Here is a 72,089-nt window from a genome sequence, read left to right as displayed (position 1 = left end):
AGGAGAGAAGATTTAGAGGCCCTCCAGGATGTGGTCTAACCGGTGGCATACCACCTTGGTGAAGGAGCCTTGTAGCATGCCTAAGGGTATCAATTCCCCGAACCCCCAACTGAGCAGGGCACTTGGTTTGGCTTCTGCCAGCTGAGTTGCGTGCTCAGGCTCTATCTGAGTATATTCCTTTTCTGCAAACAAATTCTCACCTGCCTTTGCTGCTATTTGTTGTCTCTTGTTTGAATTCGTTCCCACAAAAAGACAAGGACAGAGGACACAGAGGACTGTCTCTGGCTAGAGACTACCTCCGGCCAGCGGCCACCCTGACCACCACTGACAGACCTATCCTTTATCCCACCTGCTCCAAGTACAGAGTTCTAATGGGCCATCTGATCTACCTGTATCTTCCTGACCACAACAAACTCTCTGACCCATGGCTGCTTTAGTCCCAGTTTATCCTGCCGGGGAGCACCTCCCTTTCTTGCCCTTTCCGTTCCACCCTCCCCGCATCCCATACATTTATTATTGCACTATAACATTTTGTGGCATTAATTCAATTGCATGTCTGTCTCCCCTTACTAAGAACTTTGAATTAAATGTTGGATGAATAAATTATTAAAGGCTAATCCCAAGGGAAACAGATCATGTTATAAATCCCTCAGCTGGAACTCATAGGATCAGTGATGTCCTCCACGAAAGTCTTATAGGGACAAGAATCCAGGAAGGGTATTGGCCATAGATCTTCCTGGTCTATGGAAAAGCGTGGGATATACTAAGAGCCATAAGGCAGAAATCCTTTGAACTCATCTAATTTATTTCTACAAAATTCTACGCTTAGGTAATGTGATCTCCATTTTTAATGTGAAAGTTCTGTTTTCCTTAGAAACTGAAAGGAACTGGAGCCATCTCTTAGGTAGTTTTAAGACCAAACTGCCTCTCAAGGTTAAGGACTTCCTTCTCTGAGTACGTACCAGAAGAGTTAGCAGTTAGGAGTAAGCGTGGCAGAACCTTGCAGATATGAACATAACGTGGAAACTTCCATCATCCAAATTGAAATGTGAAACATAAGCTGTTGCCATCGGTTGCACTGCGGTGCTGGAGTGGGCAGAGGGGAAAGGGAGTTGGGATGAAGGCGCAGACTTGTTGCTGGTAAAATGGACTTTTTTCCAGCCCTGGTTATACAGTCTCTGAGGTTAGGTGCCAGGCTCATGCTGCTTCTCACTGCAAAATGCCTCCGCATTGCCTTCGGCCCTGTTTTGATTTCTGCTGTTGAGTAGGTCACTGTGAACTTTCTCTCCATGTTTACTCCCAATACCAGAAATGTGGGGGGGACCTCCACCTAGCATGGCACCCCCTGCCGTTCCTCATGATTCACCTCATTTTGCTGTTCGATTTCATTTTCTCTACCTTATATTTTGATCATTTTTTTGTCTTCATCTCTCCCCACCCCAACCTCCAGCACCACCCCCACCCCCACTTTATTGCTCACGTCATTGGTTTTCTACCCCAGAGTCTGGAAGTGGCCTTAAAGTTATCGAAGCAGAAGAGCATGCATTGTGCTTTCAGACCTTCCAGATGGGCTGCCACTACTCCCTGGGGTGCCTTTGTGTGAAACTGGACAAAGACATCCCTCCTGGGCAGCCGCGGCCCCACAGCAGGGTGCATGCTTGGTGAGCAGAGAACAGACTGACCTCAGGACCAAGTCTATAGTCCACTCTTGCACCAAGAACAACCTGCCCAACCAGAATGTGCAGTTGAAAGGGAGCAGAATGTGCCACCCCAATGTATGCCACTTTGACATAGTGATTATTTTGAATTAAAGTTACTTAAGAAACAGCCAGTGCAAGGACAGGCTGACCCTCCTCTGTCCTCCTAAAAGCAGGAGCTAAATCTCCCATGTGAAAGGTACCTGCCCTGTCCCAAGAGGGAAGAAGGCATCCTTATCACCAGAGATAGGACATTTGGGGACAAGAAGGCTGTATAAACAAACCATGTTACTTCTCATTAATTTACTACCCGAGGCCTATCCCCCTTTTTCTTGTTAATTCATCACAAATGTTTTGTTTATTTGTCCAGAAGCCATAAAAGCGGCTTGCTTTGGTCACTTCTTTGAGTCTCTCATATGTCTGTGGACTCCCTTATGGAAGTTTTTTTAGTTAACCTGTGTTATGTGGATTTAGTTAATAGGCCAGTCAAAAAGCCTAGAAGAGAAGAAGGGGGAAATTTTCCTCCTCTACACAGTCCTATTCAGAAAAGAAGAGCCCATAATCTTGCTTAAATACATTGGTACAGCGACTATTATTCTCATGATGAGCATATTCTTCCTTAAAGTTCACTTAATGGAGGGGTGACCTGGGATGCATTTATTTCTTCAATTTTCATAGTTTCAGTTTACAGGGCCTTAAACACCACCCAGGGATACAGAATGGCTTTCTGCTGCCAGTAACACCAAATCCAAACACCATGGACTTACTTGCGAGGCCATCTCTCTCGCTCTTTTTTGTTGTTGTTGTTGTTAATCCTCACCTGAGGATATTTTTTCATTGATATTTATTTATTTATTATTTTTTAGAGAGAGAGTGGAAGGGAGGGGAAGAGACACAGAGAGAGAAATATCGATGTGAGAGAGACACATCGATTGGTTGCCTCTCTCACATGCCTGGACCAGGGCTTGGGATCATGCCTGCAACCGAGGTACGTACCTTTGACCAGAATCAAACCTGGGACCCTTCAGTTCACAGCCTGACGCTCTATCCACTGAGCCAAACCAGACAGGGCAACCATCTCTTCTTTTTTGCCTACACCACCACCTCACATTTTGTCTTCATTTCAGCAAACAGTGAATGAGCCTGAACTGTGAGCCACACTCTTGAATCCTATCTTTTGTTTTTCTCCAACTTGGCATTTTCACTTCAACTAGCCCTATGACAAAATGGACATCCTTAGAATTCCTAAACAGAAGGCTCCACGATGTTTGGCAAGCCCCTCACCTCAGCATAGCTTTCTGCTGCTCCAGGCCTGGATCCACAGAGACCTCTTGGGTCAGTTCCTCCAGCCCCGCCCAGGGTCTCTCTCTTGTTGCTTCTTCTATCCTAAGCCCTCCCTTGTTTCGCTGTCTCCAGCTTTAATGAACGTACTCGAAAAATCGCCTGGATTCAAGAACCCACACACTACTCGCCAGCCAAGCAGACCTGCTCCGCACCTGGTTCCTGTCGGGTAACAGTTTCTCCAACTCCCTTTGTACTAGAAACAGGGGTCCCCAGGTCTATACCAATTCCCAGGGGAAACCTTTTTATCTGCAGCCACCCAAATCCTGAGTCTGGAATGCGTGATTTGTTCACACAGAACTGTCTTCTTTTCAAACAACAGGAATATTAACTCATGCTTGTTACTGTCTATATGACAGATCTGACACTCCATTTACGCCTATTATCCCATTTTATCTTCACAACAAACATGTAAGGTAGCTACAAGACATGCCAATTTACAAACGAGGAAGCGGAGACTGCGTTTAAGCAACATTTACAAGAGCATCCAGCTGACTTCAAAGCCCTGAGCTGTCTGCAGCCTCTCTTCACCCCTCTATCTCTGACAGCTCCACAATGCCGTAAATGCAACCAAGTCCATTCCCAATTCCAAGCTCCAGCATCACCTCCAGCAATCCTACTGGATCTCAGAGGATCACCACTCCCAAATCCTCACCTTGATCTTCCACAAGCAAACACTAGCATATTCACAGCCCAGTATATTCACTTTACTCTCATCTTAGTTCACCTGGAAGAAGCCACGTTTCCCCGACAGTGGGGGAAATCTCACCACAAGTCTACAGCTCTTCACACAGACTTGGAAATATTGGTCAGGCGGTCTTTGCCCTAAAGAGGGTCTCAGCCTTGGTTGCAGGTGAGAATCACCTGGGAGCTTTCATAAGCTGTGGTACCTGGGCCCAGAGGAACTGAAGCAGAATCTCTGGGGGTGGGTGCAGGGTTTGTTTGGGGTTTGTTCTGTTTGGTTGTTTTTTTTAGAACCAGCTGATTCTAACGAGAACCCCTGCCTGCCTTTCTCTTTGCAATCCACATCCACTACCATTTTCTAGAGCTGACTCAGAATCATCCAGATACTGTCTGGAACACGCAGCACAGCGCCTGCCAAAGAGATCCTTGTTTTCTCTCTCTAATCCTCATTAGCCCCTGTCCAATAGAATACCAATTTACTGTCTCCTCTGTGTACACAGTCTATCCCATATCACCGTGGAATAACAACACATTATTCTAAAATTCTTGTTTTTTCATTGCATACATATTTGGCTTACTCAAACAAAAGGCTCACTATCTCAATAATGGAGGCTTTGCCTCTTTTCATAGTGCCAGCCAAGTTTTTAAACCATGATTACTGTAAATGGATGTTGATTACAAGTAGAATGAGTAGAATGTATTCTTTTTGCTTTTATTTTCCTGTGATATGAAAGTCAAATAGACTATAGAGAACAGGGTGTTTGAAGGGCTGAAATAAGAGAAATATGAAGCCTGAGGCGGGGAGGGGGGGACACCCCCAGGATGTCTAGTAAGCAAAAGTGAATTTATATCTACATATGGCAGACTGACTACCTGTCAACGTAGGTAATCCTTTTAGACATGAGCTCATTCACACATTAAATGACTTCATTCATGGCTTTCCTTTGGGGAAAATTGCTGGAGTCTCTGTATTATACAAAGCCAACACTCTCTTTAGAATCTACCGTGAAAAAAGTAGAATTGGATGAGTCCAGAGCTCTACTTTCATTTTGAGCATAAAATTGGCAGCCTAGATACTAGCTATAAACCTTGACATGTCATTGAGTCCATCAGAGCTCATTGACTCCAAGAGTTTTCCGTAGTGATAATGTTAATAACACAGCTAACATTGATGGAGTACTTGCTGTACACCGGGCACTGTGCTGAGCATTTTTTCATACCTTATTCCACTTAACGCTCACAATCATTCCTTCAAATGGGTACTATCATTATCCCCAACTGAGGAAACTGAGGTTCACAGAGATTCATTTATCCAAGATCACAAGGGATCGTTTTTGCAGAAACATATTCTTTCGAGGTTAGCTCAAGTGCTCATTCCTCTCTCGCCACATCTTCAAGCAGAGTGCATGATTCTGTCTCCTCTACTAATTCACTCACACTGACACATTGTGATGTCACCAGAAAGGTACTGAGCCAAAGTGGGTCTAGAATGTGTGGGTCCTTGACTTCATGCAGGAAAGATTTTGATATGTGAGTCCAGGTGATTTTGAGAGTACATTTTAGGAAAGCTGGGGACAGTGAAAGAAAGAAAGAAAGAAAGGGCTTAAGATGGAACAGGCAAGATCACAGCAACAGGAGTGAGCCTAGGCAGAGTGGCCTTGGCCCTTTGGAAATGTGAGGAAAAGACTCCAGCCTGGCCCAGCCTGAGTGGCTCAGCTGGTTGAGCATCCTCCCTATGCACCCGGAGGTTGCCAGTTCCGTTCCAGGTCAGGGCACATGCCCAGGTTGTGGGCTCAATCCCCAGTGGGGGTGTGCACGAGGCTGCTGATATGTTTCTCTTTCATTAAATGTTTCGATCTCTCCCTTTCCCTTTCTCTCTGAAATCAATAAAAATATATTTATTTTTATTATTATTATTAATTCTCACCCAAGGATATTTTTCTAAAAACATAAATAAAAAAAAAAAGAATCCTAGACATGCCTTGGTTGGCCCTTTTAGGAATAAAATCACAGACAGAAGCTAGCCATGCTGGGCTGTGTGGACTCAGGAAACAAATTACAGAGGCAGAGGAGCTAAGTCCCTTGTTAGACGGGTTCAGGGGTTAGCGAAGGACTAGCTTGCCTGCCCATTGCTCCCCTGGTTGCAAGTGTCATGGGACCCTTTAGAGCTTAAGAGAAAGAAAGCAAGGATGCACTCCTAAGGAAAGAATAGGGGAGATGGTGTGGGGGGCTTTGGGAGGCTGGGGCATGCTCAAGGCATACTTTGTCTTAATGGTTCTTACCTATTTTCTAAAGGTGGGAGTTTTAGGGGAGGGTCTCAACAGAATATTCAACAGTTTTGCTCAAGGCATACTTTGTCTTAATGGTTCTTATCTGTTTTCTAAAGGTGGGAGTTTTAGGGAAGCATCTCAACAGAATATTCAACAGCTAATGCATCAAAATGAGGGTATAGGGGAGTTTAGGATCACTCTCTGGTCAGCTTCGCTTTTATTTTGAATTTGTCTGGCTCTAATTGATTGTTTGTTGAATTTATTCCCCTGACTTCATCCACTTCTGAGGTTTGGTTGGCACTCATGTAAGGTGACCAGATCGTCCCGCTTTTGGCGGGACAGTCCCGATTTTTAACAATTTGTCCCGTGTCCCATGGCGTTTTAAAAAAGTCCCTATTTCTTACTTTTTAAATCTGGTCACCTTACACTAATGGCACCAACTGGGCCTCTATTACCTATTTCCCTGACCGGGGTGATTTAAACTATTCACTCTCTGGCGGGGGGAGGAGAGGTGCAAACCATTTGGTCCTAGGTGTTCTTGGTTAGGGAAGATAAGATCTCGCTTAGCTGGCTGTTAATTGCTTGGCTGTCTGTTTAACTGTCTGTCTCAGTTTCCCCCATTGCACTTGTCAAGGAGTTTCCTAGCTTCTTACTAACCTGCCTCAGTGGTGTGTAAATGCTTTGCATGTCTCTCCTAGCTCATGGAAAGCACTTTGAATTCAGGGCTTGGTAATTAGTAGACACTCATTATATGTGCCACTTAGTCCTCACAACAACTTTGTACATAGAACCATTCTTACTTTTCTTGCTTTTATAGCTAAAGGCTTAGAGAGGTTAAGTCAATGGCTCAAGTTCACACAGGAAGTAAAAAGTGGAGTCAGGCGCCAGCCTGTCCCTACTCTATGCTGGCATCACTGTCCACTTTGTTGTCCAAGCCAATCTAGAAACTAGTGTTAAATTAACTAAACGAGGAGACCATTAGACTGACGTGGCTCTAATACTAAGGCATCCTACGTAAGCAAACCAAAATCTAAGCCTATAAATGTCTCAAGGTTGTGAAATCAAAATGCTAAGGACAACCAATCACACTCAGCCAACTGGGCTTTAAGCCAATCGATCATGTCCTTGCTTTGCTTCTTTGTTCTCTATGAATAGTCTCTCCCGGAGCTCCTGTTTGTGGAGTACTCCTTACCACTTCTGGTTTGACACTGCCCCATTCAAATGGATTTTTTGCTCAAATAAACTCTTAAAAAATTTTAATATGCCTCAGTTTATCTTAATACCAGGAACCATCTCTGCAATATTTCCCTGCTCCTAGTTCTTGCCTACCACCCCACGCCAGTCCAGTCATTGTTCAGTCCATCACCTGTCCCCATACCCTCGATCACCACCATAATTCAGGCAGCCCCATCTTCACTCACCTGGATTACTAAATAGATAAGGTAAAAGATTGGGAATTCTGGCTGACCTCCAAAACAAAAATAGTAAAAACTATGAAAGGCCTTTATAAGCAGCAAGAATTTTCTACCTCTTCCCTTAGAGACAAAGACGTACTTCCACGCGCTCAGCCCTGAGTAGCTCACATCATGGTTCCCTGGGAAGTGAGGATGGTATTTTCACCTTGGGATACACATTTCCGGATGAGGTTCACACACTGCACTAGTCCTATAAGTCAAATGAGGCAACTGGCTAGTCTCCAAGATCCTGACCTCGTTTACTGATTGCATTTCACCAGATTATTTCAGAGTCTGCCATTTCGGACCCAATTTTGATAACTGCGTTTGTTTTCCTGAGTCACTTCTAACCCATTTCATTGCTCAGTTTCTCTAGGGCTGGAGCCTTGGCCTTGCTCTTGCCCTCAGTAAGCGGCATTCCTGGTTTCCTGCCTACGTACCTTAACATGGAGTAAATCTCTCGTGCTTCTGATGCCTTTTGCTGAGCTCTGCCTCCTGGAGGGACACTTGGTCACGTTGTATTAGACTCCCTGCAGCCCTGGCTGCGTGCCCTCTGCTGCCTGCACCCTTCAGATCGCTTCCTCCCATGCTCCTGAGACGCCTTCCCACTGCCTGCCTCGTCTCAGGGGTGAGTCTTCTTACAAACACTGGAACCGGTGCAGACCCATTAATGTCCCTTTGATATCTACCTCTTGCAAACACAAGAGAAACTGCTTCAGAGCAAAAGAAGCCCATCATTTTTGGCAGGTGGCTCAGACTGTTTCAACAATGACCCTTCTCCAAATATTAAGGCGTCTCGCTCTTCTGGGAACCGTGGAACAAAGTACTCTAGTTAATATTCTCAGATGACCTGCCAAGCAAAAAGGTCACATGGTAGGAGTTCCATGTGCTACTTAAAGACCAAACGTTCCTTAGATGGGCAAGCAGCAGTATGTGGCCAGGGTTTTAAGGAGGCAGGGGAAGGTAGGACATGGCAAAATGAGATAGCAAATGAAACTGTTCTCTTCATAAAGGACACTGGCCATTTATTCCGTTTGGTAATTCCACTGAAAGTTATTGTCTTCATTTTGAATATTGTGAATTATTTATTAGCATTACATATTTAATTTGCTGAATGAAAAAAAAAGTGTTCTTGTATGAGAGAAAAAGAAACCTTTTTTAGTCTTTTGGAATTCGTCTTTAGGAATATTTCTAAAAGTTGGAGCTAGACAATCTCAAGGGAGAAAATGAAACAATCTCTTTCCATATTCATTATGTTTTAGTCCAATACCGTCTAATAATTGATGGCTACAAATTCATTCCTTTTCTTTCTACCTACCCTCCTTCCTCCTCTGATTGTCTTCCCTATTTAGAGGTAGCAACTCCCAAAAAACTACACGATGGTAGCTAGAGGAGAGGTGGCCATCATGCTATGGAAGATGTAGGTCTTGTAACGTGTCACAGTGAGAACCAGAAGCAAGAAGATTGCTCCTAGCAGTCCCAGCACAGTTTAATGTCAGATGTTGAGGCAAGTCAGGAAGGTCTGAGAAGATCATACCCGAGTCCATCAGAGTTGTCTGTTCCCAGCTTTTGCATTCTCCACTTCCATTCACTTTTGGTTGAAGTTACATATTCAGTTCTCCCTGTCTGTGCAAATTGTCTTTAAAACTTAATGTTGAGGGCACTTACCTTTTTATTTTTACCATTGGCTTTTTCCCCCTGTTGGTAATAATTGTGTTTTTTTAAAAATTGCTGAGTTTTCTCCCAGACCCTCCAATATTCTATCAGTCTAATTTTCTACAAGATCAGTCAAACTAGGTAACATATCAATTCTAATTTCAAAATAAATGAATTCTTTTAAATTTGCAAGGATATGGCTCTATGTTTTGAAATTAGAAAATCTTAACATTTTCAAAGTAGTGTTTATGAGCATCCTTTTTTTAAAATATGAGACTCATAAAAAATGTAGGTAAATCATCCATCTTCAAGTGGAAGTGCATTGCTAATAGTAGAGTTTAGGGGCTAAGCTTCTGGCATTAAAGTACCTAGCTTTACTGAAACAAAATTCTCACCGATTTGTGCCTTAGTTTTCTCACACATAAAATGGAGATAATGGTACCTACCACATGGATTGTTTGACATTTAACTTCGATAATATATGTAAATCACTTATATGTAATGCCTGACATGGTAAATAATCAGTGAATGTTAGGTATTATTTAGCATAACCGCAAAGGAAGAAACAATTTTAAAAATACTAAAAGACTATCCAAAACTTATGCATGGAAAAAAAAATGTACACAAAATTAAAAGGAAAATAATAAGCTGGAATAAAACATTTGCAGCATATATGATAGAGCAAAGTGTTAGCATATTTAATATGTAACAAGCCTTAGATAAAATAGAAAAACAAACAAAGTACATAAATTGGCCGTTTAGAAAAGAAATAAAACTGGATAAATGGAAACATATCTGCTCTTGTCATAAAACTTGTGTATTGGCCCGGCCGGGTGGCTGTGTTGGTTGGAGCATTATCCTGTGCACCAAAATGGTTGTGGGTTCGATCCCTAGTCAGGGTTCGTACAGGAGGGAACCAATCAATGTTTTTCTCACATTAATGTTTCTCTCTCTCTCTCTCTCCAATAAACATTGGGTGAAGATTAAAAAAGAAACAAACTTGTATTTTAAAATAGAATGATATACACATAAAAAAGAGAGAAGACACAAATCACTAATATTAGAAATGAAAGAAAGGCATCACTATGGATCACATAAACATGATAAGAATAATGAATATTATGAACAACTCTATGACCATAAATATGATAACTTAGATAAAATGGACTGTTTCTTTGAAAGACACAATCTATAAAAACTCATACCAAGGAGAAATAGACAATCGGAATAAGCACAAATCTGTTAAATAAATTGAATCAATAATTAATAATCTTCCAAAGTAGAAAGTACCAGGCCAAGATGGTTCACTGGTGAATGGTACCAGATAGTTAAGGAAGAAATTATTCCAGTTCTCCACAATCTCTTCCAGAAAGAGAAGCTGAGGAAATACTTCCAAACTCATTCTGTGAATCCAGCTTTTCTCTAACTAACAGCAAAATCAGACAAAAATATTAAAGGAAGGAAAACTACAGCCTTGGCCAGTGTGGCTTAGTTAGTTGAGCATCAACCCAGGCACTGAAGGGCCATCAGTTCAATTCCCAGTCAGGGCACATGCCTGGGTTTTGGGTTCCATCCCCAGTCAGGGTGGATGGGGAAGGCAACTGATTCTTGTTTCTCTCTCACATCAATGTTTCTCTCTCTCTCTCTCTCTCTCTCTCTCTCTCTCTCTCTCTCTCTCTCTCTCTCTCTCCAATAGAAACATTTTAAAAATAAAATAAAGGGAAACTACAGAGCAATGTCTCTCATAAACAAATGAAGAGGGAACCCACTGTATGGGAGAACATATTTGGCAATGATACATCTGAGAAGGGGTTAATATCCAAAAAATATAAGGAACTCATACACCTTAAAAGGAAGACAAACAATCCAATTTAAAAATGGTCAAAGGACCTAAATAGACACTTCTCCAAAGTGTATGTACAGATGGCCAAGAGACATGAAAAGAGACTCAAAGTCACTGATCATCAGAGAGGGGCAAATTAAAATGACAATGAGGTATCACTCACACCTGTCAGAATGGCTATCTTCAACAAATGAAAAATGCTGGCGAGGATGTGGAGAAAAGGGAACCCTAGTGCACTGCTGGTGGGAATGCAGACAAGGACAGCCACTATCGAAAACTGTATGGAGTTTCCTCAAAAAATTAAATACAGAACTGCCATTTGACCCAGTGACCCCACTTCTAGGAATATATCCTAAGAAACCTGAAATACCAATCAGAAAGAATGTATGCACCCCTATGTTCATAGCAGCACAATTTACAATAGCTAGGATCTGGAAACAGCCCAAGTGGCCATCAGTAGATGAATGAATAAAAAAGCTAGTGTTACATTTACACAATGGAACACTATGCAGCAGTGAAAAAGGATTTCTTACCCTTTGAGATAGCATGGAGGGACCTGGAGAGTATTATGCTAAGCAAAATAAGCCAGTCAAAGAAAGACAAGTACCATATGATCTCACTCTATGGAACACAATAAACTGATGAACAAAATAGATCCAAAGACATAGAAGCATGGAACAGACTGTGGAATCTCAGAGGGAAGGCGGAGGTGGGGGTGGTGGGGGTTAAGGGAGAGACATTAACTTATATGCATATATGCATAACCAATGGACAGAGACAATTGGGTAGTGAAGGCCTGGAGCACGGAGAGGAAGGGGCCACTAGAAGAGGTCAATGAGGAACAAAAGGGGACATCTGAAATCCTTTCAACAATAAAGATAGATTAAAAAAAAAACACTCAGCAAACTAGGAATAGAGGGGAACTTCTCAGGAGCACACTGCGCCTTTCCTGTCCCCCTCTCCTCCTCCCAGACATATTATCTTTGCCTTTCTCTTGCCTAAGCTCAAGAGCCCTTCTTTTGCTTCTGTAACTTGTTTCCTCAGCCTAAGCAGCCCAGCTGGCTCACTCTACTACCCCTATAACTTTCTAAATAAATTTTCTCTTGTAATTTGAAAAAAAAAAAAGAGTATCTACAAAATACCTACACCTAACATCATACTTAATGGAAACTAGATGGTTTCTCTCAGATTAGGTACAATGCAAGTAGGTCCCCTCTCACCACTTTTATTCATTACTAGAGGCCTGGTGCATGAAATTTGTGCATGGAGGGGGGGTGTCCCTCAGCCCAGCATGTACCTTCTAGCAATCTGGGATCCCTTGGGGGATGTCTGATTCCCAGTTTAGGCCCGATCCCCTAAACTCACAGTCAGACATCTCGCAATCCGGGACTGCTGGCTCCTAACTGCTAGCGTGCCTACCTGCCTGATTGCCCCTAACCACTCTGCATGCCTGCCTGATCGCTCCTAATCACTCTGCCTTCGACCCCCGCTGCCATGGCTTCGTCCGGAATGACATCTAGAAGATAGTTCGGCTATCTGGTCTAATTAGCATATTATGCTTTTATTATTATAGATTGTACTACAAGTTCTAATTCATGCAATAATATTTTTAAAAGGTATACAAATTGGGGAGAAAGAAATAAAACTGTTTGCTCACAGACATGATTATCTGTGTAGAAAATCCCAAAGAATCAACAAAAAACCTGGAACTAGTAAGTAATTAGTTGCAGTTATTAGTTGCAAAATACAAGTTAATATATGAAAGTAATTGCTTTCCCATTTCCAGCAATGAGCAATTGGAATTTGAAATTTAAAACACAACACCATTTACATTAGCACCAAAAACAAAAAGAAATAGTATAAATTGAGAGATATGTACAAGATCTATATGATGAAAACTATAAAACTTTGATGAAAGAAATAAAAAAGATCTAAATAAACGGAGAGGTATTCCATGCTCATTGATGAAAAGACTCAATATTGTCAAAATATCAGTTCTTTCCAGTTTGAGCTGCAGATTCAGCTCAATCCTAATAAAAATCCCAGAAAATTATTTTGTGGCTATTGACAAATTGATTCTAAAATTTACATGGAAAGGCAAAAGACCCAGAATAGCCAACATAATACTGAAGAAGAGCAAATTCAGAAGGCTGACACTATCTGACTTTAATTCTTATTATAAAGTTATAGTGATGAAAGAATTGGTGAAAGAATAGACAAATTGATCAAAATGAAGAACCCAGAAATAAACCCACAAAATATAATCAATTGATGTTTGACCAGGGAACAAAGGCAATTTAATGGAGAAAGGATAGGCTTTTCAACAAATGGTGCTGGAACAACTGAACATCCATATGCAAAAAAAAAAGAGAGAGAGAGAGAGAGAGAGAGAAAAGGGAATCTACCCAGACCTTACACCTTTCACAAAAGTTAACTCAAAATGGATCACAGATCTAAATGTAAAATGCAAAACTATAAAACTCTTAGAAGATAAAATAGGAGAAAATTTAGGTGGCCTTATGTTTGGCAATGAATTTTTAGATTCAACACCAAAGGTACAATCCATGAAAGAAAAATTGATAAGTGGGATTTCTGCAAAAGATTGTGTTAAAAGGATGAAAAGGCAGGCCACAGAGTAGGAGAAAATACTTACAAACACATATCTCACTAAGAACTTATGTCCAAAATGTACAAAGAACTCTCAAATAATAGAAAACAAACCCAATTGAGCAAAAATAAATTAACAGTTGCCTTACCAAAGAAGGTAATGATGGCAAATAAGCATATGAAAAGATGCTCAACATCCTGTCATCAGGGAATCACAAACTAAAACCAGAAGGACACACCTATTAGAATGGCCAAAATCCAAAACAATGACAACACCAAATGCTGAGGAGGCCGCGGGGTAACAGAAACTCTCATTCATTGCTGCTGGAAGTGCAAAACGATACAGCCACTTTGGAAGACAGTTTGGCAGTTTCTTACAAAGCTAAACTTAGTCTTACCATACAAGCCAGCAATCATGCTTCTTAAAATTTACCCGAATGAGTTGAAAATTGTGATCACACAAAAACCTGCTTATGAATGCTCTATCTTCATTTCCAAAATGTGGAAGCAACAAAGATGTCCTTCAGTAGCTGAATGCATAAACAACTGTGGTACATCCACACAATGGACTAGTCTTCAGGGACAACATGAGCTATCAAGTTGTGAAAAGACATGGATGAGCATCATGTGCATGTTGCTAAATGAAAGAAGCCAGTCAGAAAAGGTCACATAATGTACGATTCCAACTGGATGTATGACATTCTGGAAAAGGCAAACTATAGAGACAATGAAAAGATCAGTGGTTGCCAAGGTTTCCGGCAGAGGGAAGGATGAGTAGGTAGGTGCAGCACATACGATTTTTAGGGCAGTGAAACTATTCTGTATGATACTGTCATGGTGGATACGTGGTATAGTGATCCATGATGATACATGACACCATGAAATATGGTGGATACAAACATACTTTTTCCCAAACCCATAAAATTTACAGCACAGAGTGAACCCTAATGTAAACTAATGAGTTTAGTCAAAATAACATATCAATATTTATTTATCAATTGTAACAAATGTACCACACTAATGCAAAATTTAATAATAGGGGAATCTTTGGGATAGGGGAGTAGTATATATGGGAACTCTCTGTACTTTCTGCTTAATTTTTCTGTAAACCTAAGATTGCTCTAAAAAGCAGTCTATTAATTAATGTATATGTTTTATATAATATTATAGACAGTGATATAACATGTTTCACCTATGACATTTTAGAATTATTTTTAATTCCAATATTGACTGTTGGTGATGAAAGCTACTCTGCACTCAAGGCTACAGTTATCTTTTTAAAAATTACATCTATACATACACACACACACACATACACACACACACACACTGAGTGGCCAGATTATTATGATCTCTGAACACATAATAATCTGGCCACTCAGTGTATATCCTATATAATAAAAGACTAATATGCAAATTGTCCCCTCGACCAGGAATTCGACCAGCAGGCAGGCCGGCCAACTGCCCATGTCCCCTCCCCCTGGCCAGGCTGGCCGGACCCCACCCATGCACGAATTCATGCACTGAGCCTCATAAATATATATATATATATATATATATATATATATATATATATATATATACTGAGTGACCAGATTATTATGCATTTAGAGATCATAATAATCTGGGCACTCTGTATATTAATGTGTGTGTGTGTGTATGTGTGTGTGTGTGTGTGTGTGTGTGTGCTTTAAAACCTCTATTTACTTCTGTGACCTCTACAGAAAAAATAAAAAGCATATCACTCCTAATTTGTAGAGCCAGAGCAGTGCTTAGTCCATTGTATATATAAGATAACTATTTGCTATATCAATGTGGAATAACATGTCAAATATTGAATGTAGATGACCAGGAATACACTGAAATGTGCTGTCATCTAGCCCATACATATTTCTCCATCTTATTTATAAGGCTACTAGAGACCCGATGCACGAAATTCATGCAAGGGCCTTGACCCCGGCCCCCGCCCACCTCTGCAATGGGGGACCTCTGTCGCCTCTGCCTTAGCCCCTGCCCACTGTGGCTTTGTCTGGAAGGAAGGACGTCTGGTCTAATTAGCATATTATGTGTTTATTATTATAGATAATCTAGGCGTTGCCAAATGCCTTTCTCATACCAGGATACAGTGTGCCTATAGCATTCCCCTGCTATATCAGAACAGTAACTGTAATCCATCTTAGTTCCGCTTGTTAGAGAGTTAGTGGAAAAAATAATGACATGGAACAAGAGCACATGAGATGCAGATTAAAAGGCACAGTTGTTCATTTAAATTCTATATCCCCTCTGTTCTTAAAAACAAAATGGAAATTTGGAATTATTTGGAAGTCTTTTAAAAGTTCTAAATAGTATGATTATTAATACTGTCCTAACAGTATCTCACTATGATTATTCTTTATAAAGGAAACAAATATTTTTTAAGTTCATCTTTGAGTAAATCTGAGCATCTACCTGAAAACAGGCCATTGAGCTCTGCCATTTGTGAAATATTAAAAGCCATCAGATAATATCAGTATACTAGAGGCCCAGTGCATGAAAATTCGTGCACTCGGGGTGGGGAGAGTGGAGGGGTCCTTCAGCCTGGCCTGCACCCTCTTTCAGTCTGGGACCCCTCAGGGATGTCCACCTGCTGGCTTAGACCCCCTCCCCAGGGGATCGGGCCTAAACTGGCAGTTAGACATCCCTCTGGCAGCCCGGGAGCCCTTGGGGATGTCCAACTGCTAAGCTGTCAGTTGGACATCCTTAGTGCTGCTGAGGAGGCGGGAGAAGCTTCTGCTACCACTGCTGCGCTCGCAGCTGTCAGCCCGGCCTGTGGTTCAGTGGTGCTCCCCCTGTGGGAGCACACTGACCACCAGGGGGCAGCTCCTGCGTCAAGCATCTGCCCCCTGTTGGTCAGTGCGCATCATAGTGACCAGTCATTCCTGGTCATTCCACCATTAGGGTCAATTTGCATATTACCCTTTTATTATATTATATAGGATTGGTGTTACAAATATCCAGTTATCTGTATTCGATGTAAGCACCACAAAATATAAAAGCAACAACTAAAAGGTATTTACGAAGCATTGAGGCTTTGAGAACCTGATTTCAATGAGCTACAAAGAAATGAAAATTCATTAAGAACTCTGTACTTAACAGAAGGATTTAAATTTGCCACGATAGGGAATTGCTACTCAATAGGACCATCTCAACTTCCATTCTCGGGTTGGTAAGACTATGAGAAATTGTGCCAACATTTGCCTATCAAGAAATGATGCTGTTTTGCAGAAGCACATGTTTTCAGGCTGTGCCAGACTGGACGTTGCCTGGGAAACTGGCTTCTGTTACATCTAGAAGGGAAAGTGTTCCTGTGGCAAGAGTAGTTCAGAATTCTCTGTCCCTGGCCCTGCTGTGGCTTCTCCTTACCTGTCTTCTCCCCACTGCCCCATTGGGACCAGATTCTGTGTGGTCTCTGATTCCCTGATGTCTGCTTGAATTTGACTCCCTCACTGTTTAGACAAAAGTTTAAAAACAAAAAACAACAACAAAAAGTAACTGCAAAAGATGTTTGGTTTTACCAATATAGTGTTTCTTTAAGCCAATGTTTTAAAAACAGGATAGCTGAAACCGGTTTGGCTCAGTGGATAGAGCGTCGGCCTGCGGACTGAAAGGTCCCGGGTTCGATTCCGGTCAAGGGCATGTACCTTGGTTGCGGGCACATCCCCGGTGGGGGTTGTGCAGGAGGCAGCTGATCGATGTTTCTAACTCTCTATCCCTCTCTCTTCCTCTCTGTAAAAAATCAATAAAATATATTAAAAAAATAAAAAATAAAAACAGGATATATCTCATGAAAATCTATGTATTACAGCTTTTTCTTTCTGAGAAATTGGAATACGGAAGCCATATATCCTCATGAAGCAATTTGCTAGAGCAGAATGGCTACTGCTCACTTAAATGGCACGTGATCTCCAGTTTGCCACAATCCCCTCTATTCCCTATTGCTCCAACACTGAGGCTAAGTATTAATTTCCTTTACACCATACTTTCACTTGTGTGCTTTTTTCCCTTGTGGCAGAGAGGCATTTCTCTCTTCCTAGGATAAATGACATAACAAGAGATATAATAAAAGCATTAAGAAGTTCAAGAAAAAATATACAATATAATTCTTGGAGTAAACAAAGACTACTTCTACATGTTTAAGATACAAAGTGAGTATACATAACAAAGCACAGACCCTGCTCATTTTTTCTTATATTTATTACCTAGCCCCTAGAGGCATTGGAGCTGCACAATTCCAGGTCTGTGTCTCAGGCATCCAGGTGTTCTTAGAGTGTGTATTATGCTCTGGGATTTGTCCCCAGTCCTAGCTTGCTGCCTAGTTTCCTTAGCCCACTGCTGTCTACACAGGAAAAGCAGGTCATACACCTACAAAGTAAAGGTTTTGGTGGCTCCAATTCGTGTTCCTCATTTGCCTGCCTCATTGTCTGCAAATAAGCTGATTTTTAGAGATGGCCAAAACATTTCCTTCGAATGTAGCAATAAATGCTATATATTCAGTGATTTTTTTTTTTCAGGATAAAAGAATCTGAATATCCTAGCTAGTTTTCTCCCTAATCATTTCATCTTCCTTATAATTGAGAGTATATAGATTATGCTATAATCATCAACTAATTTAGCCACTAGTTATTTTTATTTTATTTTATTTTAAATATATTTTATTGATTTTTTACAGAGAGGAAGGGAGAGGGATAGAGAGTTAGAAACATCGATCAGCTGCCTCCTGCACACCACCTATTGGGGATGTGCCCGCAACCGAGGTACATGCCCTTGACCGGAATCGAACCTGGGACCTTCAGTCCGCAGGCCGACGCTCTATCCACTGAGCCAAACCGGTTAGGACAGTTATTTTTATTTTTAATGAAAAAGAAGGAAAGGGAGAGGAGGAAGAATAAAGAAAAAGAAACAAAGCCATACTCAAAAAATATTCATATTGTCGATAGTTGGCATGAGGCCTAGGGTGTTTTGCTCTACCTCCTCTCTCCTCGGTAATCCTTTAAGCCTCCTGGAGACGAGGCAAAAGTTCATTTCCATTTTCTGCACTCTCTCTTTACATGAATTTACTTTTAAAATCTTAGAATTTTTAAAGGACCATATGTTGGAAAGGAAAGGGAGGAAATAGATCTCAGTGTGGTCGTGGATGCTGCTTTATCTCCACCCTCCACTGTACACCCCCAAAGGCCAACACCCCCAGGTGACTATGGCTTAGCTAGTGTTGGTTCAAGGCTTAAGTAGATGGATGTCTGAATGGCGAGGGACTTTGACAGACTCACCCAGAAAAACTGGAGCTGGAGCCCACTTCATTGCAATGGAGTAAAATGCTGGAAGGGGCTTTGAATGGGGTGTTAGCAAATGATGACCACCGATCTCATTCTGAGAAGGTGCAGATGCTTACCCTGGTGGTCTCCAGCTGAGGGCCTTCAGGGAAAAACCTTATCGGGTCCTAGGTGGTACCCCCTGGTCAAAGCACCAAGACATAAAAGGCTTTTGGCCTGAAGGTGACAGACTGGGGGCTAAAGTAGTTGAAGTCTTTGCTCAAATATGTAAAATAAACCACCGGTGTCACAGCAGTGTTGGTTTGAATAAGCCCGTTGGATTGGTTGAGATGAAGTGGGGAGCTGGCAGCCTGTATGTAATTAGCTCCTGAAAGAGGAAGCCCTGAGCCACCTCTACAGAGCAGTCTGAGGCCACAGGGGCATGCCCTCCAGCTGGCTGAGGCCGCCCCCGCACCTCCCGCCCCCTGCCTGCTGACGGAAGTGCTGTCTCTATCCCGATAGGACAAGAATGACCCCGCAGATCGGCAAGGGGCCAAGAGGAGCTACCAACTGCCTCTTCCTCCTCTTAGCACGGGTGACAGTGGGCCATTTCCACTGAACTCCCTCCCTTCCTCCTCTGGACTAAGCGGTGAAGGGACATGACAATAAGGAAATCATCGTTGCATAAACACGTAAGTATGCATTCCTCCTCATCAGACACAACCGCAAGGTAAAGAACCTGCATCGGGCTTGTGAGCCGGGTCCCCTATTCATTTTAAGTTTTTATTGATTTTTTTTTTTTTAAAGAGAGAGGAAGGGAGAGAGAGAGAAAGATAGAAACATCGATGAGAGAGCAGCATCGATCGGCTGCCTCCAGCACACCTCCTACCAGAGATCGAGCCTGCAGCCCAGGCATGTGCCCTGACCGGGAATCGAACCAGTGACCTCTTGGTTCCTGGGTCGACACTCAACCACTGAACCACACCGGCCAGGCTGGGTCCCCTATTCTTAAGACATCCACTGAGAGAATTTATTCAAACAAAACATTTTGGTTTTTTAGTGTTGTTGTTTTTTTTCATTTGGAGCTTTTTCATTTAAAGACATAATAAGCTCTTTCTCTAGTTTTCTTTAACAAACTAAGTAAGGTTTGCAGATTCTTTCTTTGCCTACTTCCTCCTGAAATGTAAGTCTGTGGTTAATCAAGCTCTGTGAAAGACAGCTTCTCCTTCAGACTGTGAGCTAACACAGCTCTCTGAATAATATCTCGCATTTTGCTGTTGGTTGTGTTTTTCTCTGAGGAGTGTCAGCAATCAGAATAAAATATTAAGTAAATGAGGTATAAGAAATTTCCTGAGGGTCTTGATTCCGTGACTCCACCAAATGCCAAGGATTCTCGAGCCTGCTGTCACCACACGCAGGCCTGAAACCAGAACAGTGACAGGTTAGGAGGTGATGGGCTTGGTGCTTTCATCTCGGTGCCAGCCTTTGCGGCCCTCCACCCAGTAACAAAACAGCCTGCTCGGCTTTGCCAGTGTTTCCACTTCCGTTTACATCACCGTTCTCTGTGGCACCACTGTCGACACGGAAGTGGCACCTGTACAGGAGGCGGTGCGGTTCCCCGGGGTTGGGGATGGGCAGAGAGCAGGGGCAGGCTGACCTACGTGGGCTGGCTCTAGATCTAGCTACTTCATAGCTGGCGGGCCTGGGGCCAAACCTGACCCTCTGGGAACCCTTTCCCTCATTTCATATCCCTCATGGAGACAGTAATACCTACCCTGCAGGGTGGTTTAAAAGGTAACAACTAATGGCCATAAGATGTCAGGAACATAAAGTAGACTCCCAATAAAAGATAGCAATCATTATTAGTGCTGTTGTTGCAAATGTGATCCGAGGGAACCGGGTGCCTTGTCAATTTGGGATCTTCAGGCCTCACTGGGGGGATGCTATGTATTTGGCTAATATGCCCGATTAAGAAAAGGCAGAAGGTTTGGTATTTTCAGGAGGATTTTGATACGATTTAACAAGTTAAATTCCCCCTATGAAAGGGAAGTGAAATTAGATGATCTGCATCTGAGAAAAAGCCAGGACTGCGGGTTAGAGCATGGGGTGGAGGAAGGAAAGAACATATGTGGGAAGATGAACTAGGAAGCCACAGCGGGATTTCACATCTGCGCGGAAGTAGTGGCTGCAGGAAGAGAAGTAGACTGAGCAGAGAGTGAGGAGGAGAGAATCGACTCGGCTCCTGGTGGAAGAAGGGAAGGGAGGAGTCACAGATGATCCTGCAATCTCTGTCGTGGAGCAATTAGGTGGAGAGTGACTTTCCTGACTGAAAAGAGAAGCCAGGAGTAGATTGGATCCTGGCATCATCACAGGGTTTATTCAATCAGCAGCACAAAGACATTTTTCTATGCTTAGCTATTTTGTCATGTACTTTATTTTTTTTAATATATTTTATTGATTTTTTACAGAGAGGAAGGGAGAGGGATAGAGAGTCAGAGACATCGATGAGAGAGAAACACCGATCAGCTGTCTCCTGCACACTCCCTACTGGGTATGTGCCCGCAACCAAGATACATGCCCTTGACCAGAATCAAACCTGGGACCTTTCAGTCCGCAGGCCGACGCTCTACCCACTGAGCCAAACCAGTCAGTGCATTGTCATGTACTTTAAAACTGCTCCATAGCATGCATCACCAAGAATAAGTCTCTACATGAAAAATAAACACAGCCTTTTTTCTGATACCAATATATAAGGTGACTGAGTCTATAGTTATGCAACTCTTAAAAAATCATGACTAAGAAAATAGAATGCTGACATATGATTCAAAGATTTACAGTCATAGCTTAATTAAATTGGTAAACATCAGTCAGTGAAAGTGATTTCTGTAGTTCTCCTTCATTTATTTAAATGTATTTCAGAGACTCAACAATAAATATAACTAGAGGCCTGGTGCATGAAAATTCATGCACTGGAAGGGGGATCCCTCAGCCCGGCCTGCCCCCTCTCACAGTCCAGGAGCCCTCAGGGATGGGAGGTGACCCAGCAATCAGGGGAAGGTAATGCCCCCATCACACCTCTGCTGCTGCCACTGCTGGCAGCGCAAGCCTCGGCTGGCCCTGGGCGGCTGGGCAGCAGCCATCCGAGGCTTGCCTGCACCTCGGGCTGGCCCTGGGTGGCTGGGCAGCTGAGGGGACTGGGGGACTCTGGAAGCAGGTGCGAGGAGTGGCCGGACCCACCTGGGGGCAGGCCCGGCCTTGCCGCGTACCTGCTGCCCTGGCGGGGACTGAGGATACTGGGCGCCGCCATTTTTGAGGGTGTGGCAGTCAATTAGCATATTCCCTCCTTATTGGCTGTGGGCGCCGTCATCTTTGCGATGGCGTGAGGGTCAATTAGCATATTCCCTCCTTATTAGATAGGATAAGGAAAAGAGTGCCCCCCAAAGGAGGAAGGAAGGCAACAAGGAAGCAACCAGTAACATCTTTGTTAATAATTTGGAAAAATATTTTAAAAGCTAGTATTTTACCAGAAGAATTTAATAGTGATGCACAATAGATTTTTTTTTTAATAAATGATGCAATTTGGGTCAATCATTACATTTACAAAGCAAATATACATCTGAAAAAAGTCTGGCCAGAAGCCACATTCACAGTGCTATTTTCAGTAAAATTTTTAAAATCCCTTTTCAGAAATAGAAGTGATTTCCAACATTGAATTATCATCATCTGCTTCTGCGATTTTCCCTCACTGACTGAGCTCCTAAACACACAGACCCTGTCTCACGCAGCCTCAGGTTCTGGGTGCCAACCACTGTGCCTGGCATGTGGAGGCACGCGGGGAGGTTTTATCTAAGGAAGCGAGGAAGGAAAAGCAGCGTGCACCAAAGACAACCGGACAAAGCAACTTCATTTCAGGAATTTAGCAACTAAAATTATTTAAAATTTGGGAGCTTATTTTTTATACATGTACTATGACCGAGTTACAGATAGCTTTGAAAATAAAGAAAATTATTGCATTCATAATCCTACCGTGCAAATACATGAAGGGTTAGCATTTTGGTTTTAGCAAAAAGTAATGTTACCACTGTTAGACTTAATTTCTAATGCCACTGACAAGCGTGCTCTTTTGGGGAAATATCATATTTTAAAAACTGACAGTGTTTTGGATAGTGCTTTCAAATATGACAAGGTGAGAAGAAAAACATAAGGCATGTTAAAGAGAAATTTTAAAAATGCAGATCATGAATATGAAAGGGAAGGGAAGATTCTTTGCCAGACTCTGATTAGGAGAGAGATGATGCTCCTTGAATATTTCTGGTTTAGGATGAAGGGTTTTTCATTTGCATAGTTTATGCTAACTTGGATTGAGGAAAGGAAAATGTGTTGCAATTAATAAATAGCTAAGTCAATTAACTGGTAAAACCAAACATAAATAGACTATCTGAGAGCTACTGGCCTTCCACTTGGCAAAGCTATGCTCTTATAAATGTGGTAATCAGGTGAATTTTAGAGAACTGGACAGTGGATATTATCCAGTCTTTAAAAAGGAGGAAATTCTGTCACATACTACCACATGGATGAACCTTGAAAACAATATGTTAAGTGGAATAAGCCAATCACAAAAAGACAAATACTGTATAATTTCATTCTATTGGTATCTAAAATAGTCAATTCATAGAAACAGCAAGTAGAATAGTGGTTGCCAAGGGCTGGGGAGAGGGACAAAGGAAGAGTTGTTGTTTAATGGATAGAGTTTCAGATCTGCAAGATGAAAACGTTCTAGAGATGGTTCAGAACAATGTGAATATACTTAACACTACTAAACATACACTTAAAAATGGTTAAGATGGTAATAAGGGAAGAGAGAGAGAGAGAGAGAGAGAGAGAGAGAGAGAGGGAGAGCACACTGGAATTAGAAAACTAAGCCAGTGGTTTAGTCTGTGGGAACCCCTTTCACGTCCCGTGTGGTTCAGGGTTCCGGTTCAGGGTTCAGGTTCTGGAGAAGGCCGCACACAAATGAAAGAGACTAGAAAAGTATTGATTTGGGAATATTGGGGGCCAGGCGGAAGCCCACCTCCAGTGGGAGGACTACCACCTTGCTTTGGCCTTGCCATCCCTTTTATTCAGGTTTGGGATACACCCATTGCCCTTAGACAGGTAATTCCAGTAACAGTTAGATTACCTTATCAGTAAGGATTTACATGATTATTTGGTGGGAAAGTTGCCTCAGTTACCATTGTCTTAATTAGATAGGGAGTGGTTGGCTCTGACCTTGCAGAGCTTCAAGGTTGACCAGCCTTCCAGGTTCCTTGTTCACACTTTTCTAATTAGTGAGACAATGATCGGTTTCCAGCATTAGTCTTCTAATAAAATGGAGTATTGTTCAGTGGTGAGGGACATTGTTAAACTAGAGGCCTGGTGCATGAAATTCGTGCATGGGTAGGGTCCTTGGCCTGGCCAGTGATCAGGGCTGATCAGGTCTAATCAGGTTCCCCACCTCCCTGCCTCCTCCTTCCCTCACTCCCAGTGGGGGCGCCCACCATGTTCCATGCTGCCCCTGGTGGTCAGTGCACGTCCTAGTGAACAATAGAACTCCTGGTCTCACGGTCTAACTCCCGAGGGGACACTTTACATATTAGCCTTTTATATATCTAGATAATTCAAGGCCAGATTCTCCCAGGGTATTAAATTCTTTGTGAAGGGGCTATAACCCCCCTCCTTTCCCCCTGAAACTCATGAACTGTCGCTCTGGGACTATGGGACTCAGGAGGCTGGTTCTTAATCCAAGCTTGGTTGTTAGCTTGGCTGTGTGATTTGAGTGGCCACTTGACATCCCTAAGCCTCATCTTGGCCTAAGGATGATCTGTCACCCCTCCCACTTTTAAAACCAGTTTCTGCAGGGATAGGAGCATACCAGTCCAAGTGGTACCCATCCAACAAGGTACTTCTCAATGTTTACATTTTATGCAATGGTAACCATTTAAAGTATATTTTTATATTGCTAAATTAGTAATATAATTTAGTACTTATTTTATATTACTAAAGCATGGGTGTATGGATACTCATTCCTAGAATAAATTGAACATTTATTAAATGTATCCCACTCTGCTTAGCACTTTGCATATTCAAAGTCCACAGCTGGAATTGGACCTGAGAATATTAAGTAACTTTCCCAGTCACACAGCTCATGGGTTGCAAATTGGGGCTCTGAACTCAATTTTCTGCCTGCAAAGGCCATGCTCTGAACCCTAAGCTAAACTGGAGCAGAATATAGAATTTGCGTGAAACATAAGAATTCTAAGAAAAGTTTGTAGAAAAGTTTAAGAGGTCTAACAGAATGGGGTCTTTTATAAATTTACTTCTTGAATTCCATCCATCCTGGTAAAATCACCAATTTGGCTCTTTATATATATATATTTATATTTTAATAAATATATTTATTGACTTCAGAGAGGAAGAGAGAGGGAGAGATAGAAACATCAATGATGAAAGAGAATCATTGATTGGCTGCCTCCTGCATGCCCCCTACTGGGGATTGAGCCCACAACCCGGTCCTGTGCCCTTGACCGGAATCAAACCTTCAGTCAGCAGGCCAACGCTCTATCCACTGAGCCACACAGGTTAGGGCAATTTGGCTCTTCTTAACCCATAACCTCCCAAGTCCCAACACCTCTAGCCTTGCTGCTCAATACCACAAAAGGGTACATGCACTGACTTAGTGCAGAATGTAGTTCAGTTACTAAACTGAACTCACGAGAAGTTTTAATCCCGAGTGTCAAGATTCTTACCATACTATCAGAGAAGTCTCTGTGCTCCAATAGAAACAAATTATTCATATGTGCTTAAGAATGCTAAAGGCCAATGCTTAGAAGAGAAAGTATCAAAAATATGTAAACTGTTTCAAGTCAGACAAGCAAATAAAACACATATTGTTTTGTGATTTGCAAATTTGGTCCTTCATCTTAAGGTGGCCAGGCATAGAACACAAACACACACCAGGTGGCTGAACAAAGTTTATTTACAAAGTAAATATTTAGTGGTCTGATTTCTGGCCCGCTTGAAACACTCTGTTCCAAGAACATACGAAAATTAAGTGTTCCTTGAAATAGAAAATGTGGATAAAATGGCAATGGCCCTTTTAAAGATAAGTTTAAACTGATCTGTGACTGGAACTATTGAAGGGTTATTAATATAAAAGGAACACTATTTTTGCCCTTGTGTTTAGAATATTTTTTGCTGTCTAATTAAAATATTTGGCTTTTCTGAGTTTGGTTTTAAATAAATTATGGCTTAAAATAAATTATAAATTTGTAATGGCATAGTAACATGCATTAATAGAAATCAAAAGGTAAAACCCCAATCCTGGGTAAATGTAATCTTTCTCTACTCTGGATTTGCACCCATGTGGCTGAAACAGACTAGAGTAAAAAAATCCAACATCCATTAAATAAGGGCTCCCAGCTTTTTTATTTTTTAATATATTTTATTAATTTTTTACAGAGAAGAAGGGAGAGGGATAGAGAGTTAGAAACATCAATGAGAGAGAAACATCGATCAGCTGCCTCCTGACACCCTCTAACTGGGGATGTGCCCGAAACCAAGGTACATGCCCTTGACCGGAATCGAACCTGGGACCTTTCAGTCCGCAGGCCAACACTCTATCCACTGAGCCAAACTGGTTAGGGCAGGGCTCCCAGCTTTAAGTGGGTCTCCATGCTGCTCAATAACTACAGCCTCTCCCACCTCCTAGTCGACTATTTCAAATCTTCTTGTTCCTCAAACCTCTAACTCCACCTTCCCCAGGTTCTCTCTCCGCTGGTGACCTTGACCTTTTTGCCTATTTCACCGACAAAGACAAAACAGGAAACCCCCCACAAGCTCGCACCTCCGCACCTACCCATACACCAGCATTATGCTCCTGTGCTGTCTCCCCCATTTTCTCTGCTTGAGCTGTCCTGGCTCCCATCCAAGGTGAACCCCTCCACTTGGGCACTAGATCCCACCCCTGTCACCAACTCAAGGACATTGCTCCAGCAATTTCCCCCTATTCCTCCTGCACGTCTGTTCCCCCTGCTTACTGAATCATTCCCATAAGCATACAAACATGCTATTATTGTTCCCATCCTAAAAGAAAATAAAACTTTCTTAACCCCACTCCGCCCTCCAGCTGACTTCTCATTCTCTGCTTCTCTTCATAGTAAAGAGAAAAACTTTAGTAAAACTCTTGGAGGGCGTAATTATCTCCAATTCTCTGAACCATTCTGATCAGCCTTTGTCCTCATCACTCCACAAGGGCACCGATGTCTCACAGGATGCAATGGTCAAACATCCTTCTTGACCTATCAACTGTCTCTGACACAGACAATCAATCCCTCCTGTGCATCCGCCCTTGAAACCCTTTTTCCTCTGGCTTCTGGAACTTCACACTCTCCTAGTTTTCTTCCCGTTTCACGGACTCCGACTCCTCCCTTCTGTCTTTTCTACAGCCCCCTGCTCATCTTCCTGACCTCCTCTGCCCAGAGTGCCCCAGGGCTCAATTCATGGACTCCTTTTTGCCCTAGCTTCACCTTCTCCTTAGGTGACAGCATCCAAACCAAATTGATATCTCCAGCTTCTCCCCTGAGCTCCAGACTTGTCTATCCAAATCTCCATTCAACATCTCAATCCGAATGCGCCCAAGGCATCTCCCATGCAACAAGCCCCAAACCTAACACTTGACCTTCACTCCCCGAACCTGTTTCTCCCAAATTTTCCCCATCTAAGTAAATGGCAACTTCATCCTTCCTGTTGTTCAGGCCAAAAACCCCAGAGCTAGCTAGCCTGGTCTCCTCTCCTTTTCTCTCACCCACCTCTTCTCCCAGGCAAAGCCTATCACCTCGACCGTCCACATATATCCAGAACCAGACCACTTTTCGTTCCCCGGCTCATGTCACTCTTATGAAGGAAGGAAGAGAGAATAAACTATTTCAGAGAAATTTAGAATATCCGTACAGAATATCTCTGGTAAAGTAGACAAGAAGCCGATGACAGTATTGCTTCTAGAGGGGAAAATGAGGGATTATGGAACAAGAAAGGGCAGGGGACGTACTTCTCACTCATACCCCTTATCCCTTTTGAAGTTGTGTGCCATGTGCATTAAAAGCCTTCTACAAATAAGCAAAATAACTTAAGAATGATGACAATGGCAGTAGGCCCTGTCTGGCCTCCCACTGAGAGGGCAGGGATGATGACACTGGCCAGAAGGGCTCCAAGTCCCTGCACTGCTCCATGAAGCTTTCTGAGAGCCTCAGTTTCACCATCTGCAAAGGAAAGATGACAATTAGAGCTCACCTCATTTGATGAAGGGGGATCTGCTGTGAGATAGCACATTATAAATAAGTGTAGAACATTACATACACTACAGGCCCGGTGCACGGATTCGTGCACATTGAAAGGAAAGTAATTAGAAGGTGGCCGGCGGGGCAGGCCTGGGTGAGATAGGCTGGACACACCCTGGAGCCAACCTCTCTCGGTCCCTCCCCAGCTGGCCGCACCTGGGGTGGCGCTGGGGCTCAAAGGGCATCTGTGGAGTGAGAGGAGTCCCTCTGGCAGGTGGGGTCCCTCGGCCAGGCCTGCGGGGACCGGGCCAAAACCGGCTCTCTGATATCCCCCGAGGGGTCCCGGAGTGCAAGAGGACACTCTGCAAAGTTGCTGTCTCTTGGCAGCTCCTGCATGGAGCGTCTGCCCCCTGGTGGTCAGTGTGCATCATACCTACCAGCCAATCGGCGGGTCAGCCAGTCGCTTAGCCTTTTATATATATATATATATTTATATATATATATATATATATATATAAGTAAGTTTTCACCATCCCTTAGGAAAAAGCCACGTTTGATGGATAAGAAAGAAAGCCAGACACTGAGCTATGGCACATATGGGGCCAGAATACCAATAGTAGAACTGTCTCCATGTATCATAAGTTTTTGGAAGTAGGAAAATTAGTAGAAAATCTATTGCTTGGTCTTAAACAACTTTATTTTAAATTTAGCAAGTATAATCAAGATTATCATTTGCTTTATTCAAGCTCCTGCGTTCTCTGGTCTTGTGAATAATTATGCAAATTTTAGTCCTGTCTCTCCCCCCACCCCCCCTAGATTGTTCTCTTATTCTCACAATATACAGACTACCTGGAAACTAAAGGACTGGAAAGATTTGCAACTCACAGAAATGCTAGAATCAAATAATGGCAAAATTTCAAAGTTATGCAATAGACTGCTCAAAATTTTAAAATACTAAAGTTATCAGATGGGTTCTAGGTGAAGCCCTGCCTTGAGACACAATAATGATTGTATTAAAATTCATGAAAAGATGCAAAATAGCTTGATTTATGGCTTTTGGCGAGAGGATAAAAACAATGTGTAATGTGTGGAATTCACTTTTAAGCCACACATTGAGTATCAGTGAAGTAAAATAAAATGACGTTTCCCAAGAAAAGACAGCCATGTTTGCTTTATAGGCCGGGTTCCCTAAAGAGCATAGTGTTAAAAGACAAACGAAGCACGCAGGGCGTGCATTTCAGGACTGTTTGGGAATCAGTTACTCTTGTTTGTTAGTTATTTTATGCCATTTCATGCAATGGAGAAAGGCTGCTTCCTGGTGTTTAAAACACCTACAGAAGGTTCACTATTTTCAAAAAACTTTTGTAGGGGTTTATTTTCTCATTTAAAAAAAATTCATTTCTTCCTCTTTCATCTTGGTATTTGCAGAGGAGGTGATGTTCCCCCTCATCCAAAGCATATCCTTTCAAAGAAAAAGAAAACAAAGTTCCAAGCTGATCTACATCTAATCAATCAGAACACCACTTCCTGCCCCACCCCCACCCCCACTCCTTCCAGTTACCACTTGGTTTCAAATGGAACAGGAGAAGGAATCAGAAAAGTGTCCTGAAGCTTTGGAGTGAGCTATTCTACCCACAGGGCATTGGGAGGAGCACCACACGGAAGTACAGGATTATTACTATTAAAATTTAATTAGAAAAGGGAGTCATCTTCCTATACTTCCCCATTTCTCTTCTCACTTCCCCTCGCTTTCCCCTCACCATCTTTCCCTCCTTGCCCACGCTAGTCGTCATTTTTTTTCATCTGTGAACACACCACACAAGCTAGAGTAATAAGACAAAGGGTCTGAATTGTGTGTGTGTGTGGCGGGGGTGGGGGGGTGGGGGGGGTAGTCCATAGAAGCTACACCCAAACTACTGAGAAATATGAAATGAAAACAAGTTCAGAGTCAAATTCCAGGAAGATGCTATACTTTGGGCTTACTAACCAATTTGTGTCTCATATTTGCCAACGTCTTAAAGCTTCAGTCATTAGGCTTCCGCTTCCTAATGCGAGAAAATAAATGCTGACTCCGGTCATTTGCCCCAGATGCCACCGGAAATGGCATCCTCTCCCCTGAGGCTCGCTCACCAACGTAGCAGCACCCAGAGGTGAACTTATCTGCCTTGCAGCCCAGGCTCTGAGCTCTCTCTCAGCCCGGTATCTGAACAGCCGAGAAAGGAGTCTCTAGGAAAGAGATCTAGAATCAACTGAGAGGTACTTTTTACCTTTGTTGGCATTCTCATTTCTCGGGTACTTTCTGTAGGAAGGAATCACCATCCGAGCCACTCCATCCCACCCCCACTTAACTGAACAGCCCTACAGAGACAACTGTTATTTCATAATAAGAAGGATTGATAACAAACTACTAAATCTCTGAAAATGTACAGTGAGAGGAAGCAGCAGGCTGTGAACAGGAAAGGATGTGACGCGTCTGGTGCACATGCTGTCGTGTATGTTGTGGTTGACCACAAAGGCTTGGCATCGGTTTTGACTCCCAGCTCTGCTTTTGAGAAAATGGATGACCTTGGTCAGATGACTCAATCTGCCAATCTTCATTTTCGAATGTGTAAAATGGAGGCGGGGTAAGTACCAATTTCACAGGGTTCTTAAGAGGAATGAATAGGTAAGCAGGTAAAATATGTAACTACTGCTGGAGTGGGTACTAAATCATTACTGAATAACAAGTTAAACTAGTGTTACTAAGTAATAAGTTAAATACTTCATTTACTGGAAATCTCCCTTAACTACTTAATCCCATCCCCCCCCCCCCCCCCCCCCCAAGTACTAAGGTGGCTCAGAATAACCATAATTAACATTTGTAGAGTTTATGGAGCATTTCCTTTGGTTTCCACAATTCACCCTTCAGTAGGGCAGTGCTGGGTTGTTGACTTATTTTTGCTCCTGAGGGGTTAGGGAGAGGCTGAGAGCTGTGCAGGATGTGGCAAGAAAAAGAGAAGCTCAAAGGTCCAAGCAGAGCTGAAGGGAGGAAACAGGACTTGGGAAAAGCCTGGTGTCTGAAGTTGGTTCCTTGCTTTATTTCCCCAGCACAGACTCTTGTTCTGTCAGCTTCCGAACCTCCTGGACCTTGTCCCTCCTCCTGTTCCCAGTCCTAGGGCTTGAAACTGGGGGACATCCTCAGGCACGCTGCTAACACACACAGCAGTGGGAACCCGCATCTTCCAGATCCTTCTTAGAAATAGTATGCGTAAGGAACTAGGCAGACAGAGACTGGCTTTTAAAATCCCAATTTTAAACTCAAAAACTTAAAAAAAAAAAAAAAAGAAAGAAAGAAAGAAAGAAAGCCCTGGTCGGAAAAAAAGTTGGTTGGAGTGTCGTCCCGTGCACCCAATGTTGCGGGTACAATTCCAAGTCGGGGCACATTCCTAGGTTGTGAGTTCAATTCCTGGTCGAGATGTGTACAGGAGGCAACCGACTGGTCTCTCTCTCTCTCTCTCTAAACAAGTCGTCAGATAAGGCTTAAAAAATAATAATGAAATAAAAGAAAAGAAAAAATTTAAACTCAAATTATTTCCCCGTAGAAACACTATTACACTTAGTATTCAGATACTACATTGCTAATAGTAGCAACAATAAAATATCCATTTTAAAAGCTCTTTTGTGTAACCTCCTTAGAGGAGCATAAGGATCATCTCTCCCGTTTAAGGGATGTGAACAGAGGTGACCTGAGCTGCAGAGGCGGCGGGAGCCCCAGCCTGCTGACTCAGCCCCATGCTCACTCGTTAAATGGCCTTTAAGGCCATTCCTGGAGACAGAATTTTCAGAATCCAACCTGTGCATCAGCGGAAAGCAACTGAGTCATTATTAGCTCCCCATCACCCTCCCTTTTCAACCATGGGGACTCTTTATCTAACCGCTGATTAGAATCTATAGTAGTCAGCATAAGTATAAAAATATCACTTTAGGGCAGTGACTTCGCTTTCCATCGACACATGAATAGAAATGAGCTGTCAGAGTGATAAAAATGGCCCTCAGTTGACTTCATATCTGCTCTGCTTTCTCAGGGAGAACAGTTAAAGCTGGGCACAAAACATTGCTTTGTTTTGTTTTGTTTTTCAACAGAGAATAAAAAGGAAAACAGCATGCAAATATTATTTTTCTAGATAAGACTATTTTTTTCTCCCCTCAAAATATCAACAAACATTTATAGCTAAGGTTAAAAGCTCAGGCTCTGGAGCCATATTTCCTCCTAAAGAAACAAAACAAAACCTTACGCCTACCTACTCCATCAGAAGATTCCCAGTCAGTGAAAGACCAGCTCTGCCTTCCACTAGCTGAACAACCTTGGGCTACTGACATAACCTCTCCTGGCCTCAGTTTACTCATCCATGAAATGAAGAGAGTAATAGCTCCCACCTCATTAGTTTGTGAGAATAAAATAGGCCTGGTACAGAGTAAATGCTCAATGAATGCTAACTGCTGTGCATAAAACACTCAGCTGTGAGTGGTACAAGGATGGGTGAAACCCACTTTGGTGACCCAGGACTCCAGACTCCAGTAGAAAGGCAAATGAGCATTTAAAAATAGCACAAAACGGAACCACGTGCTAAACAGAGGCATCTGTCAGAGGACCGAGAGATGTTTCTGTCTGGGAAAACAGGGAGGGCTCGCAGACAGAAATGCATTTGAAACTGGGTCTTAAAGAATGAGCACAAGTTCAGGCGAGGAGCGGGGACAGGGAACATTCAATGCTGAGTTGCAGAGCAAACATGAAGAGGTGAGAAAAAGCCCTCTGAGTGTACATAAGCTCTCTATTTCACCCACGGGCTTTGGGGAGATTCACAGAAGGATCATAGCGTAGGTTAAAAAAAACAAAGTTTGTACATGCAACCCACTGAAGTTATGCCAGCCTATCAAATGAAAGTGAAGATAGGAAATTTGAAAACACATGTAAAATAGAAATACCATTTTAGAAAGTATTTCAATCAAACTGAGACCCTTTCTTAAGTAAGGATTAAGAGTACCTTACAGAAATTAAAGAAGTTAATCATAAAATCTAAGAGGTGAAATTGTTCGCTGTGCTCAGCTCCCCCCAAATACATCACACCATCCTCCTTCCTCAAGTGTATTTTCAAGAATTATGCCTTATTTTTTTATTGTCAAGAAATGGTTGCACTGCTCTATATCCAGGCTGTCATTCAATATCATTTTGATGTCTTCGGAAACAGCCACAGCCGTGAAAAATAAAAATGACTCAATTCAAGCAGTTCAGAAGCAGAACCTATTTCCACTTACTTATAGCCAATGTTTCAAGCGTAAATTATACAGCTGCTCTCTGAAAATGCAGAGCAAGAAAATGCTGCCACCATTCCCACAGAGGACCGGTACTGACCCTTAGGAAGAGCATTCAAAGGTCACAAGAGAAATATCTTAGGAATTCAGCCACAGTTTGTTGGGAGGATAAATGGGCGTCTAGAGAATTTAGAAGTGATAAGAGGCCCACACAGACTGGCCTACTCCTGGCCCTCTCCCCCTTGTCCCCCCTCCCCGCCCCTCACCTCCTTGGAACTTTATTGCACTTACCTGGGTATGTCTGGAACTCAGGAGACAAGTCCTGGCTAGCTAAATTTATTGAGCACTTAAAAATGTGGCAGGCCCTAGCCGGTTTGGCTCAGTGGATAGAGCGTCGGCCTGCGGACTGAAGGGTCCCAGGTTCGATTCCGGCCAAGGGCACATGCCTGGGTTGCGGGCTTGATCCCCAGTAGGGGGCATGCAGGAGGCAGCCGATCAATGATTCTCTCTCCTCATTGATGTTTCTATATCTCTATCCCTCTCCCTTCCTCTCTGGAATCAATAAAAATACATTTTTTTTAAAATGCGGCAGACCTCATGCTGATGGTTTTAGATCTGTTCATTTAACCCTCACTTCTTGAGAAATCCCTAGAGCAGTTCCCATTTTGTGGAGGAGGAATCTGAAGTGCTTGACCCGCCCAGGGGCTCAGAGGCTGGTGACCAGTGGAGCCGGATAGAAACCCCGGGGGCTGGCTGCAGGGCCCACCCCCTCAGCCGCACTGCTTTATGGCCTCAATTCGGAGTCATCTGCATACGAATGGTAACAGATAAGGGGACCACATATTTTGTTTGCATCTAAACTGGGACGTGGGGTGGAGGGGTGGGGGGGAGGGTATCTATTTTGCTGGTAAAAGTAGGCTAAACCAGAACAGTTTGGGGCACACAGGGACGTGTGGCCACCTTATGGATGGGTGCGATGAACGTGGATGAATTTACCGAGGGAAAGAATGTTGATGAAAAGAAGAAAGAAGTCGACCACTGGGCCTTGAGAAAGACCAACGTTTGGGGAATTGCTGGAGAAAGAGAACTCCCAAAGGATACGGGAAGGTGAGCGAGGAGAGGAGTGTGTCAGACTCTCCAGTTTTTCCGAGGGCAGTGATCGCCGGTGGTCCAGCCCCGGAGCTGCGAATGCTAGGGATTCGACAAGAACCAAGAAATGGCCATTGAAAGGAGCAACAAGGAAATCAATGGGGACTTACTGACAATCATCTCTTTGGTTTGATGGAGTTGGAAGCCAAATTAAAGTAAAAAAAAAAAAAAAAGTGAGTGGGAGGTGAGGACCCAGGAGGCAGCCAGTGCAAACAACTCTTTTAAGTAAGACGTGGCCTTGAAGGGGAGGCCAAAGATAGGACTGTCCTGGAGGTGGAGTCCAAGAAGTTTCCTTTCTTTCTTGAAGAAAGACACTGGAATGTATCTAATGCTGACGGCAGGAGCCAGGCTGAGGAGACTGAAGAAGTGGAATGCATAATTATCCCCTCTCCAGGGGACATCCTGGAGCAGTCCCCGAGGAGGTCTGAGGACGGCCACCTGAGCTGAGGATCCCCTCTGCGTCTGAGGAGGTACCTCTCTGCCTCTGCGGGAGGGAGGAAAGGGGGCCTGCGGGTCCGACGGTTTGGGGAGGGAACAAAGCGAGGTGCTTGCTGTCTGTAGACTCGGGCTTTCCTCTCTCGAGTCCCAGCCGGGAGCGGTTCCTGTGGCCGAGGTTTCAAGGTGTTGAATGCACGGCAGGGCCTGTCCTTAGGCCCCTGATAGACGTTGCCGTGACCTCTTTCCATCTTCACTGTTTGCCAGTGAGGTTGGTGATAATACTCCTGTTTGATGCCAACGAAAACTGGCTCCGAATGTTGGGCAGCCAACCAAAGAGCACACAGCTGTTCAGGGCCAGAGTTCAAGCCTGACTTCGGTGTTTCCTGGAAGCAAAGCCAGGGCATTGCCTACTCTCTAACACTATGTTACCGAGTCATAGGAAGGAAGTTAGCAAATGTAGTTTCATTAATGGTTTAGAGTCTAAACTTTAGACCATAATGTGGACGTTTGTCCTAAGCAGTACATGACCGATATCTTGTTGTTTATGTGAATTGATTTTTTTCATTTTAAGGAAGAAATCCTTTTGTTAGAAGTTTTTTTAATGGGGCTATTTGATTAAAGTCTCCGTAGTTTTACCTTTTGCTTTTATAGAAGTTACTTGCATACGAGGTCTTATGACCCCACTTCATTCATAAAGGATGCCTCCTGCATTTATTTCTATAGTCCATAGGAAGTTTTTAAAAAAATTATAGATTGGTTTGAGTGAGAGAGAGAGAGAGAGCGACAATGAGTTGTTGTTTCACTTATTTATGCATTCATTGGTTGATTCTTGTATGTGCCCTGACGAGACCAAACCTGCAACCTTGGTGTATCAGGACGACACACTGAGCTACCTAGCCTAGGCGAAATTTCTATATTACATTATTACTGTGGGAACAATATATTGCCTTAAGGGTTTTTAGACTCTTAAAGTGTGTAAAATTCTTCTGTTGATTTTTTTTTTTTATTGCAAAAGGGTTAAAAATTTAAAACTGTAGCCTGATAGGGGGATACAAATTGAATATGTCCATGATTCCTGCCTCTACAAGAAACACTTGTGGTTACATGGAGCCCAGTTGGAAGATCACTGCTGCAGTTTCAATTGTCCATTTGTGTCATATGTATCTGATATTTTAAATATATTTTTACTGATTTCAGGGAGGAAGGGAAAGGGAGGGATAGAAACATCAATGATGAGAGAGAATCATTGATTGGCTGCCTCCTGCATGCCCCCCACTGGGAATCGACCATGACCTCCTGGTTCATAGGTTGAACCTCAACCACTGAGCCACACCGGCAGGGCTATATCTGAAATTTCAGATGTGCTGGAGGACCGAGTGAACAGCCAAGATAGAAATATGGGCCCTACGCTGGGGTAGGACTGGGTAACGTAGGGGTGGGGTAGAAGAACCATGATAGTTGGTGGTGGTGTGGGTCAGATTTGCAGAATGACAACTATGGCAACCACAGATAGACACAGGTGTTCTCCAAATTTTTGCTGAATTACTTAATGGGCTGAGGAACTGAAGCCTGTTTTAGAGATGAGGTTATTGAGGTAGAGGATTGGAATCGGTCTTTCTAATGGCTTTCAAAACATGTTTCTGTTGCATTATTTAACATGATATCTCTCAGTACTTTTATGTATTTTTAAAAAATTGCTCCTAAAACCACTTTTTAAAATAGTAGGCCTGAATTATTTCCCCCATTTTCAGGTTATATAGAGGAGTGAATATTAGCTGATTTGCCCCAAATCAACCTCCAACCCCCAACCCACAGGCCATTAATTAAGCTTTCCCAAAGAGAAGTTTGAATTGTTCGCTATTTTTTTCTTCTGAAAACTTTATATGTGGGTCACTGCACGGCTGTTAAAGTACAAAGTGGGTATCAGTTACACACGTCATCCTCAGGGGTGTTCTGCAGGGTAAGGCTTATCTATGTCACACACTCACAGGGAGGTGGCACCTAAGTGGTCAAGTGTCACCCTTAATATGTCACTCTTAAGAGTTCACCCTAAAATTACAAACTTATAAACTAGAAAATTATTACTATTACAATATGACATGCAATTGAATGTTTGACAAATTTAAATTCCACTTAGAAAGTTGAGCAAATGCCAAGCCATAGCTAAGTTGTAGACTTAAGTTAATGAAAAATAATTATTTTCTTATTTGTACCTTCTGTACAATTTAAGGGGATCTTGGAGAATTCAAAGTATTGATTTGATCACCAAAAATGCAGTTGGAAGGAAATTAACTATATCCCCAGTATAATACTGCGTTAAGATGGTTAGTCCTATGCAAGAAACCTAAACTAGTTACAAGTACTTCCTACAACTAAACCAATTGAAACAACATCCTAATTGTTAGTGATTACCTCTGTGATTTAAGACTTCGCTGCAGGGTCTCTGAAGCTACTGCCCTATTAAATGTCACTCTTCCTGTAATAAAGATCAATAAGAAAAGAAAAAAATTAGCCTAATTTCTACAACACATTGATTAATGGAAAACAAATGCTATGTGTTTGGTTTGTAATAGTTATAAAGCAATAGTCAATAATTTACAAGCCATGGCTTATGAAGCTATTAAAAAATTAATTATCCCCAGAAATCTAAGCAAGATACTTGAAAGTAATTTATTACAGTAGCAGCCACTATTAGTGCATTTTTCTGTTAGAGCCTTAGCCAAAAGCCAAATTTTACTTTGAAAACAGAAAATGATGGCACTACTTATAATGATGACTTGAGGAATCACCATGAAACTCTTTAAAAACTAGTTTTCATTCAATATTGGAATCGCAGATTGCAATGATCATCCGTATACCATCCCTCTCCCCCTTGACCTTTCCTACAGGCTTTGGTGCTTCGTTTGCATGCATCAGTTTTAGCTACTAGTTTCTCTGACATTTTTACATGCCCATTTTCACACCACTCCTCTTGAGCGAAGAGACTGCATTTTTATACCTACTCCTTCCACCTCGAACAATATCTGGTTCTCAGAGATCCTTACTGAGTGAGTGAATGAATGAATGAATGAATGCATGCATGAGGCAATCTACCGATAACATAGGTACCCCAACTAATTAGTGAGGTTAGCAAATTTGAAGCGAGAAGCCTGGGCTAAAAAGACCATTGATCTGTTTTCAAATCCCTTTTTTGTTTCAGTTTTATAAGTAGAGCTTTGAAAATGGAAGTAACCAACTGTTTTTAAGATGAGAGAGAAGATTTAGGTCTCCAAATTATTCTCTACTTCACCCCTTCCCCTCAAAGAGTCCTCCCTCCTTTTTTTGATTGGTTTTGTTTTTAATGTTTGGCATCTTAGCTGAAAGGATTCTTCCCCATAACAGTAGTCCTGCGGGTGTCTGATTTGTTAATCCTGTTCCAGTTGTGACACTCTTGATCAAGAATTTCCTGAATTTCCTTTTAGTTTTGGCTCCTAACTGGAATGCTTCTTCCCAGTCATTTCCCCTCCCCTTCTTTTCTGCAGTCCTATCTGCATGTTCCATTGCAGAAGAACAATACATTCTTAGATGGACATTTCTGCCTGATTTTTGGCTCTGAGCCCTTGGAGCAGCATCGGGGTGGGTTAAGTTCCCTGCTCAGGATACAGGGCAGCCCAGGAGTCTGTAGAATTTTCCTTTGGTTATTCAGAAATCCAGATCTTTTAATTTTTGCATATCTCTTGTTTGAGATTATGGTATGGGATGAGAAAAAGATACATTTTTAAAATACATATATTTTTATTGACTTCAGAGAGGAAGGGGAGAGATAGAAACATCAATGATGAGAGAATATCATTGATCGGCTGCCTCCTGCACACCCCACACTGGAGATCAAGCCCACAACTTGGGCATGTGCTCTGACCAGGATCGAACTGTGACCTCCTGGTTCATAGGTCGATGCTCAACCACTGAGCCACTCTGGCCTTATTTACACTTCCTACCCTACTTCTACCCTCACTCCCCTCGCCCTCCCCCAACACACACACACACAGCTAAGTACACATGGACCACCTCTCCTGAGCTGGCAGAGTAAATGCTTGCCTGCCTATGCCTGGAGCCACATCAAAAGACCTTCTTCTATCTCATCCCCCTGATATGAGCCAAGCTTTAGCATTCAGAATGACTTGCAGGGAGTTCTGGTCTAAAGGAGATCTACAGAGACAGATTTGGGAGTCTCTTTAAGTCTTAGCTCCATCACATCAATATCCTTCCCTATAAAAGGTGAATACTAAGAATTAGCTTATAAATAGGGTAACATTTGTAAAGCACCTGACATCCATTAATTCTGTTTTATTCAAAATCTCTCACTTGCATCATCTCATTTGACCTTTATAAAACCCTGCTAGACATGCAGCAGGAAAACTATAATCCCCTTTTTACAGATGGTTAACCTGGTGTTCTGAAACTTTCTCAGTAATAATAGTAACTCTTCTCGATGCTTACTACTTGTCAGGCATTGTTCTAAACACTACGTTTAATCCTCACATCAAATCTATGAAGTGGGTACTAAAAACTGGGAAAATTAAGGCAGAAAAGGGCTAAATAACTTGCCTACGGCTAGAGCCAGCCAATACAAGAGTTGGGATTGAAACCTAGAGAGCTTGGCTTCAAAAACAGTGCTCTCACCAGGATGCGATTTCCCACTGCTTTTTAAAGTAGTGGCTTTGACTCACATCTGTGAGTCCAAGTCTAAGGCTCTTCACATCCTGAGAAAGAATCCATTAGACCACACAAGCCAAATAGCACTGAAGGAGACAGCACTAGGTCATCAGATCCGCTGAGCTTGGGAAGAGAGAACTCTAACGCTGGGGTTGATGGTCCATACCCCGGGGGCCAGGCGCAGGCTATATGACCAGAGTGCCAGCCCAAAGAGGGCACACAAAGCTGGGTGGCCTGGGAGCGCTGGGAACAGCACGCTGGGAAGAGGTCTCTCCCTGCACTTTGGAGACTTGGGTCTGAGGTAAACAACTGCTGTTCGCAAAGACCCCGGAAAGTTCACGGCACCCGTTCCTTCTGTTTTCATGGCACTTGCCCTCTCCTCTGTGTGTTACAGTTATCAATGAGTATGTCTAATCAGCTCTCGAAGGACGACAAGACCAAGTTTTGCGTGTTTTTATATCCCCCCTGTGGTGCATTTAGTAGGAGCTTAATAATAAGTGAGTTGGATGAATAAATGATTGTAAACAAATGGACATGCCTAAGCCCCGAAGGGATTTGGAGTTTGCTTTACGTTTTACTTTGTTGCACCACAATAAGCTAAATCTTATTTTTAAGTGTTTTTGTTTGTTTGTTTTTTTATAGCCAAAAATAAAAATAAAAACATTTGCATGGAGATTCTTTGGGGGAAATTAAGCCAATATTTTCAACTGTCATCTTAGGGCAACTCTTATGCTCTACCCATTTTCGTGGTTTTATTGTTGTGCTTGTACCCATTTAAAACCACAAATAGTATAGCTTTTAAAAACCGAATGTGCCATTTAATAATAGCTATCCACCCACACCTATTAAAATGTTTACTAATGCATGAAAGCCTACAAATATCACCTACGGTGGGTTTTAACAGCTTTAACTCTGTGTGAGTGGGTGACACAGTGGGTGCCATCTTCCTCCCCGCCTGAGAGTTGTTAGCAGTATTGATCTGTGTTTCTACCTTTTTATTCATTAGTAGCTGTGGTTGTAAATGGCAACCCGAAATAAAGTTCTGAAGATGAACTTCACAATTTTTAACATTTTATTCAACGTGCTGGGGAGGGAAACTTGTCTTCTACCTCTTAGGTTGAGTTTCCGGGGTCCTGTGACTAAGCTAACAAAAGACAGGTTAGCAGGAGAAAAGGCACACAATTTTTATTAATGTTAGTGTGCACTAGAGTTCATAGAAAAGAAATGAAACTCAAAGAAGCAGTTAAATTCAGGGGGTTATATGCCATTTTAACAAAGGAAAAAGGGCGTGAGCTTCGGGGGATGATAATGGTGGGGAAGTGACTAGTGTGAGAAATGGCTCACCTGTCCAAATTTCAAATGACGGACTCGGAAACAGAAGCATGGCGAAAATGAGACTTTTAATAACACTCTCAAGAGCAGGCGCCCATTTTACAGGATCGCGTGTAGGGCAAGGACTATAGCCTATTCATTTGGACCCTCCTCCAGTGCCTCGTTGGCTGAGTACTATTTGATCACCTATTTCCTAATAGGTCGCCTAGGACTTGCTGTCTCCCATTGGGTTATTAAAAAAAAAAAAAAATGGGCTGGGGCCTTCTCTAGTCGCCTCTAGGACGTGTGCTACGTGTACAGCTCTCATCCTCTCTCCCCACCCCCCACTTCCTGTTTGCTCTGGGGAAATTCAGCAGCAGCCACCTGGCCACATGCTGTTTCTTTTCTATGAAGATAAATCAGAGGCATATTTCTTACACTAGGAAATATTTGGGGAAACTGACGGAAAATCTGGGCTCTACGTGCAAACGCATCTTGGTGCTGACAACACCCTGCCTTCTTTCTTCACTTCTCTCTGGTTGGGGTAGGGGCACCTTCCTCAAAGGGGAATGCACTGCTTTTAGGCAGATAAGGTGAGTGCAGAGAACTCTTCTTGTGTCTGTTGATTCTTGTTGCCTCCAGCTCAAAATCATCCCTCTGACATAGTGTCATGTTCGGGGGGTGGCATATTCAATCTTCAAATGGAAAGCAAAGAATATTGCAGCAGCGGAAATATTCTTTCCAATGTTATCTCTTTCGTACAAGACCTATTGGCACGTGTACTCTTGTTTTCTGTTGCATTCCATTGAATTCTTTTTAAGTTACTAAAAGTAATATCTGATTATATAAAGTATGTTTTCAGAAAGGGGAAGGCAATTCCTCTGTAATCCTGTTATTTAAAATGTTTTGCATACTTTCTTTCAATGTTATCTATGTGTATCTGTTTCCTACGGTTTCAGCGAGGTGGGGCACACGTGGTCTGTAAATTCCTCAACATATCCCAAGCATTCTCCATGTGCTTGCTTACTCACACTCATTATTTAGCAGCTGCAAAGTTTGCCTATCCATTCTCCAGTTGTCAGACATCTGGGCTGCCTTCCCAGTGGCAGTTTGCACCTCCGGCAGGGGGGAGGGCGGGGCGAGTTGGCCCCTCCTGGCTAGGTGGAACCTGGGCCTCTAAACAGCCACAGGCAGTTCAGAGGTCAAGTCCCAAGCCTCAGCCAGGCCAAGCAGGGCTTCTAGCTCCAGGCTCCCTTCTGGCTCTCTCTCCCCACTCCCAGCCTTAAGGTGGTGGAGTTCCACCCTGCGGGCTTCCCAGGCCAAGACTTCACTCCTGGCCCACCCAGAGGGCCTGCCCAAGGTGAGTTCCTCCCAGCTGCTCTCTCCTTCTGTCCTAGCTCTCTGCAGACCCACCCGCGTGCAAAGAAAGGAGCTGGGCCTCGGGACCTGGACGTCATGGCCCAGCTGCAGTCCTCTGAAGTGCAGCAGCTGCTCCACAACAAGTTCGTCGTCATCCTGGGAGACTCCATCCAGAGGTCCGTGTACAAGGACCTGGTGCTCCTGCTGCAGAAGGATTGCCTGCTCACTTACGACCAGCTCAAGGTCAAGGGGGAGCTGAGCTTCGAACAGGACAAGTTGGTGGAAGGAGGCAAGAAGGATATCATGAGCAACAGCACCGACTACCGCGAGGTCCGCGAGTTCTGCACCGGCCACCACCTGGTGCGCTTCTACTTCCTAACACGTGTGTACAGTGAGTATGTCCGGACCGTGTTGGAAGAGCTGCAGTCCCACGAGCACACCCCGGACCTGGTCATCATGAACTCCTGTCTCTGGGACATCTCCAGGTATGGACCGGACTGGTTTAGCAGCTACCGGGAGAACCTGGAGAACCTGTTCAGGCACCTGGGCCAGGTGCTGCCAAAGTCATGCCTCCTGGTGTGGAACACGGCCATGCCCCTGGGCAGGAAGGTCACTGGGGGCTTCCTCCCGAAAGAGCAGCCGGCCATTTCCTCGGCCCGGATTAAAAAGGTGATCGAGGCCAACTTCTGCAGCTATGTCGAGGCGAAGAACCACAATTTAGATGTGTTGGATTTGCATTTCCACTTCCGCCACGCGGAGAGGCACCGGCACGTAGACGGGGTACATTGGAACCAACTCGCGCACCGACACCTCTCCCAGCTGCTGCTGGCCCATGTGGCCGACGCTTGGGGTGTGGAGCTGCCCCACCGCCAACCAGTGTGCCAGTGGATCAAGTGTGACCCTGCAAGGGCCAGACCTAGCCAGAGACTTGAAAGGCAGTCCCAGAGCAGCAGAGACCTAAGGGCCATACCCCCACCCTCCTCGTTGCCTCCTCCCAGGCACAGCCCCCTGCTGCCACTCCCAGCTCCCCGCCCACCCCTGTCCCCACTCCTGCCCTCTCCGCCTCTTCCCATTGCCTGTCACCCGGCCATGCGCCCCCAGGTCTTGTTCTATCCCCAAGATACCTATTTTTCCTCAGACCAACCTTTCCAGTCCGGTCAATTCTTCTTCAGCAATTTCCATTCTACCCAGACAGGATTTGAGTTAGAAAATGACTTTGTGTTTGATCCCCAGCCACCAAGGGCCCCCTTCCCCACACCCTATTATCAGCAGCCGGCCCCCGTGGTTCATAGGGGTTTCCCCCGGAATCTACCTCCTGGCCCTTATATGTCCTGGAGACAGTTGCCCAAACCTTTCAGGAGACAAGCCCGAGGCTGCTCAGAGCCAAGGCCTCATTAGAATGACTTGTGCCTTTTTCCTCCTCATGGACGTGGACTTGACAGGTCATCTGTTGCCTAAACTGACTGGTCTTGTTAACAGAAGCCATTGATCCACATTGGACTTCTTTGGTTCTTTGCTGTTACCAGTTGTTAGCTATGGCCCCTTCCTCCACGCTCAGGGGGTGACCAAGTATTCCTGCCTCCCCACCCCCTGTTCTCACTGTCTTTTTGTAAACAGAAAATTGAAATTAAAAAGTTGTTTCACAAAAGTAGTTGTGGGTTTTGTGTGTGTCGATATTTAATGGTGCCTCTTCCTTCCATTAAACAATTAGCTTTGTAAGAGCAGAGAGGGTATCTGCTGAGTGAATGGTCAAGGCATCTTCATAAACCTCTCAAAGTGAATTTGCCTAAATAATCTTGATTGTTTCCATGAAATCGATTGGGTATAAACAAACTAACGTTTTGTGATCCTATTTTCCAGAGATTCTTAAAGAATCATTGTATTTTAGAATTGGGAAACTGAAGACATAAAATGTAGCTACCATTTACAAACAAGGAAACTTGAGGCCAGAAAGGTGAGTTACTTGTTTTAGATCACATAGAAAAATCACTCCTCTACTGGCCTTGCCTAGTTATTCTGGTTTCTAGTTTATATTAACGTTCAAACTACAGGACTGATTTATATCAAACTGAGAAAAACTCTATCCTATATAATAAAAGCCTAGCCGAAACCGGTTTGGCTCAGTGAATAGAGCGTCGGCCTTCGGACTCAAGGGTCCCGGGTTCGATTCCGGTCAGGGGCATGTACCTTGGTTGCGGGCACATCCCCAGTAGGGGGTGTGCAGGAGGCAGCTGATCGATGTTTCTCTCTCATCGATGTTTCTAACTCTCTCTCCCTCTCTCTTCCTCTCTGTAAAGAATCAATAAAATATATATTAAAAAAAAAAAAAAAAAGCCTAGGTGGTGTCCCACAACATCATCACAAAGATGGCCACCACAAGATGGTCACCAGAGATGGCCAGCAGGGGAGGGTTTTGTGTGTGTCGATATTTAATGGTGCCTCTACTAGTTGTCGGCAATTAGGCCAGCAGGGGAGGGCAGTTTAGGGCCATCAGGCCTGTAGGGGAGGGCAGCTGGAGGTGACCAGGCCTGCAGGGGAGGGCAGTTGGAGGTGACCAGGCTGGCAGGGGAGGGCAGTTAGGGGCAACCAGGCTAGCAGGGGAGGGCAGTTTGGGGCCATCAGGCCTGCAGGGGAGGGCAGTTAGAGGCGAGATCAGGCCAGCAGGGGAGGGCAGTTGGATGTGACCAGGCTGGCAGGGGAGGGCAGTTAGGGGTGACCAGGCCTGCAGGGGAGGGCAGTTGGGCACAACAGGCTGGCAGGGGAGGGCAGTTTGGGGCCATCAGGCCTGCAGGGGAAGGCAGTTGGAGGCAAGATCAGGCCAGCAGGGGAGGTCAGTTGGGGGTGATCAGACCAGCAGGGGAGCAGTTAGGCATCAATCAGGCTGGCAGGGGAGCAGTTAGGGGGTGATTAGGTTGGCAGGCAGAAGCGGTTAGGGGCAATCAGGCAGGCAGGAAGGCGAGCAGTTAGGAGTCAACAGTCCCGGATTGTGAGAGGGATATCTGACTGCCTGTTTAGGTCTGATCCCCCAAGGAGTCCCAGATTGGAGAGGGTGCAGGCCAGGCTGAGGGACACACACACACACACACACACACACACACACACCCGTGCACGAATATCATGCACCAGGCCTCTAGTATATATAAAGAGCCAGGGCCTGTCACATCCAAAATGACCAGAGGGACAACTGAACGCCAGGGCCGGGGGAGAGGGAGGAGCAGGTGCGGCGAGGTCGTTAGCCTCCAGCCGGGGCCTGGCAGAGGCCTAACAACCTCTCCACTGACTCCACGGTTGACTCCAGCAGGACCTGGGCCCTCCCCTCTGTGGACCAGAGGCCCTTTTCTTGATACCAGGTTCCCAGGATCTCTCGGAGCCATTTGTGGAAGTAAGGAAACACTGTGTGTGGTCATCCCACCCTGGGGACTCCCAGGGCTGACAGCAAGGGTGGGCTTCTGTAGGGTCCCCTCTATTATGTGATCCAGGGTTGCTACATCCTAATGTTGACTCTGGCAGGACTTGGGACAGTCCTCTGCGTATCTGAGGTCCCACTTCCTATACCAAATCCCCCCGAGTCTGAGATCCGGATGTTGTCATCATCCCGCCCTGGGAGGGATGATTCTGTTCTAGGGTCCAGGGTCTCTCCCTCCTCCCTCATGTTCCTCACCTTGAGCCCTGACAGGTCCTGGGATCCTCCCTCTGTTGACCTAAGGCCAGACTCCTCAGATCAAGGCCTCACTGCCCCGAGTCCTCTGCAGGAAGTCAGTGTACGTCACATCCAGCCAAGCCCAGCAATTCCAAAGCCTGATGGCAGGGGCTGAGATGGATTCCGTAGGGTCCTTTAGCCCTGCCTCTGATCCATACTTTGACAGGGCCTGGGCCTCCTGTCCTCTATGAACCTGAGTCTGCAATCCTCAGACCAAGGGTCTGAGTACCCGAGTTCCCTGAGGAGGTAGGTTGGGGGGAGGTGCAGTTTTCAACATACAAACAGGAAGCCCAACTTTGGGAATTTAAATTCCTGCCTCATTCATCTTATACTGTTAAACCCCAAATCTAGATACTGTACCTACTATGATCACCCCCAAGATTTTAAACAAAGCTAAGATAACCAGTTGAGCAACTCTATTCATTAAAGACAGCCTAAAGGCAATGATTTCAACCTTGAAAACAGAAAGCTGGAGAGAGCCACATGGACAGTGGAAAAAGGGGGTGAGATGGAAAATTTCTGTGGTAGTAGCTAAGAAGTGAATGGTTTTCAAGGTGCATAAGAGCAACCTGTACTAGGGAAGCAGGATGATTCACATCTCCACAGAGACAGTCACATTACCTTGAAAAGATTTTAGGTAAATCTATGAAAACTAGCTAATGGTGAAGGATGAGAAAGAACAGTGAACACTGAAATGGGTGGCCTAGGGTAACGTTTGGAGGAAGCATCATCTCTCTACCATGTGACCCATCAGAATTGAACATGAGGTCAATAGGTTTGAGAAGGCTTAGGAGTGCTAAAGAAATGCCCCTTTTCTCTTATCAAAGCATCTTGGCCTCCTCACCCCTCCCCCTGGAAGTGTCAGGATGGTGCTTTGTGATGTCTGTTTCTCTCCCAGAGCTACCGTTAGCTGGAGGAGAGGCTTCCTGATTAATTAAACCCTAGGGGGTGTGGCCCCTCATTGTCCTAGAGAAAAGCATATGTTCAGGAGGCCTGGGATAGGGCCCTGGGAAATTTTGACATGGTGAAGATGACCAGGAAACCACAAACTCCTAGCACAGTTATGTAACAACCAACCCCATTCACCAAAAGAAGGTAAAAGAGGAAGAAGCCCTGTTAACCCAGGTCCAGTGTCCAGGATGAAAGGACCACACCCAAACTTCTCCTCCTCTTCTTTAGTGGCATATCCCCAAGACTCCCTGGTCTTGCCTGGCAGATTCCATCCTCAACCCATACTTTTTCTCATGAAGACTTTTTTCCCTTTCATCCCAGCCATTTTCCCACAAACCAATAATGTCCTTCTGCACTTACTCTGTTGTCCTTCCAGGTACTAAAGACACCCATGGGGGTGAAAAGATGTCTTTAAGGGAGTTCAAGGAAAGGAGCCTTTCCAAAAATTCCTACCCCTTCAAGAAAACCTACGAAAGCTATAAAGTCAACAGTATGTGGCCATTATCACAGGCCAAATGAGCAACTGAATAAAAATGATCCAGAAAAAGACAAAGACAATGTAGAAAAATTCACCACCTTGAGTGACAACTTGGGACAGCCAGTAACTTCAGAGCAAGGCCAAAGACCTCAGAACTATCTATGAAGTCTCTGAAGTCTGGCCCCCAAGAAATGCTGACAGTGTGGAAGCCAAATTTTACACCTACAGGGTACACCAATAGTGATGATTAAAATAAAATTGATAACTAGTTCACTTCCAGTGTAAGCATAATTTGCAAACAATTTTTATTAAATTTATTGGGATAACATCTTACCTAATAAAAGAAAAATGCTAATTGACCGTACCTTCGCTATGCCCACAGCCAATCAGACCGAGTATGCAAATTAACCAAACAAAGATGGTGGTTAATTTGCATATGCAGGCGCAGAGCAGAGTGAAGCCTGCTATGAGGGGAATGGGGGTGGCAGAGGGAGCTACTCGAGTGGTGCTTCAGACAGAAGTGAGGACGTGCCGGCTCCGGCGGCCCTGAGCGGGGAGTGGGGATTTGCTGGCTGTAGGAGGCCGGGGAGTGGGGACATTCTAGCTTCTAGGAGGCTGAGGAGCGGGGACTTGCCGACTCCTGGGTGGCCGGGGAGCCGGGACGTGCCGGCGGCCGGGGAGCGGGGACTTGCCAGCTCCTGGGCAGCTGGGAAGCAGGGATTTGCCGGCTCCCAGGCGGCCTGGGAGTGGGTACTTGCCGGCTCTAGGCGGCCGGGAAGCAGGGACTTGCCAGCTCCCAGGCGGCCGGGGAGCAGGGACTTGCCAGCTCCCGGGCGGCTGGGAGTGGGGACGTGCCGGCTCCCAGGCGCTGGGGAGCAGGGACTTGCCAGCTCCCGGGCAGCTGGGAGTGAAGCCAGGGGCCTATTCTTGCACGAATATCATGCAATGGGCCTCTAGTCTACATTATAAAAGACCAGGGGCCATCACGTCCTAAATAACCAGACAGATGACCCGTCACCAGGCAGGAGGGGTATGCGGGGGGTGGGGTGGGCACGACAAGGTTGTTAGCCTCTGGCCTGGGCCAGGTTGAGGCCTAACGACCTCGCTGCTGCCTCGGTGGCTGTGGATCAGGTCCGGAGGGAGGCAGAGCCTGATCAGCAGCTGCCACAGCTGCTGGTGAGACCCAGAGAGAGAGAGAGAGGCAAGGGCTGATCAGCAGCTGCCACAGAGGCTGCATATCAGGCCTGGAGAGAGGCCCGGAGGCAGAGGCAGGCAGAGGGGTTAGGGGCAATCAGACAGGCAGGCAGGCAGGTGAGTGGTTAGGAGCCAGAGGTCCCAGATTGCAAGAAGGACGTCCCCTAAGGGCTCCCCAATTGGAGAGGGTGCAGGTTGTGCTGAGGGACACCCCCCACCTCATGCACAAATTTCATGCACCAGGTCTCTAGTAGCTATACAATCAGTAATTTAGTAATTAGATGTGCAATGAACTATGTATGTAAACTAGAATGAATGGCATGTTTGTGACTATGATTTCTTGAATGCTCTTAAATTTTGGACTTGAAAAAATTAGAAAAATGTTGCTATCAAAGACAACATGAGTCATCATTAAATAAAAATATGCGTTGGAATGGACTACCCAGTGGACAACTCTGACAAAAGGCCATGGCATCTCTCCTGTTTTATAGAAATGTTAATCACGGAGAGTATTTAAATGCTAGGCCTTTTGTTACCCTAGATTAGTGAAATGTGAATACTTGATAAGCTAGTCAAAATAGTATTATTCCAATAATTGGCATACCAATTATTGACTTTATTTGACTGGCTTATAGGTCCTCAAGTGGACCATTCCTAAATTTAAAAAAAAAAAATACATATTTTTATTGATTTCAGAGAGGAAGAGAGAGAGAGAGAGAGAGAAAGAGAGAGAGAGAGAGAGAGAGAGAGAGAGAAAGAGAGAAAGACATCAATTTATGAAAGAGAGAGAGAGAGAGAGAGAGAGAGAGAGAGAGAGAGAGAGAGAGAGATCAATTTAGAGAGAGAGAGAGAGAGAGAGAGAGAAAGAGAGAAAGACATCAATTTATGAAAGAGGATCATTGACCAGCTGCCTCCTGCCCACCCCCAACTAGGGATTGAGTCTTAAACCCATGCATGTGCCCTTTACTGAATCGAACCTGGGACCCTTTCAGTCTGCAGGCCAATACTCTGTACACTGAGCAAAACTGTCTAGGGCGGACCATTCCTAAACTTTACAACATGGGCCAGGAAATGTCCTGCAAAAATGAAATTCATGAAATCACAAGAAGTGGATGAGCTCAGCTCTCTACAGAAGAAGTACACAGCAGCTTTTAATCTACCGAAGAATAAGATTGCCAGAAAGTAAGGCCTTCATCTTATCTCTGTGTCTCAAATCCTAGTGCAATGTCTAGCACTTAGGAAGTACTGAATGCTTTTTGAATGAATCAGTGAATGAATATGAGGTAGTATATGAATGTGTTGTTGCTAAGACTACAACCCAAGTTTCAAAGGAGACACTAAACAGACATAGAGTCATTGTAGCACATCTGAAGGAATATTGCCAAAACAGCATTATGATGACCTTCAAGGACTCTAGAAAGGTAGTGATTTCAAGTCAGAATGTCCCAACAAAGTGAGAATAGGGGACCCGTTTGACCAATGTAAATGTTCTAATCCATGCAGGAGATTAGGCTGTGCAATTTGGTAACACCAGCCTTCAAGATGAGCTAATTGCCTTTGTTCTTTACGTTTCCCAAGCAAGACAAAGCTGAATTTAGCTGTTAATCTGAGTAAACGGATGCATATAGTGTTTGTATTTCCATGAATTAACCAATAAACTGGTGGTGTGGTTTAGATCTCTCTAGGGAATTAAGTTAGTATGCGTTATTCCTCCTTAATCTGATCACATCTGATGAACCATGGAGAATGAGTTGTTAGATATACAGGCTTGAGGATCAGACACTGAATCAATGATTAGTTCACTCTTATTAGAGATTAAATTGCACCGATCACTGAGCAATCCTGTTTCTCACACGTGGGTAGGAGTGCAGGTAGACTGAGACAGGGACAATCTTTTCCTCCCCAGGTGAGTTAATATCCTATGGCTGCTATAACAAGTACCACAAACTTGGCTTAAAATGACCCATTGATTTTTTTATAGTTCTGGAGCTCAAAAGCCCAAAATCCATGACCCCAGAGTACTATCTTTACTATGTTCTACTCTGTCCTACATGAGCAGGCTTCTACCTGCCTCTGTAATGTTATCGTCATCTTTTTTTCTTTTTTAAAAAAAATCTTTTTATTGTGGTAAAATACACATAACCACTTTAGTGGTATTACGTACATTCACATTATTGTGCAAACACAATCTTCTGGAAGATTCTTCTTCATTGCTCTTTATGCTTTCAACTACCCAGAACTTCTTTCTGTTCATAAAACATGCCAAGCTCTTTCATAACTTGGGCCTTTCCACTTGCTATTCCCTTTCCTGAAATGTCCTACATCGCCTACCCGCTGGTTCTTTGAATATCTAATTCTTCATCCTTCCATCTACATCTCCTAAGAGGCCTTCTATCATTTAATCTAAAAGTACTGTTGCAATCTATCATAGTATCCGTCACTTCCTTTGTATTGCGTACCCCACTCAGCAGTGGCTTCAGTAGATGCTTTTACTCTCACCTAGAATATAAGGTCTACAAGTAACATGCATTCCCAGTGGCTGCTAGCACAATGCCTGGCAAAGAAGATGTTCAAGTACATTTACTTCAGTTAAATGTTCAAAAATATAATTAATTCATAGTGTGTAATCAAGTAAGAAGGCAGTATGTATTAAAATCAAGCTGTATTTGATTACTTTTCTTAAGAAAATGTCTATAGAACTCTCCCATATCTTTACCTAAGTCATCTGGGTAGCTAAATGCCTGGACCTTCCCAGCCCCACTGAGGGTAAGAGGCTGATAACAGTTCAGCTTGCATTTCATTTCATACATATTCTGGCCTTTATCTTCCACCTTAGAGCTTTCTTTGTCCATTTTTGCTATTGTCACCTTGCTTTTTAAATCAAGAAACCTAGCTGAAACCGGTTTGGCTCAGTGGATAGAGCGTCGGCCTGCGGACTGAGGGGTCCCGGGTTCGATTCCGGTCAAGGGCATGGACCTTGGCTGCGGGCACATCCCCAGTGGGGGGTGTGCAGGAGGCAGCTGATCGATGTTTCTCTCTCATTGATGTTTCTAACTCTCGATCCTTCTCTCTTCCTCTCTGTAAAAAATCAATAAAATATATTAAAAAAAAAGAAAAAAAAAAAAAGAAACCTAGCAATGCAATCAAGCTATTGTCTGGTAAAAAGAGCTAAAGTTATTCAACATTTATGAGAGAAGTTATTGCTCTATTGTTAAGACTTAAAGTGCAGAGTTCATACAGCCTTTTCTCTCGACTTTTTCTCAAAGCTTTTTCTACTTGACTTTTGTTTCAAGTTTTCTGGAAAAAGAAAAAAAATAGAGTAATATTAATGATTAAGTTGACATTATCCAAGCAGCATATGTGTCTCACAATATCCTATAAGGTAAACTATATTATAGACCAAAGGCTGAAACTTTAAAGCTGTAACTATATTTTTCCATAAGTACAAACAAAGCAAAGCTCAGCACTTGAAAATAAATAGAATCTCACTTCTGGCCATGAGAATAGGACCAGGCCCTTCTCCCTGGTCAGCCACTGAGCTCTTGCCATCCAGGCCCTAGCATTGCATGACTCTGAGGCAACATGCACGTTACATTCTGGAGTTGGTACACAGCAGCAGCTCGGTCTCTGGCGGCTCATGTTCATGAGTTCTGCAAAGGTGAGTTATTTTGAAATCTTAGATCATTAAGATTCATGTCAGAGAAAGGATTTACTATTGTATGTTTGTATTTATAAGCTCTAGAAATAATATTTTCATTCCCAGAACTTTAAGAAAGGCCTCTATCACTGTATGCTTAATTTGTAGATATATTTTTTCACAAGACTTGGCCCATTAATCTTTAAAGATACATTTTCTAAAACATGTCCCTTGAGCCATCATAATCTTTACTCATGCATTCTATGGGCAAGGATGCTTATCCCCAAAAAAGGATTCATTCTGCAATTGCCCCATGTGGGAATTCACAATGAGTTTTAATGGATGACAGACTCTGAGAAGTTCTGCGTAAAATAAATTTGATTAAATGTGTTTAACCTAGTATTTCCCAGATTTATTTAACCAGAGACCTTTTTCATATGCACCATCTTTTAAAACCATGTTTTGGGAAATGCTGGATGGAGCAAAGTAGCTTTACAGTCTTTTGTATAAAAAAATAATATAATAATTTTTAATAATAATACAAGAATAAACTATTTCATACTAGAGGCCCGGTGCATGACATTTGTGCACTGTGGGGGGGAAGGGGGGTCACTCAGTCTGGCCTGCGTCCTTTAGCAGCCTGGGTGCCCTTGGGGGGTGTCCAACTGACGGCTTAGGCCATCCTTAGCACTGCCACAGAGGTGGGAAAGGCTCTCGCCATCGCCAATGCGCTCATAGCCATCAGCCCGGCTTGTGGCTGAGCGGCGCTCCCCCTGTGGGAGCACACTGACCACCAGGGAACAGCTCCTGCGTTGATTGTCTTCCCCTTGCTGGTCAGTGCACCATAGCGACTGGTTGTTCCACTGTTTGATCAATTTGCATATTACCCTTTATTATATAGTATAGTTATAACTGTAAACCTACTTTTTCTTTATTCTGTATTGTTCTAGAGAATGCCAGATAAAATAATTGGGATAAGTGAAGAGAAAAGGTTTGTTAGTAACATTTTATATATAAAGCTTTTTTAAAATAGCGCATTTTATATATTTTTTTATTTTTAAAATATATTCTTATTGATTTCAGAGTGGAAGGGAGAGGGAGAGAGATAGAAACATCAATGATGAGAGAGAATCATTGATGGACTACCTCCCGCATGTGATTGAGCCCACACACAACCTGGGCATGTGCCCTGACCTGGAATCGAACCGTGACCTCCTGGTTCATAGGTTGAAACTCAACCCCTGAGCCACGCCAGTTGGGCTAAAATGGATCATTATAATAGTCTGTGCCCAAATATGAGCTAATATTCACTAGGTAAGCCTGGGACAAGCCTGAGATTGGCCCGTTAACCGAAATGGGATGAAATGGACCAGGAATGTTTGCCCTCTTCTGAAGGGGGGAAGACCTGGGATGGCCCAGCTTGATAACAAGTATTGGGGTAGGTCCAGTCCAGAGCAGAGCATGGTGTGGAGTGGAGGTATTTCACCCCTGTTGTTTGATAGCTGGCAAAGACTATCCCAAGATACATCCCAGTGGAGCATGGTAATGGGAAGTAGAGAATAAACAGCATTCTGAAACTGAGGAGAATAGTCATCAACACAGCACCATCCGTCAGCACTTCACAAGGTTGTTAGGAGCAGGAGCAAATCTCTATCAAAATGCCTGTCTTCAAAGAGTAAGAGCACTAGCAGGAACTGCTGTGGCAGAGCCAGACACCTTCACTGAAGAGGGAATCCGGCCAGGCCTTGTAGTCTGACAGCCAGTCTGGCCCCCTCCATCATGCTCAGTGCTGCCTCTCAGACCTAGCTGGTACCTGGCTACTGAGCTTGGCTTCTAAACCTCACTTCTACATACCATGGACTAATTTTCAATGTTATATTTCATCTCAGTAATTAAATCACACTGCCAGATTGATTTTCCCCCTATCATCCATTCTTCTCTAACTTCACCATGTTTATCTGGAGTACATCAGAATATCCTGGTGGGCTTGTTCAAACACCATTGTTGCTTTCTCCCCCCAGGGTTTCTGATTCAATAGGTCCAGAGTGGGGCCCAAGAAGTTGCATTTCCAGTAAATGGCACACTTTGAAAATCACCAAAGAAATAAAAATGTAAAAAGAATCATGTAATTCTACTCATGTACCCATAACCTAAATTTATACCCATTTTATTTTGCCCTATTTTCTTTATCTTTTTTTCTAAAGTAAAGCAAATCCATAATATTTCCCCCCTAAATATTTCATATGTGGGAAATAAGGACATTTCCTACATAAGCACAAGATAAGTATCACAGCTAACAAAACTAACAACTTGCTGATATCATCTGACACTCTTATGGACTGAATATTTGTGTCCCATTTCCCCTCCCCAAAAATTCATATGTTGAAATCCTGTCCCATAATGTGATGGCATTAGGAGGTGGGGCTTTTGAGAAATAATTAGGATCAGATGAGGTCATCAGTGTCATCAGAATATGTCACAGGCAAGGCATTGCACCATAACAGGAAGTATGCAAGCTGGTTTCCCAATATTCTTTGCTAAGATTGATCACCAAGTAAAGGGTGACAGTTGCAAGCCTGCATTTTGAAGTTATGTTTGCCCATTTGCAACCTGTAAGTGCCCTGTGGGTAAAGCATTGGTACTATCAGGGTGGAGCCCTCATGAATGGGATTAGAGCCCTTATAAGACTCACAAGAGAGCCTGCTTCTCTCTGCTCTCTCCCACGGGAAGGGTGCAATAAGCTAGGAAAAGAGTGTTCTCAGAATCCAACCATGCTAACACCATGCTCTTGATTTCCAGCCTCCAGAACTGTGAGAAATAAATTTCTATTGTTTATAAGCTATTCAGTTTATGGGATTTTTGTTATAGCAGCTGAAACTAAGATACTCAGTCCCAAAATATTTTCTGCAGCTATTCAAATTGGGATCCACTAAAGGATCACACATTGCATTGGTTATTATGTCTGAATCTTTTTTAATTTAGAAGAGAACCCAAACACACCCATCTTTTTTTCATGACATTGACTCATTGTAAAGATTTGTCCTGTGTAATGTTTCACTTTCTGAGTTTGTCTAATGATTTCGTCATGATTCCATTTAACTTGTACTTTATCCCCTGTATTTCCTATGAAGTGAATGTTAAATCCAAAGGTTTGAGTAGGCACAAGTTAAACATTTTTGGTAGAATATGTCACAGGCAAGGCATTGCACCATAACAGGAAGTATGCAAGCTGGTTTCCCAATATTCTTTGCGAAGATTGATCATCAAGTAAAGGGTGACAGTTGCAAGCCTGCATTTTAAAGTTATGTTTTCCCACTTGCAACCTGTAAGTGCCCTGTGGGTAATGCATTGGTACTATGTCAATATTCCAGTTCCTCATTGTGGGAGCACTTGTTCCTCGAACCCACAATACTTCTGAATCCTGCTCACAGCACCAAGTGTCAGAGCAAGTTCCTCCTCGAACCCTGCTCACTGTACTACTGTTGGGAACTCAGTTTTTCCTTTATTCTCTACTCGCTGCGTCATTGTTAAAGTACTTTTCCAATCCCAGGTCCTTCATCCTGTCCAACTACACCAATTGTAGGGTCTGAGGCCCTCTGCCAGGGGCTGGACCTTGTAGGACACTGGGTGGTAGACAGAGAAGCCATGAGAAGTTGTGGGTATATGAGAGAGTCTTTATTATAGGAGCTAGTGGCCATGTAGCCATTGCTAACAAGGAGCCACTAGACCAGTGATGGCGAACCTATGACACGCGTGTCTGCACTGACACGCGTAGCCATTTCTGATGACACGCGGCCGCATGCCGAGGATGAAACATTTGCTGCTCCTGAGGATGAAACATTTGTGACTAGAGTCTTGGAGTTAGTTTTTTCCTCAAAGTGACACACTACCCAAGTTATGCTCAGTTTTTTGGCGAAGTTTGACGCACCAAGCTCAAAAGTTTGCCCATCACTGCACTAGACAAAACAGTTCTTCAAAGCAAAGTCCCATACAGCAGGTAGCCACACACTGGCTAGGTAACAATAGGTCTTTCCTACAAAGCAGTAGTAGCCTCTGTACCCACAGCAGCAGCCTGCTGGTTAGTAGTACCTCTTCCCCATAATACAGCCCCACACCAAGCAGTCCAGCCTTACATAGGAGCAGTCTCACCAAGTAGCCGCTCGCTGCAAGCTGGTCAATAACAACTTTATACTACTTAGACAAAAGAGGCTTCTTTCCAAATAGTGACATCAGTCATTTGGGTTATGGAAGGGAATGCTTGTGCAGTGCATAGATTGCTGTATCCTTGCACCTGCATATAGTATCTTAGCCTTGAACACCCTGATTAAGATTCCCATGCTCAGAGTGGCCTTGAGCATCCAGCGTACTCTAGACAAGGCCCCACACGCATCAATCTCTCACCTAATGGCTTTAGCACCATTGATGATTCTTTCTTGGAATGGTGATTTCAGTATGGGTGGAAAATTGGTGATTTTTCTGATTTTACCATTCCCTGTAAATTTCTTAGCTGATGTTCTTTTGTAAAGAAGAGAATTTTTTGTTGTTTTTTTTCCATCTATGGAAGCTATTTGGTTACTCTGAGATATATTTCCTACAGAAAATCCTGGGCACCATGAGATATGACAGTGGGTACAACTGGCATCTAATCTCAGGCCCCTTGTCTCAATCTCCTGGGGCTCTACTAATAAGGACCTAGGCATAGGAAAAAAGATGTGACACTGAAATGTGGTTCAAACCAGGTCTTTGAAACAACCTGAGCCCCAATATTAACACTGGGAAGTAAGCTCAGAGCTAGGTAGGCAGCAAGGATGTAGATCAGGTGGAGATGAACCTGAAGATAGAGGATAAGTGGTCTTGGTTTTGTAGATGAGAAGAAGGAAAAGTCCAAGGATTGGGTAAGATGTTGTAGAACCAACCCAAAGAGCCAGTTAATGAATGGACATTAAAAGTAGAAAACACACCCTGACCGGTTTGGCACAGTGGATAGAGCGTCGGCCTGTGGACTGAAAAGTCCCAGGTTCGATTCCAGTCAAGGGCATGTACCTTGGTTGTGGACACATCCCCAGTAGGGGGCATGCAGGAGGCAGCTGATCAATGTTTTTCTCTCCTTGATGTTTCTAACTCTCTATCCCTCTCCCTTCCTCTCTGTAAAAAATTAATAAAATATATATTTTTTAAAAAGTAGAAAACACTCCTTTGCTTGTGAAGTCATCTTCATTTTGGGAATGTATCTTTCCTAATCAGCCAGTAAGATTGCACATTAAAGTGAAGGTGTTAATGTATGTATGTCTACTGGCAAATAATATACTAGTCTTATTAGTTTATTGGCAAATAATATTTATTACTTAACAAAAAATGTTTATTGGGCAATACATTAAATTTTCATGGCTAGAGAAAAAATTTAAATAAGCCACCTTATGTAAGACTAGAGGCCCAGTGATGAAATTCGTGCACTGGGGAGCCGGGGGAGGCTCAGCCTGGCCTGCGCCCTCTCACAGTCCCGGACCCCTTGCTCCTTCCTGCCCACCTGCTTGCTCCTTATTGCTTGGCTCACTGCTCCTTAGTGCTGCAGTGGGGGTGGGAGCCTGGCTTCTGGCTGAGCAGCACTCCTCCTGTGGGAGTGCACTGACTACGAGGTGGCAGCTCCTGCATTGAGCGTCTGCCCCCTCGTAGTCAGTGCGCATCATAGTGACCAATCATTTTGGTCATTCCGCCATAATGATCACTTAGGCTTTTATTATATAGACTAGAGGCCCGATGCACGAAGATTTGTGCAAGAACAGGCCTTCCTTCCCCTGGCTGCTGGCACTGCCTTCACTCCCACCAGAGCCGCTTTTCTGCCTTCCCACACTGCCCAGAGGCCCCCCGCCTCTTGGCACCTGCATATGCAAATTAACCTGCCATCTTTGTTGGGTTGATTTGCATACTAACTCTTGATTGGCTGTTGGGCGTCAAGAAGGCATGGTCAATTTGCATCTTACTCTTTTATTAGTGTAGACTAGAGGCCCGGTGCACAAAAGTCTATGTAATATTTTCCACTGAAAAACTTCTCAGCACAGCCTGCACTCTCTCCAATCCGGGACTCCTCAGGGGATGTCCTACTGCCGGTTTAGGCCCGATCCCCTGTGGATCGGGCCTAAACCGGCAGTAGGACATCCCTCTCGCAATTCAGGACCACTGGCTCCTAACCGCTCACTTGCCCGCCTGCCTGATCGCCCCTAACCATTCTGCCTGCCTGCCTGATTGCCCCTAACTGCCTCTGCCTGCCTGCCTGATCACCCCTAACCACCTCTACCTTCCTGCCTGATCGTCCCTAACTGCCCTCCCCTGCCAGCCTGATCGCCCCTATCTGCCCTCCCCTGCTGGCCTGATAGCCCGTAACTGCCTCTGCCTCAGCCCCCGCCACTGTGGCTTTGTCCGGAAGGAGGACCAGACGACCGGAAGATGTTTGGTCTATCTGGACTAATTAGCATATTACCCTTTTATTAGTATAGATGATTTAAGGAAGTTGCTACATAGGTGAATTAATTTAAGAATGCTTTACAAAGTAATTTCTTAATACCATGTTCTCCATTATTTTCCACTGAAAAACTTCTATTGGTGGAAGACACTGAGTCTGTCTCTACAGATCTATAGATTCAGATCTGCAGGAGGTCAGCCTACAGCAGCCTACCACAAAAATTAAATTTATTTCATGCCTCATATTAAAATATTAACCGAAATTCTGTGTTCAACTCTATACTGTCTTATTATTTGTTTTAATAAAAAAAAATAATGCTCTCCAAAACATGAAGTAAAACCAGTGCTGTAAAATCCAGTGGGACTCAAGGTCTTAATCTGTAAATTAGGAGGATGATAGCACATACTTACCTCATAGGATTATCATGGTGGACATCAACTGAGTTGACATTTATAAAGCCCTTCCAACTGTGATTAGTCCATAGTAAGCACTATAAAAAATATTTGTTAAATAAGATTAAATTTTCAAAAAGATACGTTTCAAATTCATTTTATTGTTTTAACTACCACCATATAATCACTTCTCAGGGTATTAGTAACCCACTTTGAGTGTGATTAATACTTAAGACCATAATTATGGTTGGAGTAGGCGAAAAAGGAGAATGTGAATGTTTGGACTAAGTTAGGAAAGGGACCGAAGAGCAAAAGGAAATGGGCTTGCAGCCGTGGAGCTGGCTCAAGGCAGCGGAGTGTCCAGGCAGGCTGATGGTGCAGCTGTTTAGCAAATATTTCAGAGTGCCAGTCACAGGCCCATACCCAGCACGGAGGACTGTGGGAACTACAACCACTTGCTGAGATGATGTGCATTGTTCCTGAGACCACTTCCATCAGAACCACCTAAGGCATTTGTTAAAAAAAGCATAGTGTGGCCCGGCCTGTGTGGCTCAGTGGTTGAACATCGACCTATGAACCAGGAGATCATGGTTCAATTCCAGGTCAGGGCACATGCCAGGGTTGTGGGCTCGATCTCCAGTATGGGGCATGCAGGAGGCAGCTGATCAATGATTCCCTCTCATCATTGATGCTTCTATCTCTCTCTCCCTTCCTCTCTGAAATCAATAAAAGTATATTTTTTCAAAAGGCAGAGTGTGTGGCCCCACCCAGGATGCTCACTATCAGAACTGCTGGGGGTGGGCCAATTCCTTATGTAAATAGAATGTGAAAACAAGTGTTGTAGGGAATATTGCTTAAGTTTAATGCCCTTTTCTCCTTGCAAATAATTTTTATTTTTAATTTAACCTGTTCATCATATCAGAATAGCCTAGAATTTTTGGCTGGAAGAAAATTTAGCAACCATTGAATTTAGTAATTCATAAATGGTGGAATGTTGTAGTAATCTGGGGAGTTTGCCTTTTTTTTTTTTAATACAAGCACACAGGTCCTACCCCCAAACAAATCAGAAATTCTGGGGCAAAAACCTACACATACATGTATTTAAAAGCTCTGTAAATAGTTCTTTCCTTTTTATTGTTAAAATAGATGTGATAAAATCTCTCTCAGTGTTTCTGATGTGCAGCCAGGATTAAGAATCACTAATCAGGCCCAACTTCCCCACTTTGCAGGTGAGAAAACGGAGGACTCAGCAATTAAACTTACCTAAGATGGTAGAGCTCTCTTTCAGAAAGTCGTATGTAAGATGGGCTAGCTATGCACTAATGCCATGCTTTTCAGAATAAAGGTAATGACCCATTAGTGAATTGGAAAACAAATGAGTTCTTCCTGACCAGGATTTTTAAAAAATGAAATAAAATAGAATAAGAGATATCAGCGTACACATCAAGTAGTAATGATAATATTTCATGGTGTGTGTGTTCTGATTTAACCAGATGTTAAACATGATTTTTATTATGGGTTGTTGGAAAATCCTCTTCTAAGAGTTTCCTTATGATTATAATATTGAAGGTTAGAAGCCACTGTGTGTGCACAGACGAAATGTAGCTGCTCCCACCGCTTGGTAAGCAGCCCACAGAGAGGATTGGGATGGCATTGAGGTAAAAAACAACAACATGGGCTTAGGGTTGTGAACCCTCAGGGTAAATTGAGCCCATTACCCTTACTGGGGATGAGAGCTTGTTCAAGAACCTAAACGCTTTATGGCTCATCTACCTAAACTTTAAAATGAAAACAATTATGCCTACCTCACAGGATTCCTAGTTTAAATGGCAGAATATCTTTAAAACACTTAGCATAATGTCTGGCATATAGTAAATACCCTCCTCCTCCACAATACAACCAGTTAAAAACGCATCTGTGATGTATCATTTCCTGCCTCAGAGGAAAGGAACTAAAAATGTACCAGGATTAGAATCCTCTTTGGAGGAATGTGTATTCCTGATCCTAATGTTTATTTTAGAAAGACAAAAGCTAAAATAATTGTTGTGGCAGGCAAAATATTAACAACAACAATTTTCTATTTTCACAGAACTGGAAATGATGGTGCCACAAAGATACCAGCTTATCTTGGAGACAAAACATTCTTTTTGTTTTTCTTTTCTTTTTTTAAAGAATGGCCTTGTCTTGCAGATATACAGGCCACGTGTGCTGGCTTGTTTAATTTCATTCTTAGGTTATTTCTAGAAAGAAAGATATTGATCAATGTCTGCATAAAAAATGTTTTGCATTTTTTCTTGGTGGTTGGATCCCAAATAACAAGTGGGCTGTTGGCCAAGACCTCCCTATCATGGATCTCACATCCTCTCTTAGTTCAGACCTTTGTCTGAGCACGGAGGTATCTCAGGTACAGCTCTCCATTTCTAATACTCACCCCCTCAATCAAGGAATAAACTCCCCCATACTCATCCACTCTTCATCTCCATCTTGTGAAGGGGCAAGTGCTCCGGCTCTTCCTAAATAAAATAGGAGTGCCTGGGATCCTTAACATTTTTGTGGCAGCTGGTGAACACCCTTAGTTTTTTTCTCGTATTCCTGTGAGGGAATATGGAAGTTCTATGATGTCATTTGCATATACTGTACATGCATACACACATAGAAAGGACTATGATTATATGTTAAGTTTATAAAGCATAAGTATATTGGCTAGGCATTGTAGAAGATTTAGAGATTAATCAAACACTAGCCTTGTCATCAAGGAGCTTAAAATCCAGTAGAAAAGATGTGGCATATGCACAAATAACTCTGTTCAAGGAGAAAATGCCGCAAGTGCCAGGAATGAGAGAGAGAGAGTGACAGCACTGTAGGAGGTCAAAGCAGGGAGAGATTGCATGCACCTGACAGATGCAGGAGCAGCTATGGCAGAGGAGGCATCTGAAAGATGGACAGGATTTGCCTCTGAGGTAGCATAACGTCCAAATGAGGGGGAGCATAAACAGAGATCCAGAAGTAGGAGGAGGAGCATGCCCAGGCACCTTAGGAGGTCACTTTGGCCAGAACATAGAGCCCATTAGGGGCATAGAGGTCAGTAATTTGTAGAAAGAGGTTATGTAGTAGTTTTCTTGGTTACTGTAACAAATTGCCACAAACTGGTGGTTTCAGATAACACAAATGCATTATCTTACAATTCTGGAGACAAGAAACTTGCAATTGCCCTCACTGGTCAAAATCAAGGTGTCAGCAGGATTGCGTTTTTTCCCGGAGGCTCTAAAGGAGAATCCATTTTCTTGTCTTTTTCAGCCAAAAGCTGCTCACATTCCTACATTCCTTGGCTCCTGGGCCCATCCATCTTCAAAGCCAGCAATGGTCGGTTGAATCTTTATCACATCATATCACATCACTCTGACACTGACTCTTCTGTTTCCCACTTCCACATTTAAGGTCTCTTCTGATTATCCTACATAATAAAAGGGTAATATGTAAATTACCATCACTCCGCTACGCCCATGATTGGGCCAGCGGGAGGCACAGGGGGCGGGACTCGGGGTGGCCGATTGGGCCAGCGGGATGCTGAGCTTGCATCGCCATGGCTGTGCTGCGGCACAGAAGGAGCCTCTGGGGCAGTGAGCCCACGTCCTGCTGCGGACCATCAAAAGCGGGGAGCGAAAGCCAGAGGCTTTCGAAAGGCCTGGTGCCAGAGCGGACAGACAGCCAGCTCCCCCGCGATCAAAAGCAGGGAGCTGTGTGTCCGCTCCAGCACCAGCGGACCCCCTGCCATCAAAAGCGGGGAGCAGGCTGCTAGCAGTGTCCACGGAGCGTGCTAGGCTTTGCGGGGCAGTGGCTATGGCCTGGATGGCAAGTTAGGCCTAGGGGACCCTACACGTGCATGATTTAATCATGCACTGGGCCTCTAGTATTAGATAATCCAGAATAAGAATAATCTCCCCATCTCACAGTCAGATGATTAGCAACCTTAATTCTCCTTTGTCATGAAACCTAACATATTTACAGGTTCTAGGGAACAGACATCTTTGAGGGGCCATAAATCAGAGCTAAAAATTAAAGGGCCCTGATTGTCAGGATTGTCATCCCCATACTTCATGCCAGGAGAGAAAACACAATGTGTTTTCAGATAAAATATTTTCTTGCTTTTAGCTGGAATTTAGTATAGTAATCCAGGTTGGTTTATACCAGGTTGGATGTCTCATATTGGATGTTCTGGTTAGCAGTTATAGCTGACATTGATTTATTAAAAAATGGGGAAATAAATTAAATATTGATAAATGCAGTTTGATGTATTCAGTTTTTCAAGACACCGGGCCCATAGGGACAGGAAATCATCAAAGGGGATCTCAGTATTGAAAATATTTGGAATCACTGCCTTAAAAAATATGGCTTCTGTTGTTCCTACCAGTGTATGTGGCATTTTTCTCTATTATTGGCATGTCGCTAGCCTAGGAGGATAAAAAGCTTGGAAAATTTTTTTTAAACTGATTAAGCAAATGCATTTTATCTTCTAACTTGCTTATGGTTTGATCAATAATTCATCCCTTAGCATCTGTCTCTTAAAGACTGTCTTGTCTGTTGTCTATACGGATGGTGAATTAGGGTATTAGAAAACAAAATACCTTCCTTTTAAAGTACACAACGTCTCAAATGAAATGCCCCAAATTTATGCTGTGTAGATAACCAAAACAAATGGCTGGAAGCTGTGCAACAGGCAGAGAAAGGAAAAATCTGACAAGGCAGGAAGTACAAATAAGATAACAGAAAATCCATCTGGACTTGATCATGGAGCTGTTCAAATGGTATTTATATGCTTTGCTCATTTGAAGTTTCTTCTAAAATATCATTTAAGTTAAGATGTCCTAGTAACTACTGGACATAGCTAGTTTACATAGCTGTTCATGGCACTGAGTAACGTGGAATATATTTTCCTCAAATTTCTGGTGCTTACCTTTTTTATTGGAATAAAGAAATGGTGAAAAGGAAGAACAAAATGGTTCTATGGATAGACATACCTGGGCAGGGAGAGGAGTGTCAGTTGAACACAGGGACCGTGCAATTTTTTTACATATCACAGCTAATGCTTATTAAGCACTTACTAGGCACCAAGCATGTGCAGAATTATTGGTCCTCACAGCCACTCTGTGAGCCCTGCCTAATACCAATCTTATTTCCGATGAAGAAACTGAGGCTAAGAGAGATAAATTTGCTCGCCGAACCTCATACTACCAGTGAGTGAAGCAGTAGGGAGTCACTCTCTGGGCTATCTTTTAAAAATACAAATATAGTCATTTCACTCCCCTGCTTTGTAAACACTATCTCTTTAAATCTCACAATCTTGTGGTCCTCCCCCTGGGCTTCACATTAGAATCACTTGAGGACATTCTACACAATATTATTGCCTAGTATCCACCCAAGACAACTTAAAAACAACAGCAACTCTAATGATAGCAAGTACTTATATTGGGATAACCATGTTCCAAACACTTTTCCAATCACTATGTATATATTCTAACTTAATCCTCAAACCAACCCTGTATGAAGACACCATTAAGTATCCCCAATTTTCAAGTAAGGAAAGTGAGGCTCAGAAAAGTTAAGTGTTTAAGCCCTAACCGGTTTGGCTCAGTGGATAGAGCGTCAGCCTGAGGACTGAAGGGTCCCAGGTTCGATTCCGGTCAAGGGCATGTACCTCGGTTGTGGGCACATCCCCAGTGGGGATTGTGCAGGAGGAAGCTGATAGATGTTTCTCTCTCATCGATGTTTCTAGCTCTCTATCCCTCTCCCTTTTTCTCTGTTAAAAAAATCAATAAAACATATTTTAAAAAAAGAAAGAAAAGTTAAGTGTTTAGCTTAAAGTCATGGGCAAAACTGGGATTCTGATTGCAGGCAGTCTGGCTTCAGAGTCTGTACTCAGAAAACAAAAATCAAACAAATATAACATTCACAACAAACATCCTCACTGATAATCTCTGGAGGATGCCAAAGAACCATGCCACTCTTTGTTTTGTTTTTTTTAATCCTCACCGAAGGAGTGAGGATATTTTTCCCCCCATTGATTTCAGAGAAAGTGGAAGGGGGAGACATTTATGTGAGAGAGACATATTGATTGGTTGCTTCCCACACATGCCCCAACTGGGGGCCTCGGTCAGACCTGCAACCCAAGTACTGCCCTTGACCAGGAATCAAACCAGTGACCTGGTGCACGCAGGCCAACGCTTTAACCACTGACCAATGCATGCCAGGGCCCAGGCCACTCTTTTTAAAATGGTAAATTCAGGCCCTAGCGGGTTTGGCTCAGTAGGTAGAGAATCAGCCTGCAGACTGAGGGTCCCAGGTTTGAATCCGTCAAGCCGTCAAGGACACATGCCTGGGTTGCGGGCTAGATCCCCCAGTAGGGGGCATGCAGGAGGCAGCCAGTCAATGATTCTCATCATTGATTTTTTTTCTCTCTCTCTTTTCCTCTCTGAAATCAATAAACATATAATTAAAAAATGGTAAATTGAGGAAGAATCAAGCATTTATCTTGCCTTTGTGTGTATAAACTGTACCTCAGGATAACTCATAGATGAGAGGAAATCTCTTCAACTAATAGAATTAGCATATAATCATTTTTGCAGCCCATATTAACTAATGTAAGAATGGATGCAAAAAAAAGTGTCCAGCTTTTCTCTTATAGAAGTACACTTCACCTCTTATGAAGTGTTCTTGCTGGAAAAATCAAATCTCTTCAAGATTCTAGACTCAAATACCATTTTAAAATAAAACAAGAGACCAGAGGAACATATTACATGACATCTTGGATCACACTCCAAAATCCTGACTGTGGGGGAACTCACTCATCAGATAAAGAGAGAGAACCTACAGATGAAAATATTTCAATGAACTAATTGCAATGTATGTATGCATCACATTTGAATCCTGATTTGATAAAAAAGAAACCTATAAAAATTAAATTTAGAGAAATTTGAACATCAACAGGATATTTGATGTCATTAAAATATAATTTTTTGTGATTATTGGTGTTATGTTTTTATTTAAGGGTTTTATTTTTAAACATGAAAGTTCTCTATATATTTTTAAAATATGTTTTTATTGATTTTAGAGAGAGAGGAAGGGAGAGGGAGAGATAGAAACATCAATGAGGGAATAACATTGATCAGCTGCCTCCTTCATGCCCTTGACTGGGGATCGAGCCCATAATCTGGGCATGTGCCCTGATTGGAAATGGATCCAGTAACTTCTTAATTAATGGACTGACACTCAACCACTGAGCCACACCAGCTGGGCAGTGGTTATGTTTTTAAAGAAAGTCCCTAATATTTATAGATATATTTTGAAATATATATACGGTAGGTGAAATGGAAAATATATATAGCAATATTTACTATTTTAAATAGCTATTTAAGATGTGCATTTAAAGCCGAACTGACTTGACTCCTGGCTTTATCTAGCACTACTTATTAGCTTCCTCAACTATTTAATTGAAATCATAATTCTCAACATCATCAAAATACCTTGTATATGCCAGGTTTTTTGTTAGTTTTTTTTTTTTAATTAATGCTAGTGAAGCAGATTATGTGAGATTAGAGAGCAATCCCAAATCTTTTTCTAGAGCCTTGTAACCCAGACAGTGCTACTCAGAAATAATTGACAAATTCATACACACTTCAGGAACATTATTGACTTCATCTTTTGCTGACTTCTCTATCATATTCCCCAAATGGCTATTCAGAGTCTCATTTACTTTTTTTAAGCCCTCACATCTTCTCTCAAGACATAGAAGAGACAGTGAAGTCAATCCAAAGTTTTCATTTTCTCTTCTGGACCCTTCAAAAAGTCTCTGTAACATTTTATTTATTTTTTCATTCAGAAATGTTTCTTGAACATCTATTTTGTGCCAGGACAAGGTGCTAAGGATACAACAGTGAAAAGACAGACAGAGCTTCCTTCCTTTGGGCACTTAGAGAGCGATTGAACATTTCTTGGTATGCTTGCCATCCTTTTCTCCTTTTCTCCTCTCTTCCTTTCAAAGACTAATGGCCACCATAGTTTATATAACTTGAAAGATTCAATCTATCCAAGTAAAAGACTTAGAGTTAAAGTTGATCTAGGCATAAATCATTGTTCTACCACTTAGTAGCTATACAACTTTGAGCAAGTTAAGGACCCTCTAGGAGTCTATGTTCTGATGTAAAAAATAAGGATGATAACACCTAATTCATAATGTCGTGAGAAGAGTCTAAAGAGAGATAAATATAGTACAGAGCTTAGTAAAACACTGGCATTTGGAAGACACCTGATAATAGTAGTTGTCATTATCATCACACCATCAATTTCCCCCACTTTCACATGTATTTTAATTTTTCTTTCTCAGTTGTTTCTTCTCTATCTACAATAAGGATGCAGCCACACCACACAACGCTGCCCACAAGATCATGGAGACCACAAAGGGACTTTTTCTTCCCAGCTCCCAGGTAACCCCAGTTACAACGGAAGATGGTCCTGAACCATCATCAGAACCACACCTTTTCCCATCTCTGTTTCTCTCATGGATGTTTATCTGTGTCTCTCGTTCTGAGAATGAGATGCTGATGACAAATGCTTACATACAGGACCTCTGGGGGCCCTGGGACCTCAGAGAAAGAAAGCTTATTGCAACAAGTTCTCACTGCACCCAGTTCTCACTGTTGGCCCTCTGGTTTCATTGGGAAAAATAATCAGCACATAAAATATAGGGCTCTTAACTTTCAATAAAGCATTTTCAACTGTCCTTTTATCTTCCATTCATGTTTTGCCAGGAGATTCAGAAAACTGTTCTTATTAACCTCAGTTAGGGGTAAGAAACTGGAGTCCCAGGTTGTATAAGCAACTTGCCCAACGACAGGCAGGATGAGAGTAGCAGAAAGAGCTGCTCCACTTTTTCTGGAGTCCATGCTCCAAAAGAAAAGTCCCTCTTCTCCAGTCGTAGTACATAACAGGGATTTTGTTGCCCATAGAGAAGAGTCTAAACAGAGAAATAAGGTAAAATAAGAGGACAAAGATTTAAAGAGAATGAAAAAAAATAGGATTTGAGAAATAAAAGGGGAAAGGCTAAAATAGCATTTTTAAAAAAACAATGGTCTTGTTGCTATACCAGGGTTGGCTGTCTTCCCTACGAGAGCACCATAATCTATCTGGAATAAATGAATGAATCATTCATTCATCATTGATTGCTCACCTACTGGGTGCTCCCTACACTCGTGCTAGGCAAAAAAGGACACTAGAAGGAAGTGAGAGTCCACACTCCAGATCGTTCTCTCTGGCTGGAGTTTGCAAGGAACTTCAAGTTAGCCTGCAGTGATTCTCTGTAGAATTATCACACACACACACAAACTCATTTATCTCGGATTCCATCACTCTGAGGCCAAAGTACATGCTCTGCAGCAGAGTCCTGATCTGTTTCTCAGTTTAGTTACCTCTTGTCCTGGAATCCTGGCCTCATCATGGAATTCAAACAAACCTATGAAGAAACATGCTCCTTTGTAAGATATTCTTATCTGACTTCATTCCAAGAGCTCAAATTTTCTCCACTACAGTCATGTGAATTGATCAAAGGAATGCAGAATGGAAAACAGCCTGGGGGTATTTAGAAGCAGGACTCTTCACCTTGGGCTCCGCTTTTGAAATATACATTGATACAAGGCCGTGGCTGAGATCAGATGCTTCTGGAGAGTGAAGTTTGGGAATAATCCTCCCTGGTACATATATATTTGAATCTTTGATTTACATGGGAGCTGGGAAGCCTCCTAGAAAAAATATTTGAATCATGCACACCCAAGGGGATTGTGTGTGTGTGTGTGTGTGTGTGTGTGTGTGTGTGTGTGTGTATTGTGTAAACAATGCCAGTGGTTCCTAAGCAGCCAGATTACAGGGACAATGAATGACAGGGACCACTAAGGAAGAATGCACCATGAGGGAGGAAGGCTCTGGCCCCGGGAGCTCAGGATGCTGGTGGTTCTAGAAATGAGGAGCCTTATACTAAAAGTCAGCTTTACTGACACCCAAGTACAGCAGGACTCTACTTCTAACGGCAACAGATGGTGGGATTCCAACTCATGGGCAGACATTAATTTTGACCACATCAACCTAGCATTAGGAAACACATTCCAGCTTAGTGGCACCACTGTAGGCTGTCAGGCGAGAGGAGCTGGGAAGTGAGCCATCAGCAGGGCTGATCCATGGACATGTGAACTTAACTGGAGAATTCCAGAAATTGCCGAGGGGAACATTGTTTAATCAACTAAGCCCAGATGACCCTGCCTTTGGCCTTTCTCTGCTATTGTAGCATCTAACACACACACACACACACACACACACACACACACACACACACACACAGAAACAACAACTCCATAAATCCCATTTCCTAAAGAATTGATGAATAATGTTAAGGTCTCTGAAGAAGCCTCAATAAACAGCACTCCTCTTTCTCACCTAGGTCCTGAACAAGTTGAGGAAATAAGACAAGTGTAGAGTAAATAGAAGTTGCCTTTGTTGCTGCTAGAAACCAGTCTGGAAGACCAGGCTTTAGATCTAGTGGTCAAGTGAGCTGAAATTAGGTGGACTTGCACTTAGGCAGGCACTTGTTAGACCAGGGTAGGCAAGAACAGGCAAGACTTACAACACAGAGAGACATTGTGCCCTCTTAGAAGGCTCACTCTGAAAAGGAAGAAGCAGGGCTGATCCAACAGGCCCAGCGATTTTTTCCAAAATTATGGTCAAATTACTCCCTCCAGAGCCCCAGGGATGGGATGAGTAAAGGGGTAAAAAGAGACAAAGCCTGCATTTAGGGAAATCCTCATTACAGAAGCCAGGAGAGAAGAAAAGGTGCCTGTCCTCTGTGCCAATCAGGGTTCTTCCAGAAAAACAAAATCCACACCAGGGTTTGTAGGAATCCCTTTCCACGTCCCGCGTGGTCCAGGGTTCCAGTTCAGGGTTCGAGTTCTGGAGAAGGGCCGCACACAAATGAAAGGAGACTTGAAGAAATTCAATTTGGCGAAATGGGGGGCCAGGTGGTAGTCCAACTCTAGTGGGAGAACTACTCCCTGCTCTGGCCCTGCCATCCCTTTTATTGAGGCTTTGGGGAAAACATCTTAGCCAGGATAAACAGAAATTTACATGGGAAAAACAAAGGTGGAGGCTGCTTCAGCTAACAATGTCTCAACTAAAGGGTGAGTGGTTAGAGCAATTAAGGTTGTTGACCAGCCTTCCTGGCTTCCTGTCAACATCTCTCTTTTAGTGAAACTGATTTGTTTCCGGCAAGGGTTATTGAATAAAGGGTATTAAACACAGAGAATCAGTTACAAAGGTGTTAGAGGAGCTGCAAGAATAACCTGGGTAGATGAGTCATCCCAAAGATTAGCCACTGGGAAGCCATTACCATCCTTAGGACTCAGGACAAATGAAGAAGATGGCATAACCTGAGCCAGGAGCTGGGGACACTTGGTTGACACTGGCATTATAAGGGGCCTTTTTGGGGCAAGAGCTAGGGCCACACAGGAGTTGCAGCTGCTGCCAGATATGCCTCCCAAAGCAGAGGGAAGGGGCAAATTACAATGGCTTCTTTCCTCCCAAACTCCTATCTCCACCAATGCTTCTCACTAGCAAATCTTATCTGGAGCTGGTGGTCAAGTGAGCCCGGGAACCACAGCTAGAGGCCCAGTGCACAAAATTCATGCATGCGGGGGGCGGGGAGGGTGTCCCTCAGCCCAGCCAACCGCTCATGACCCCTCCTCCCACCAGCTCCGCCCCATGGGCCCCCATTGGGGCGGGCCGGCCAGACCCCACCCATGCACGAATTCATGCACCAGGCCTCTAGTCTCCAAATAAGGCCACATTCTGAGGTACTAGGCAGTAAGACTTCAACATATGAATTTGAAGAACACAATTCAGCCCATAATTTAAAGTCAGACTTTATCTCACTCAATGACCTTATTGTCTGAACTACAGAGAACAACTTAAACATTTACATGATTAACTTTATTGTTGATAGTGGCAGGACCAGGATCCATGGATTTGCTGGCACCCTGATCCATGTCTTCTGGCTCTATTAGACTGTCTTTCCATCATGTTGGGATCACAGCACAGTTGTTAGGTGATCAGACTGTGTGGTCATATAGGCATGGGTCCGAAGCCCAGGTTTGCTATCTATTAGCTACTTGACCTTAGACTAGCTCCTTAGCATCCCTTAGTTTGGTTTCTGCATCTATACTCCCTTTCTCACTAAGAGGGATGAGGATTCAATGAGATGATGTATTTTGTTAGGGAGGGCAAATTTTCCTCTACCCTCTTTGGTGTTCAGTGTTGGGGGCCCTGAAAATTAAATTAAGAAAAGACAGATTAAAAGGAGAGAAAAACATATAATTTTTATTAATAGTTACATGTACAGAAGTTCACAGAAAAGAAGTAAAACTCAAAGACGTTAGACTTGTGGGTTTATATACCATTTTAACAAAAGGAAAGGAGGTTTGGGCTTCAAGGGGTGATGAATTGTGGGGAAGGAACTAGAAACTATATGAGGAAACTAGTGGAAGATAAGGGTTGTTTTAGTAAGGTCTGTTTATGCAGACATCTCGTGTTGACTTTCCACCTCCAGGGATTATAGTCATGATTAGAGGCCCCTTCATGAAGGGAAATTTATGACCTGCTTTTGGGCAGTCAAGGGGAGGGCAGAGAACTCTTCCTGTGTCTGTTGATTCTCTGCTGCCTTCAGCTCTAATTCTTATGCCAAAGTGGCATATTTTGGGGTGGTATATCCTGATCCCCTTTAACATAAAATGCTTAGTACTAGTTCTAGTCACATTGAGTGCAAGATAACCATCTATTATTCAAGTA

The 72,089-nt window shown here is 43.3% G+C and overlaps 1 protein-coding gene across 2 annotated transcripts; it reads left to right on the top strand.

Annotated features, from left to right (window-relative positions):
- Nucleotides 1-19,447: 19,447 nt before the first annotated feature.
- PCED1B (PC-esterase domain containing 1B) lies at nt 19,448-43,876 on the top strand. 2 transcript variants are annotated; one of them, XR_008556511.1, is made up of 2 exons: nt 19,448-19,532; nt 22,528-22,566. XR_008556511.1 is itself a non-coding variant. In XM_008140591.3 (2 exons), exon 2 carries the CDS (start codon nt 42,495-42,497, stop codon nt 43,794-43,796), a length of 1,302 nt encoding a protein of 433 aa, XP_008138813.2. In that variant the 5' UTR covers nt 19,522-19,532; nt 42,437-42,494; the 3' UTR covers nt 43,797-43,876. The 2 variants fall into 2 exon arrangements, 1 of the variants encoding a protein (XP_008138813.2); XM_008140591.3 differs by lacking the exon at nt 22,528-22,566 and adding an exon at nt 42,437-43,876 and having other exon boundaries at nt 19,522-19,532.
- Nucleotides 43,877-72,089: the final 28,213 nt, after the last annotated feature.

The sequence above is a fragment of the Eptesicus fuscus genome, chromosome 7, assembly GCF_027574615.1.
Source record: "Eptesicus fuscus isolate TK198812 chromosome 7, DD_ASM_mEF_20220401, whole genome shotgun sequence".
Classification (NCBI taxonomy): domain Eukaryota; kingdom Metazoa; phylum Chordata; class Mammalia; order Chiroptera; family Vespertilionidae; genus Eptesicus; species Eptesicus fuscus.
The sequence above is the reverse complement of the archived record's forward strand: the minus strand, read 5'-3'. Positions and strand labels throughout refer to the sequence as shown.

Coding starts and splice junctions, on each gene's coding strand:
- PCED1B (XM_008140591.3), top strand. CDS start 42,495: ATGGCCCAGCTGCAGTCCTCTGAAGTGCAGCAGCTGCTCCACAACAAG.